The sequence below is a fragment of the Sturnira hondurensis genome, unplaced genomic scaffold (assembly GCF_014824575.4).
Source record: "Sturnira hondurensis isolate 20B ecotype Veracruz unplaced genomic scaffold, ASM1482457v3 Scaffold0000648, whole genome shotgun sequence".
NCBI classification, from domain to species: domain Eukaryota; kingdom Metazoa; phylum Chordata; class Mammalia; order Chiroptera; family Phyllostomidae; genus Sturnira; species Sturnira hondurensis.
In genome coordinates, this window is record NW_028073279.1 from 5,785,768 (window position 1) to 5,857,856 (window position 72,089).

The window sequence follows — 72,089 nt, forward strand, 5'->3', positions numbered from 1 at the left end:
CCTGGCATGCAGGAAGTGCTCAACAAGCAATTGTCTAATATCTGAATGGGCTTAGGTGTCACCTCTAAGAAGCCTACTCTGATCCTGGAGGTAGAGTTAATCACTCCTTCAGTAATTCATTAGTACCTCTATTCTTTGTATTTCTTATCATCGTCTACTGTTTTACAAGGAGTTTCAAGTCTGTTTCCCTACATGTGAACTTTTGGAGGACTGTGGTAAGAATTCTAAGATGACTTCCAAATTCCTGTCCCCTATGCATTCAAAGTTTTTTTCCAGGTACTTAATCAAATACTAATCTAGGTGTTGCTGTGGAGGAAGTTTTGCAAATGTAATTAAGATCCAAAATCAACTGACTTTAAGATGGACAAATTATCCAAGTGGCCCTGATCTGATCACTTGAATACTTTGAAAGCAGAATTTTCTCCACATGTTCACAGAAAAAAATTATAAATTCAAAGAATGAGAAAGATTCAAAGCACCACTGCTGGCTTGTTGATGGAGGGCACTGAATGCTAGGAACATGAGTGGCCTCCAGGTCCTGACTGGCAGCCAGCAAACAAACTGGAACTTCAGTCCTACAACCTCAGGAAACTGCATTCAGCCAACAGCCTGAAAGAGCTTGAAAGTAGGTTTTTCCCTAGAGCCTCCAGATAAGAACTCAGTTTGGCCAAGTCTTCTATTTCAGCCTCATGACATTCTGAGCAGAGAACCCATTCATGTTGTGCCTGACTTCTGAACTACAGAACTGTTAGCTAAAAAATGTATGTTGGTTTAAACCTCTCTATTTGCATTCATTTGTTACACTGCTGAATACAGATAATACAGGGACAAGTTTACCCTTTGTGACAGCATAGATGGACCTGGAGAACATTACACTAAGTAAAATAAGCCAGTCAGAGAAAGACAAATACCATATGACTTCATCCATATGTGGAATCTAATGAACATACTGAACTAACAAGCAAAATAGAGACAGACTCATAAAAGAAACAGGCTGACAGCTCTGATAGGGGTGGGGAGGTTAGGGGGTGGAGGCATCACGCAAAAAAGGAAAAAGAAGAACTCATGGACACGGACAATAGTGTGGTGATTGGGGGGCACATAAAGGGGATAAATAGTAATGGGACATTACAATAAAAAATAGTACATTAAAAAAAGAACATTTAAAAATTTCATTTATTTTGGAAAAAAACAAATAGTACAGGGATAAAAATCACACTTATCTTTATGGAACATGGCTTCTCATGTAGTTAGTCTTCAAACATGTTTTTGAGAAAGAAGTAAAAGAAGAATGGGAATAAGGAGGGAGGGAGGAAGATGTCAAGATTAAAAAAATGCAAAAAGAAGAAAAAAGAAAAGGAACAGAAGAAAAGACATGTAAATGTTTTAGTTTCCAGAATAAAGACTCAGACCTTAACTGCACATTATCACCTATGGAGAGCTTTAACAAACCCTAGTGACTGGATCTCACTCTTTTTTTTTCAATTGTTGTCCAAGTACAGTTCTCTGTATTTTACTCCCATCTCATCTCACCCACTCAGCCCTCTCCCCTCCCTTCCATTTCCACCCTCCCTAGTATTTGTCCATGTGTCTTTTATACTTGTTCCTGTAAACCCTTCCCCTTTTCCCCTGAAATTCTCTCCTCTCTCCCGTCTGGTCACTGTCAGCCTGTTCTCTATTTCAGTGTCTTTGGTTATATTTTGCTTGTTTGATTGTTTTGTTGTTTCAGATCCTGTTAAAGGTGAAATCATATGGTATTTGTCTTTTACCACCTGGCTTATTTCACTTAGCATAATGCTTTCCAGTACCATCCATGCTGCCACAAAGGGTAGGAGCTCCTTCTTTCTTTCTGCTGCATAGAATTCCACTGTGTAAATGTACCATAGTTTTTGGATCCATTCATTTACTGATGGGCACCTAGGTTGCTTCCAGCAGTTGGCTATTGTAAATGGTGCTGCTATGAACACTGGGGTGCATAGGTTCTTTTAAACTGGTGTTTCAGGGTTCTTAGGATATAATCCCAACAGTGGAATTGCTGGGTCAAAAGGCAGATTCATTTTTAGTTTCCTTAGAAAATTCCATATTGTTTTCCACAGTGGTTGCACCAGTCTGCAATCCCACCAACAGTGAACTAGGGTCCCCTTTTCTCCACAACCTCTCCAACACTTGTTGTTTGTTGCTTTGTTTATGATGGCCATTCTGACTGGTGTGAAGTAGTATCTCATCGTGGTTTTAATTTGCATAATAGCTAGCAATACTGAGCATCTTTTCATGTGTCTCTGGATCCTCTGTATGTCCTCCTTGGAGAAATGTCTGTTCAAGTCCTTTGCCCATTTTTTAATTGGGTTCCTTGTCTTCTAAGAGTGGAGTCGAGTAAGTTCTTTGTATATTTTGGAGATTAAACCCTTGTCTGAGGTATCATTGGCAACTATGTTTTCCCATATAGTTGGTTCTCTTTTTATTTTAATACTGTTTTCTTTAGCCATGCAGAAGCTTTTAATTTTGATGAGGACCCATTTTTTTTTATTTTCTTTTATGTCCCTTGCTCTAGGGGACATATCAGTAAAAATGTTGCTGCATGAAATATCTGAGATTTTCCTGCCAATGTTCTCCTCTAGGACTTCAATGGTGTTATGGCTTATATTTAAGTCTTTTATCCACTTTGAATTTATTTTGGTGTATGGTATAAGTTGGTGCTCAAGTTTCATTTTTCTGCTTATACTTGTCCAGATCTCCCAACACCATTTGTTGAAGAGGCTATCTTTACCCCATTTTATGTTGCTGCCCACTTTGTCAAATATTAATTGACTATAGAGTCTTGGGTTTATTTCTGGGCTCTCTGTTCTGCTCCACTGGTCCACGTATCTGTTTTTATGTCAGTACCAGGTTGTTTCGATTACAGTGGCCTTGTAATACAGTTTGATATCAGGTATTGTGATCTCTCCTACTTTGTTCTTCTTTCTCAAAATTGCAGCTGCTATTTGGGGTCATTTATGGTCCCATATAAATGTTTGAAGTGTTTGTTCTACGTCTGTGAAATATGCCATTGGTACCTTAATAGATATTGCATTGAATCTGTAAGTTGCTTTGGGTAGTATGGACATTTTGATGATGTTAATTCTTCCAATCCATGAACATGGTATATGTTCCCATTTGTTTGTGTATTCTTGATTTCTTTCTTCAGTGTTGTGTAATTTTCTGCATACAGGTCTTTTACCTCTTTGGTTTGGTTTGTTCCTAGGTATTTTATTTTTGTTTTTGCTATATCGAGTGGGACTTTTTCCTTGATTTCTGCTTCGGCTATTTCATTATTGGTATACAAAAACACCTTTGATTTCTGGATATTGACTTTGTATCCTGCCGTTTTGCTGAATTCACTTATTAGGTTGATCAGGTTTGGGGTGGAGTCTATAGGATTTTCTATGTACACTATCATGTCATCTGTAAACAATGAGGGTTTTGTTTCCTCCTTTCTGATTTGGATGCCTTTTATTTCCTTTTCTTGTCTGATCATTGTGGCTAGTACTTCTAATACTATATTGAATAGAAGTGGTGAAAGTGGAAAACCTTGTCTTGTTCCTGATCTTATTGGAAAAGCTATTTTGCCCATTGAATATGATGTTGGCTGTAGGTCTCTCATATATGGCCTTTATTATATTGAGGAATGCTCCCTCTATTCTCATATTTCTGAGTGCCTTTATCATAAATGGGTGCTGTACCTTATCAAATGGTTTTTCCACATCTATTGATATGATCATGAGTTTTTTGTCTTCACTTTTGCTTATGTGGTATATTACATTTACTGATTTGTGAATGTTGAACCATCCTTGCATCTCTGGGATGAATCCCACTTGCTCATGATGTATGCTCTTTTTAATGTATTGTTGGATGCAGTTTGCCAATATTTTGTTCAGGATTTTAGCGTCTATGCCCATCAGCAATATTGGCCATTGTTTTGAATTTTTTCTAATAGTCTATGAAGGATAGGGGTTAGCTCTTCTGTAAATGCTTTGTAGAATTCTTCTGTTAAACCATCTGGTCCAGGGCTTTTGTGTGTCAGGAATTTTTTGATTACTGCTTCAATTTCTTCTGCTGTTATTGGTCTGTTCAGGCTTTTTGTTTCTGTTTTTTTAAAAGATTTTATTTATTTATCTTTAGAGGGGAAGGAAGGAGAGAGGGAGAGAAATATCAATGTATGGTTGCCTCTCGTGTGTCCCCTTCTGGGAACTGGCCTGCAACCCAGGCATGTGCCCTTTGATAGAACTGCAATCCTTTAATTCACAGGCCCACACTCAATCCAGTGAGCTACACCAGCCAGGGCAGCTTCTTCTTAATTCAGTTATGGAAGATTATATTTTTCCAGAAATTTGACCATGTCACCTAGATCTTCAAATTTCTTGGCATACAGTTCTTCATAGTAATTTCTTATAATCCTTTCTATTTCTGTGGTGTCAGTTGTAATCTCTCCTCTTTCATTTCTGATTGTGTTTATTTGGGTCCTCTCTCTTTTTTTCTTGATGAGCCTGCTTAAAGACTTGTTGATTTTGTTTATCTTTTCAAAGAAGCAGCTTCTGGATTCATTGATCCTTAGAATTGTGCTTTTCCTCTCTATGTCATTTAATTCTGCTCTGATCTTGGTTATTTCCTTCCTTCTACTAGCTCTGGGCTGTCTTTATCATTGTTCCTCAAGTTCTTGTAGGCATAAGGTTAGTTAGTTTATTTGAAATGTTCCTATCTTTTTTAGATAAGCCTGTGAACTTCCCCCTCAAGACTGCCTTAGCTGTGTCCCATAAATTTTGAGTTGTTGTGAGTTCATTTTTATTTGTTTCCAGAAACATTTTGATTTCTTCTCTAATTTCATTCTTGACCCATTCATTGTTTAATAGCATGCTATTCAATCTCCATGATTTTGAGTGTTAGGGGTTTTTTCCCTTCAGGTTGGTTTCTGGTTTCAATCCCTTGTGGTTGGAGAAAATGCTTGGTATGATTTCAATTTTCTTGAATTTGTTGAGGCTTGTTTTGTGTCCTATCATGTGGTCTATCTTTAAAAATGTTCCATGTGAATTTGAAAAGAATGTGTATTTAGCTTCTTTGGAATGAAGGGCTCTATATATATATCAGTTAAGTCCATTTAATCTAGGGCTTCGTTCAATGCCACAATATCTTTGCTGATATTTTGTTTGGAAGATCTGTCCATTTTTGGCAGTGGGGTGTTAAAATCCCCTACTATAATTGTGTTTCTGTCAATATCTTTCTTGAAGTCCTCTGATTTTCTTTATGTATTTGGGTGCTCCTACATTGGGTGCATATATATTTACAATATTTATGTCTTCTTGGTGGATTCTTCCCTTGAGTATTATAAAGTGACCTTCTGGGTCTCTCTTTATGGCCCTTTTTTGAAGTATATTTTGTCTGATATGAGTATTGCTACCCCAGATTTTTTTTCCTGTGTGTTTGCTTGGAAAATTTGTTTCTATCCCTTTACTTCAATCTGTGCAGGTCTTTTGTCCTGAGGTGGGTCTCTTGTAGGTAGCATATGTGTGGGCCATGCTTTCTTATCCATTCAACTATTCTATGTCTTTTAATTGGTGCATTTATTCCATTTACATTTAAAGTTACTATTGGTAGGTATTTATTCATTGTCATTTTCGTACCTGTGTTCCTCTCTCTCCCTCTTTTTCTTCCTTTTCTTAAAGCAATCCCTTTAGCATGTCTCGAAGAGCTGGTTTGGTGTAGGTGTATTCTTTTTTATTTCTTTTGTCTGCAAAGCTCCTTATTTGGCCTTCTATCTTGATTGAGAGCCTTGCTGGGTAAAGTAGTCTTGTAGTCCTCTGGTTTTCATTACTTGGAATATTTCTTGCCACTCTCTTCTGGCTTGGAGCATTTCCATTGAAAAGTCAGCTTCTAATCTTATTGGGGTTCCCTTGTATGTTACTTCCTTTTTCTCCCTTGCTGCCTTTAAGATTCTTTCTTTGTCTTGGAATTTTGCCATTTTAATGATGATATGTCTTGAAGTAGGCCTCTTTGGGGTTCCTCTTGATTGGGACTCTGTGTGTTTCCTGGGTTTGTGTGACTTTTTCTCTCATCAAATTAGGAAAGTTTTCCATCATTACTTTTTCAAATAGATTTTCTATTTCTTTCTCTTCTTTTCCTTCTGGTATCCCTATTATTCAGATATTATTATGTTTCATATTGTCTTGTATTTCTCTTAATCTCTCTCCATTTTTTCTGAGCCTCTTTTCCTTATCTTGCTCTTTCTGGCTGTTTTTTTTTTTTTTTTTTTTACTTTGTTCTCCAGCCCACTGATCCAATCTTCTGCTTCATCTATCCTGCTTTTGATTTCTTCTACTCTGTTCTTAAGTTCAGATATTGTATTGTTCATTTCCTCTTGGCCCTTGTTGATAGTTTCTATTTCCTTTTTCATGTTGGTGTAGTTTTCAGTGAGTTCATTGTAGTTCCCCTGTAGTTTCTAGTAGCTCATTGTGAGTTCATTGAGCTTCCTGATAACGAGTGCTTTGAATTCAGTATCTGATAGTTGAATTGCCTCTATTTAATTTAGCATTCTTTCTGAGGCTTCCTCCTTTCCTTTCATTTGGGGATTGTTTCTCTGTCTTCCCATTGTTTGTGAGACTCTTCTTGTTAGCCTCAGCTTCTTAAATTGATCTGTTCTGACCCCCTGGGTTTATGGTGTGAGCTTCTGTGGTGTAGTCTCCTTTGGGTATCCTGGTGTTCACCACTTCCACCTACTCTCTTTTGTGATCAGTTGGAGGGGTAAGGCAAAATGGTTTAAGACAGCAAGAGAGTATTCTATGCTATTTACAGTAGCAGGCAGCAACGAAGAGATAGGAGATCCTTTGGATATGTATAGAGTTACCCGAAATATTCCACCCAACTGGCCACTTTTTAGAAAGAATGGGAAGAAGATAAGACTTTTGTTGGGGAGGAAAGAATTGTGAGTTGGATCTAGAAAGAGGTGAGGTTGTACAAGGTCAGATTCTGAGGTAAGGTGAGAATAAAGGATAGTAAATAGGTGTAGTGTGTGAGAGAATAGAGTTAACCACTACAGTAATAGAGTTCAGAAAACCATGAAGTGGGCTAAGATCTGGGAGGGGTGTTGTGAAGTATTTACAATAGTATGGAACAGCTATTATTTACAATAATATTAGAGCAACAATCATGTGACAGAATCTATGAGATCTAGATACCAAGAATAGGGGGTACCGGACCTTCAGTAGTGTGCTAATGGAACACAGGTGAAGTGAAGGACAGTAAATTAGCAATACACTGTGAAAGAGAGAACAGGGAAAACCTGTCAAACAATACAATATAACCAGCCAAGCAAAGACTAAACAGAAAGAAGAGGAATACAAAAATATTATTCAAATAAAAGATGTAAGAATAATGTAAAAATAATAATACACATATGCAGTATCTTGCAGGTACTCTGTAATAGCAAAGTGCAATTTGTCTCTCTGTCTCAGCTGTAGGGATGACCCTTCTTTGGGTCCAACTCTGGTCTTTTCACAGTTCCGTTTTTTGTTTTTGTTTTTGTTTTTTGTCTTATCCATGGGTATTTCAAAAAAAAAAAGCAGACTAAGGAAAGTAGAAGAGATAAAATTGGAAAAAAAAGAAAGAAGGAAAAAAACAAGACAGAAGGAAAGAGAAGCATAAGGAATTGAGAGATAAAAAATGATAAAAGTTAAAAAATAAAAACTTACTTAAAAATCAAACAAACAAACAAAAAAACAAAAACACAAAACAACATGAACAACAACCAAACCCCTTGCTGGTTTCAAACTGGCCAAACTGGTTTTTCTGTTCTTGCTGGCTGCAGCAGGCTGAGGGGTGTGTTTACCAGTGTGAGTCTCCGGGTCTCTGGGTATGGTCCTTGGGTGTTCCACAAAGCTCTCCCCCCCACAGATTGTGGGCATGTGCACCCGCCCAGGCCACCTCTGGTCCCATGAACTCCAGGGCACACTATTTCCAGGGCTATGTGAGGGTGTTCACAGCCCCCGTATGTTTGCCACTCAGTCCTTATTCCCCTCTCTGCAAATTCAAGCAACCAGGTCTCTCCCAGTGCTGCTCAAACCTTGCTTGGCTGGGCAGGAAGTGCGGACCCAGCTCTCTCGCAAGAGCCCTATGGCCGGCCCAGTGGGCCCCAGGTCTGGGACTGCAGCATTCCTGGTCCCCACACTGATCCCTGGGCCCTTATTGTCCTGAAGCACTCTTCTTACCGTCCGCTACAATTCTTGATCTTCTATTTTCATATAGCCTGTGGTACTGTTGGCTGTCTGCTCTGTTCCTCCGTAGATCAGCCAGGTTTCTCTCGCGCGTGTAGGGAGAAGTGAAATCTGCTCCCTCTTACCTAGCCTCCATCTTCTCTCACCTGGCTCTCACTCTTAATAATTCTGGCTTAATTGATCTAGGTGTGGCTTGGCCATCAGCATTTTTAAAATCTCCCCAGGTGGTTCTAACGTGAGGCCAAAGTTGAGAACTACTGCTATGGTTGCTCCTACATTGAATTCTGGGGAACAGTAAATCCACTAGGACTTCAGAGGATCTAGACACCTGTGAAGACTGGCTGAGTCCTCAACCTCTAGAAAGCTCAACTTCCTAGCTGTGCCCTATTCCACAGTTAGCTCTTCCCAGGTTGTTAATGGGCCTAATTCCAGGATATACTCATTCACTCTCTCCATTCACAGGTTCCTTAGTTTAGGTTTAAATAACAATCCCTCAACATTTAAATCCCTTGACATTTAAATAACATCTCAGCTTCTTCCACATCATAGCCTACTTGGACCCTGCTGATCACATAAATTTTCTCTGCATGATTCTCAACTGCAATCCACAAAGAGAACTTTGATAGTGCCCTGATTAGAAACGGTGAATTTCATTATCTAGATACTGTCCTTAATCTATTACCAACACCTAAACATCTTTATCATTAAAAATGTAATTTAATTGTTAATCAGAGTTCTTTGAGGGAGGGCTTTATAATGGAAAAAAAGATTATTCTAGAATCCTGAGCTACAATTCTGGCCCTGCCCCTTATCAATAGTGTGGAATATCTGGAAAGATAGTTAACCACTATCAATGACAGTTCATCATTATTAAAGTAGAGGAGTCTATATTTATCTCATTGTGTTCTGTTAGACTCACATTATGATTTTGTGATTATGTGAAGGTTTGTTGTAACAGCTTAGGGGTGTATGTGAGTGTGTGTGTGTGTGTGTGTGTGTGTATGCACACATTTAGTTCAACCCATCCACTGGAGAAACCAATATATTCGTTGTTGAAGCAAAATATTTCAACAAGTACTTTTCTTAGGGAGAGTAAGAATAGATGAGTAAGGATGCTCTCCCTGGCATAAAGATGTCATATATCTATGTGCTATTAATTCTTAAGACCAGCTGGTCTTTCAAAAATATGTGAGGGAGAGAGGGAAAAGGGCATTACATAAGTTTTAAGGAAGCATCTTATGGAGCATACTCTACATGTCAGAACTTAGACAGTTATTTAAATAAATGATCTAAATTGTCAGATCAAGCCTGTAATACAGGTATTTTTACTCTCTTTTTTTGTAGATGAGAACATTGAAGTTTAAGTATGAATTTGAATTTGTTCAGGGGGTGCTGTTAATAAGTCATGGGGCTAAAATTTGACCTTGGGTTTTTTTGTCCTGCCAATAAAATCAACACAGTTGGCTTGGATTGCCAAGTCTTGCCTTAGGATAACATCGAAATGTAAATAGTAAAACCGATTAAGTACTACCTTAGGCTCAGAGGGGATGATGGCAACATTATGCAATTGGAATCTTCCATTACAAATGGGAAACTTAGCAAGGGAGGTACTTGCAGCTGAAAGCCCATGGCCACAAGGAGGCTGAATTCCACGGGAGAGGAATGGGCCACTTGGCTAAAAGATTGAATAGGAGGGGGTTTAGAATGTATGGCAGGTTATTTTGGAGGGTTGTACCTTCAAATAGTTCTCAAGCTAGAGGGTGCATCTGAATCCCCTAGAGGACTTGTCAAAACACTGATTGTGGGCCCCACTCCCAGAATTTCTGGTTCTGGGTCTAGGTGAGGCCAGAAGATTTGCACTTCTAACAAATTTCCAGTGATGCTGCTGTTGCATCACTGTTTGTGATCTGGAGATCACATATTGAGAACCACTCTACTAGAGACACACAGCTGTATCTGACAGAATTGGCAGATCTCTTTGGAGATCCACGTCACAGCTAATCAGATTATAGCAATTTAAGAGTGTGAGCAAGGCAGCTAGACTTTATTGTTTCAAAAGGCCCTTACCAGTGGCTGGTCTTGAGCAATTTATTTAGCTTACTCTTGCCCCAGCTTAGATAAGTAAAGCTCACAATGAGCTTTATGTATTTGGGTGCTCCTACGTTGGGTGCATATATATTTACAATATTTATGTCTTCTTGGTGGATTCTTCCCTTGAGTATTATAAAGTGACCTTGAGTATTATAAAGTAGACAGAGGTATCAATGTTTGTATAACATTGCTTGGAACATAGGAAACCATAGTCTAGTTGTCATTGTGAGACAGTATGGCAGGGAAGTGATATGGTAGATATAAAAATGACCCACCCAAATCCTTCTTCAAAGAGCACTTGTTGCTAAGCTGCAGAGAATGCTGCCAGCAGACACACTCCAGCTGCCAGCCTTTTCAAGGACTGCCCCAGCTTCAGAGAGCCAGATTGCCCAAAGTCATGTCTTTTCAGGGGCAGCCACACCCAATGACTGTTGAGGAAGCAGATATAAAAGCACCTGCTCAGTCTGGACCAGTGCAGGACAACTCTGACCACCACTTGAGTCTAGAGCTTGCTGTCGGGTCAGCTGAAGCTGCTCAGCCCGTGTCACAGGTCAACTCTTCCCTTAGCTCAAACCTGCTTCCTTCCTTCTCTTTCATAGGATTTGGTCCCAAGGACTCTTCTATTTGAACACACTGTGAACTAAACTACATCTCAGGGTCTGCTTCCTGGAAAACTCAACCTGCAACATGGTAAGCTTTTGGAGGCCAAAAGAACAAGACTTGGAGGAAGAAGCACAACATAAAGTCAAAACCCTCAGACCCAATTCCTAGATATGGAGTCTGAATCCATAATATTTTCTAGTGAACAACAGCGTACATTCATTGTTACTTAGTATGTGCCAGGGGCTATTGCATTTAATCATCAGGAAGTCCCTTTGTGGTTGTAGTTATAGCAGACATAGAGATAAGGAATGGAGATTTGCAGACATTGGATAACTTTTATCCATAGACATGTTAAGTAACTTTGTCATGAATGAAATTTGAATGTGCCTGACTTCGAAGGCTATGCTCTTTCTCGTATACCATATTTATCTGCTCTGATTTTTCATGAAAGGAAAATGCAAGCAGCATTTTTCACAGGATGAGATACGTGGGGCTTGGGAAAGCTTTCTGATTCAAGCAGGTGAAGTCCTGCCTGGAGAGCTGCCTCCCTGACGAAAGAAAGGGTTGTTAAACCACAGAGGACTTTGCTAATCACTGGTGCTAGGCACTCCAGAGATTAGGTAAGGCTATGCTCACTGAGGGGTCTCTGAGAGGTAGCGGGGAAGAGGACTCTGTTGCTCATGAGGAGATATTTGACAAGGACCCATCATCTGTGATTTTTTTTAAACCAGACGTATGCTGCTAATTCAGATTCTAAAATAAGATCTGCAAAAGAGACTCTCCAGGCAAATAGATACATTTTATTACCCCACTGGTCCCTGAGCTGTACCAGGTAGAGAAACAGGGACACCGTTGGATTGTAGTAGGTAGATCTAGCAGCCCAGATCAAAAGCAGGCCGAGACCTCCTTGGCACCTGAACTCAGACTCTCACCCTCACATTGGCCCTCTGAATATCACCATTCTTGCATTTGTAGCACTAGTCTTGTGGTGAAAGGAGAAAATGAAAGATAAATCCAAAGACGGAGATTTTGTTCCTAAAACCTGGAACAGTTGGTCAAGCACTCCTCCCTTTCCTTCAAACCTTACCGTAACGGTAACATGTAGGTTCAGTTCATTTCTTTCTATTAGATATATGGTAATATTTCCACTAGGTATAAGGTGATATTTCATCGTATTTCCCTATGAAACTCACAGAAGACCAGAGAAAGAAATAATCCGTGGATAGGAGGCCCCCAAAATAGACTCTCCACAGAGAACTAAGACTTTGCTCAGGACACTAAATATCCTACTCTCCAGGAGCCTTGACCTAATAACGTACTAGAACTTGATCCTTCTATACTGACACTCTTCCTCGGGGAGTCAAGGAGAGGTGGTATTTCAGCGAGTTCTAGAGTCCAGCAAGCTCACAGGTGACAGGGTTCAAAGACACAGCACTGGCAGAAAAAGGCTCACCTTTTGAAGAAAAGACCCATCTGAGTTCACTTCAGATTTGACTCGGAAACTTTGTAGCATCCGTATTCCCTCACCACCCTCTCCCTCTGGTTCCTTCTCCCTCCTCTCCTGTTACCCTCCCTTCGTCATTCTTTTCCTTTCTTACATCCTTCTGTCTTTCCTTTCTCCTTTCTTACTGCCAGTTGCTTACTTCCAAAAGCATTAACTGAAGATTTCTGAAAAGGAATACGATGTAGAGGTTGAAATTAGACTTAGAATAAAAAGAAAGCCTCCTTCACAATATAATATGGGACCTAAAACTTAGCAGGGCTGACCCTTAGTTTCCTTATCTAAAATATGCAGAAAATTTTGGTGCCTGCCTTCCCAGACTGTTCAGAAGATTGAACAGGAGAATACTCATAACTTAGAATAGCACCTGGTTCAGGAAAATCAGTTAATGTTAGTATTTATTATTATTATTTGAAACAGTAATAGTAGTGATTATATCTCTATTATTGACCTGACAGTTGACTAGACATTGTCAAAACAAAGGTGAATCAGACATGAAAGTGACCTCAGAAAGCAGTTCTCTAACAGGTCTTCAATGGCACAATTTTCTCAGTAACAGAATCAGCTATTTTATAACTCAGCAGTAATTCTCAATCCTTTTGCATCTGAATAACCTATTGTGCTTGTAAAACTACCTTTACCTGAGCTCTGTATTTCCCCACCTCTCAAACCCGGGGGACCTGATTCAGCAATTCTAGAGTGGATTCAGACACTGCTATTTTTAACACTCTCCACAAGTGATTATGATACAGATTCTCAAATGTGCCGCTGAAAGTTAATCAAACTAGTGTGAGTAATAAATCTGGGCCTGGGTGGAAAATCTCCTTTAATAAGTTAAAATCTCAATTGTGTTTTGTTGTTTTGATCTATAAGCTTTTTTGTCACATGGCACTACTCCACTGTTGTGGACTTTAGAGTTCAAAAGACTAGTCTTGTTTGCCAGCTTTTATACCTAACAAGCTCTCTACTCATCTGTGAAATGGGAATAAGAATGGTATTTATGTCACAGTATTGTCATAAGGATCCAGTAAAACAGGGGTCCCTGACCTCCGGACCATGGACTGGCACCAGCCCAGGCCTGTTAGCAACTGGGCCATACAGCAGGAGGTGAGCTTGAATGTCACGTGCCAGGGTGATCTGGAAACCACCCTCCATACTCTGGTCTGTGGAAAAATTGTCTTCCACAAAACCCGTCCCTGGTGCCAAAAAGGTTGGAGACCACTGCAGTAAAACTCATTCACTCGAAAGCAAGTATTCACTGAACTCCTCTGCGTCAGGTGCTACATTAAGCCCAGAGATACAGCAATGAACAAAACAAGTCTCCATTCTCATGCAGCTCACACTCAAGTGGGTGGGGGTGGGGGACCCATAACACACATAAAGCACTTAGCATCATATCTGGCACACTTAGTATAATACTATTTACACACAAATGTTTTGCGGAATCAAGTATGTGCCAGGCTGTTCTACATGTTGAAAATACAGAGAACAAAACAGGGTATTAGCTATTAGAAATTCTGTATTCTAGTAGAAAAAAAAAGGCAAACAAGGAAATTGTTATGGGAAAGGGCATGTCCAGTAGTTTCTATGGGGAAGCTAAAATGTAACAACGGGATAGTAAGTGCAACTCTTAGTACGTTTTCCATTGCAAGGTACAGGAACCTCAAATAAAAGTGGATTAAATAGTAAAAGGCCTTTCTTGGTAACTTAAAGTCTGCTGATAAGAATGGAATTCAAGCATGGCTATTCAAGCACCTGGCTGTGTCTCTATATGGTTCTCTCTTCGCCTGCTCTCTTTTGTATGCTTGTTTGACCTTCAGATGGTCCTTCTTCTGGTCACAGAGCGGCTTCTACCAGTACTAAGACAGGCTTCCCTGCAGTCACTGCCCATAATCACTGGGCAGAAATCCTATGCTATACACTGACTGGACTGCCCGTGAACACATTCCTGTAGCTAAAACCACAGCATGGGTTAACTGGCTTAGGACAACGAGTTCCTTGAACTAAACAGTGCTGCAGGGGATCACACTGATCAACAATTTAGTTTCATTCTCCTTTCTAGTGTTCACTTTAGTGAGTGATTGGGGCAGGGCCAATTTGGGATAATCGTGATATTTCTGAGGAGGTGACCACTGTGATGAGACTTGAATGTCAATGAAATATCCAGCCCTTTAAATCTTGGGGAAGAACATCTTTTGCACAAAAAGAAACAAGTCCGAACACCCACGTATTAGTTTGCTAGGGCTTCCCTAACAAAGTACCAGAGACTGGGAGCTTAAACAAAAGAAATTTAGTTTCTCAAAATTCTGACAGCTTAGATTCCAAAGCCAACGTGTTGGCAGGGTTGGTTTCTTCTGAGCCCTCTCTCCTGGGCTTGCATAAGGTGTCTTCTCTGAATCTTCACATGATCTTTCCTCTGAGTGAGTCTGTGTCCTAACCTCCTCCTCTGATAGGGATACCAGTCATATTGGATTAAGATTCACCCTAATGACCTCATTTTAATTTAATTATCTCTTTAAAGAGGTAATTAAGATATGAATGCAAATTCAGTTGCTTTCTTAGGCACTAGGGGTTAGAACGTCAACATCTGAATTTGGGTGCAGACGCAGTTCAGCCTGTCATAACCCCATGGAGAAATGGACTTAGGGTATTTGAGGAACAGACAGGCCAATGTGGTCTAAACAGGGTAAAAGGAAAATGTTGGTATAAAGCGACATCTGAAAGGTAGGCAAGTCTCCATTCATCTAGGGCCTTGCAGGAAATGGAATATATTTGGATTTTACATTTTTTGGTTGCTGTTGTTATCATGATATGTAGAAAACTATACATGAAAAGTCAAGGATTCTAGAGGAAGAGAAAAATACCCATGTTTTCCCCAAACGAAGAAGGTTGTATTTACAGCAATAAAATAATTTTCTCCAACTGTCTGACCAGGTAGAGGACTAGGACACTGTACTTTTAAAAGCTCAGCTGCATATATTATTTCTCTGTTGTTTCCTTTTTCTTTCTTTTTTAATTGAATTTATTGGAGTGACCTTGGCTACTAAAACCATGCAGGTTTCAAGCCCAGAACTCTGTAACATCATCTGCACACTGCATCTTGCTCTCACCACCCAAAGTCAAGTCTCTCTGCCACAATTTATCCCCCTTTGCCTTCTTCTACTTCCCTCCCCGCCTTCCATCTAGCTGTCACCGTGCTGCCTTATTTCGGCTGCATCTCTTTAAACTGGTTGACTGGATGAATAATTTAAATACCAAAATGGGGCATTAATACATTCTCTCCACGGATACTCCCTACACACACTGCCAACCCACCTCTGTTTGGCACATTTCCATGGTAACTGCCATGCTATTCAATGCTGGATTGTGCTGTTGATATGGTGATTTGACATTTTCTATGTGCATTAAAAGCTGCAACCACTTAGTCATGTAGGATCGATTTTATGGCATTTTCAATAGTTTCACTAAGCCACATTTCTTCATAATTTTTAAAGAGATATATTGCTGAAATCAAGAGTTGAGCTCAGAATGGTACGTGAATTGTGCCTGTCTCCTGTGCTTGTCTTCTTTCCAAAATGGCAGCCTGGCTTTAGGCATCTTCTCCCCCTGCAGGGAGAGCAGTGATGGGACACAGCCAGAGGCCAGGCAGAGCTGTCAGGATCACTGATGCAGAGCCAAGATTCTGATGCCAATAAAACAGAATGGCAAAGTAGGTAAAAGATCTTCCTGAATAGTGGTGATAAGTGATTATTTCAGAGCATGCCACCACAAGTTTTCTCGCACTTCCACAATGCTTGGAGGGACTGTATCCAGTATTCCCCATCTTTCAGCCTCTGGCCCCTCTTCAACCTCCTCTCCAGTCACCGGCTCTGATACCAGCCAACACAGTTTTTGGTGGTTAGTCCTTATTACTGGCCAACCCTGAGCTCCCAGATTCTTCAGAAGTATTTCACCAAGGGGGAGGTGCTGTCCATCACCTGGCACACCTGCCTTTCTAGGCCTATACCCATCTCTCTCTGGGCTTCTATTTTGACCAAGAGGAGTCATCTTCAGAGGGCGCTCAAAGTCTCTTGAAGACTTTCCCTCTTCCAGGGTGTGCACAAACTGTCCCAAAGCAATTGGGGTGAAACCCTGGATGCCATGGAAGTCTCCATGGTCCTGGAGAAGAACCTGAACTAGGCTCTTCGAGGTCTGCATGCCCTATTTCTATCCACCTAGACCTCGTCTCTGTGATGTTCTGGAGAGCTGCATCCCAGATGACCAGGAGAGTTTCATTGTGAAGATAAATGACTCCCTGACTGACTTCCACAGGCCGGCTGGCCCCCAAGCTGGGCCAGGTGTCTATTCAAAAGGCCAATTGCAAGGCATGACAAGGAGCCTCCAGACCCAGAGGCCTTTGAGGGGTTCCTCTGATCATCCTGGTGTCAGGACTTCTGCCCGAGCCTCTCCCTGCAGCCATTCAGCAGTTTTTCAACAACCCAGGAGCCATGGGCCAAGGGAAATAATCCAGCTTTTTGCAGCAGGAAAAAAAATTAAATACTGGTTATTTCAAAATCACCTGTGAAAATTTCAAAAAATACAGATTCTCAGCCCCATCTCATGTTCACTCTAATGATTCTCATTCCATTGTTCTGGGGCAAGGCTTGAAAATCTGTATTACTTTTATGCATCCTAGGTTATTCCAATCTTGTCCACTTTGGTAACCATTGCTCTCCATCACTGAATACAGTCCCTGAATCAATCATATAGGACAACCCAGAGAAGCTGCTAAAATGCAGACACCTGGGCTCCTTTTTTGTCCTAGTAAGTCACTAAGAAGTGTTGCCTAATTTTTGTATCACTATCCTCTAGGCAACATTTATAAACTTGAAAAATTTTGCTGTAAAGTTGGACTAATTAAGTAATCTGATTTTAGAAGTAAACACAGATCTCAGAGGGGAGGAGGTAGGGAAGACTAGAAGAAATTAGCCCCAAAACATGTGTGAATATGTGCATAGCCCATGGACACAGACAACAATGTGGTGAAAGCCAGTGGGGAGATAGGGGGCGGTGGGGGCTTGGTGTGGGGTAGGGGGGAAGAGGAGAAAATGGGAGACATCTGCCATAGTGTCAACAATAAAAATATATTAAATATAAAAAAAGTGAAGAATAGAAACAAAAAAATTAGGTGACTTGCCCAAAGATATGTAGTTATCCACTGACAATGTCTAATCCTTCTTGGATATTTTAACTTATCTGTGTTCATAAACATTTAGTGAGCATGTTTATGACTAGCTGCTTTTTGCTGTAATAGGAAATAATAAATGAATGAGATATAGGAGCTCAGAAAAGTTAAGCTTACACAGAGAGGTAAGACATATCCTAATGAAACAAAGAAAAAGTTAAGACAGCATGAGATGAATGACATTTGCAATTCTAAAAAGTAGTCCTACAGGAATTCTGAAGACAGAGAAAGACTGATTGGCATGTTAGGCTGTCTTGGAAGACTTCTTGGAGGAAGTGATACTTGAGCTCATTTTTCAGGTAAGAAAAGTGGGAACAGCAGGATATTCTACATATGGAGAATATAAGAGAATAGTGGTCTAGACCTAGATGGAGATCAGGATGAAAATTTGAAGAATTACTTTCAAGAATTTGCCAATTGTTACCTCAAACTATAGGTTTTCTCCTTTGTTTTCTTATCTGTAGAGTTCAAACACTGACATGAGATCATGTATGACTCTGTATAACAAAACTGAGGCTCCTGATTGGATATCAGCTAATGCTGGTCCTACCTTCTCCTTCTCCTTTTAAGACAGTAAACACTTATAATGTGAAACTACAATTCTTTTCCTTGTACCATATACCAGAGAGAAGATGGTCTGCCAGTCATCATCACCTTTCCCAAATGTCTTTTAAAAAGTTAGAGCAAGCTATTTTATTACTTTTAAAATATTTTAATAGCATAACTATGTGTCTGAGCTTTCTGAATTATCATCTTCAAAACTTCTGTGAAATTAATTTTTGGAATAATTCCTTCAAGACTCAAAATTAAATGATAGGGTACAACCAAGACACTCCAGTGCTAAAGATGTTTAGTAGATAAATAGGACATATACAAAATTACACTAAATCTTATATATAGCTACATGAAATCTTTTGATCTTTGGCATTTTCTGATTCTTATGGGATCCTCTTAACCACCTCAAGTATTTGTTTTCTTTACATTAACTACCAATTTCTTCACTCATAAGAAGATCCTGGGACCTACAATTCGGCTACTGGTGAAGCCTTAGGGGGCACATCTGTGCTGATCAGACCCCTTTAGACATCCCCCCTCCAGATAGCCAGGGGCAATAAAAAGTGCAGAGGTGAGAAGCCATATGGAATTTGGTTTGAAACGTAGCTCTGCTAAAACTCCTGGCCACATGACTTTTATCATAGTACTCAAACTCTCTAATATTCAGGTACACTATGTGCAAGAAAAGGAAAATAATGTATTTGTTTCAGAGTTGTGTTATAGGAACCATACCTATAATATACATAGTACTCAATAAATACACGTAGAAGGGAGAGACAAAGGTGGGGTGGAAGAAAGAAATAAAAAGAGAAGTGAGAAATAGAGATGAGCCCTAGCTGGCGTAGCTCAGTGGATTGAGTGCGGGCCTGCAAACAAAAGGATCGCAGTTCGATTCCCAGTCAGGGCACATGCCTGGGTTGCAGGCCAGTTCCCAGCAGGGGACACATGAGAGGCAACCATACATTGATATTTCTCTCCCTCTCTCCTTCCCTTCCCCTCTAAAGATAAATAAATAAAAATCTTTAAAAAAATAAAAAAAGGAATAGAGATGAGAAGACTGTAGCGAAGGCACTTTGGAAATGTAAAAGATAACAGAGATCATTTTTGAGATTTTAGAAAATTTTCTTGATACCCTTAACGTCGCATACATCAGATCACAGAAGTTAAAGAAGGATCCTAGCTAATCTAAGCTTCTCTGAGAGACAGGATATTTCACAAAGCATTTCTAAGAGTCCCAGTATTGCAATTCTTTTTCTAGGCCACCGCCTTCCAACACCATGGCAACGTCTACACCAGAATGGATTGGAGGAAAGGTTGCTGATGCTTATCCAGAGGGTGGGAGTGCTTTGTCTCCTTGGCTACTCCATGATCCATAGCAACAACAAGAATATCCATGTTTGAGATTACAGATACAAATTTTATTTTATTTTACATCAGTAAAATAAAATTTTACTCATCTTATTTTATTTTACACCAGTAGAAAAATATACTCCCAGATTATGATCTTGTTCACGAGGGCTATAAATGGCCTCATACAAAGATGCCTTAGCTAAGGTACTCTAGGTGATTAATGAAAGTGAGGAACAAAAAACAAACAAAAAAGAAAGAAAGAAAAGTGAGTGGTGGAGAAAAAACCAAGAAATCCACCTAAGGCCATGCACAGCTATTTCAGAAGATATTGTAACGCAGTGTGGGTGGGGATCAGGGATGGAATTCAAACACTTTCTGCCCCTTCATATTTCTATTCAGTTAGAATATTATGATTAATATTCATTGGGCTTTATAAGTGCTATTTAGTAGTACCATTTGGCCTCTGCAACTTTTTTTTTTTGCAAAGAGGATGGAGACAAGGTAAGGGTGCAAAAAAAATCTTACCTGACTGACAGAATTCTAACCAGATGTAGGGCAATTTTGTGTGGCAGGTATGTGTCTATGGATGGTCCTTTCACGTAGGCTGCTTTCATGAACTTTTCATTCCCTCTGCCTGGTAAGGAGCCCACTGTGCGAAAGGCCTTCTTACATGTAGCCACAAATAATTACCTCCCTTGGCGACCCAGAAAAGACATAAGTATGCCACCTGGCTTCACCAACCCTGGACGTGTAGCTCCCTCCCAATGTGTAAACTTCTCTCTCTGGAGCCATGAGAAAGTTATCTCTGGAGGTCTCCAGTTTCCTTATCTGGAAAATGGAGATATTAATTATTCCTAATTCAGAGAGCCATTGTGAGTATAACAGTTGGCATACGTAAAGCACTTGGAACATTGCTTGGTTGGTGGTAAGTCATCATTAATACCTACCACAAGGTGAACTTACCCTTTGGTCCCAAAACAACAATTATATTCGTATATAATCAGGATACTGGGTTATTTGTTCTTCTGTGTCAGGGTGACCAGTATAAGTGCTGGCCAATCCACACTTAGTTAAGCCAAGCTGAGGCTGATCCTTTCTCATAGTCTTTCCCATAGATGAGTGAATACCAATCCCCAGGACCTTCCTACTCATTTTCCATCTCGTGCCCTCAGATTTCAGGTGAAGAACTGCTGAAACCAAACATCACTGCAACGTAAACTCATTAAAAGTCCTCTAGGTAAGTGTTAAGATGAAATATGCATAGTTCCTAGACTATCAGAGGATAAAGACATGGGCAGAAGATACGGGACTGGGCACAAGTAGGTTTATAGTTATAAGTACACAAAAGCAGTTCATTCTTATATTCTTATTTATTAATATTGTGTCATTTTCCATATACACAACTGTAAAGTTACTTTTGGCCACTCCTGTATCAGTTCTTTTCCTTTTTCAAGAATCCAGACTAAAAGCTTGGAACCCAGAAGGCTAAAATCATTCCACAGATATTTGAATTATAGTTAGTAAAACACTGTTTTGCCATTTTATTCAAGGAATCTATAAAACATTAAATTTTAATTAAAATAAATTTTAATTAATTATGGGTGATATCGTTATAGAACTTATTATATGCCATTAACATTTACCTTATTATAAAAATGGTTATATTCTTTGTTTGGCCTTTCCCCTGAAAACAGGCTGGCCTACCAATCTAAAAGAGATTAAACAAACATTTTATAAGAGACCATGGGAGGACACACTCATGAAACTGAACAGCTGGTCACTATGGTATTTCTGAGCTACTATCACTAACTGAGATGGATTTTTTATACCTCTGACTCTCTCTAGGTTTGCATGAGAGCATCACCTAGGAAACTTGCCAAGGTACGTCTTTAAAAGGTCTGTTTATAGGGTTCTAATGCTCAGCACAGGAAACTCAGCATCCTTGTCCAGTGAGAAGTCTCAGGTATCTGTCCACACAAAGCAGTGCTAACTGCCATGTCTCCATGCCCTCCCACCCCCACCTCCTTGTATTCCACGAGGCATCTTGCTATATCTTCTTACACTAGCAACAACAGTGCCTTACTTATTCTTTGCCATTGTGGCCTGCTTGGATTGTTTTAAACATTTCTCATAATATAATTATGAACTAGACATTGTTAATAACTGACCATATAGCAGATGAGAAAACTAGAGGGGTGAATACATGTGAGGATATAAGAAGGTAGATTTCCGTTCAGAATGGCCCCCTCGGATAATGAATTGTACACTGAGCAATAAGCACTGCCCTGCTCTGTTGCTCAGAGACAAGAAGAGTGCATAGGAGCTGGGAGGCTGGAGGAAATTTGTGGATGGTGTGGGCTGCATTGCAGACAAGCTCGCTCAAGTCCTGACTATTGAGCATGGAAATTTATGTATTACTTTTCAGCATGCCAACTTCTTATTTGCCCAAGAGAATTTCCTTTTGAAAGCATACAAATAGAGTTAATAGAGTAAGAGATAGAGTGTTCTTTAAGCACTGCACTCCCTTTTATCCTGATGATACAAAAGTTTCCTTTCTTTGAAAAAGCCACATTTAAGTGGTAGAGTTTCAGGCAACTCTCTGGATTGCAGTTACTGTAAAAGTCACTTGGATAATCTGACCATATTGATCACAGATACTTCCTTTTTGTTATGAAAGGGAAAAATAAAAGAGTAGATCAGTTGAAAAGCATTGTTCCTCTGACTGTAAGTGTGTAAGTCATAGCTCTACCACCTCTCTTGGTGACTCTGAGTCAGTTAACCTGTCTGATTCCCAGTCTACAAAGCAAAAAACTTGGGAGAGCTAATTTAAGATTTCATGAGTCCATGTTCTACTAACCGATATCTCACTCTTAACCCCATTATTGTTCTATCTTCTTACACTAGCAAAAACAGCCTTGCTTACTCTGTGTCATTGTGGTTTGCTCAAATTAATACACTTGTGAACTAGATGTTATTTAAGTGATCCCATAACAGATGAGAAAACTGGAGATTTAGAAATACTTCGCAATTTGTTCAAGGTTATGTGGCCGAGCTTGGATCTTAACTTGTCTGATTACTTTCCAACCTGTGCTCTGAGTCCCTATCTCTATAACCTCTCTTCCTTCTAAACAGTTAGTGCATGACCTCTCCCTTTATGTAATGTCTTCGATCGACTAGCATAATTTTGCAGACATGTTTCAGTGAGCTGAGCAAAAAGAAACAGTACCAGGCATAGGCATATCATCAATGGTTATGATTAAGCTTACAGATACATCAAGAACATAAGAAAACCTTGTCTGTATCTCTCTCTTTATCTTTATATCTACATCTATATCTACACACCATCTATCTATATAATATCTATATATCCATCTTTGTCTATCTATCGATCTATCTATCTATCTATCTATCATCTATCTTGCCATCTTTATATCTGTTCCCTAATCTTTCTGTTGTCAAAGTGTCTGCAATATCCTGGAGAGTTGGTCATGACAATTGATTCAGTAAATATTCTTATGTGAACCTAGGTAGAATGTTTAGAAAAGATACTGATGTTTGAACTCCCCAAATCAGAAATCAAATTCAGTCATCAAAGAAAAAATGTCATAGCTATCATAAAAAGAGTCACAATTTTATAAAAGTCAAAGATTCTGCCATGTAAAAAAAAAAAAAACTCAGAAAATATTTTAGATTTTAGATCATCTATTTTTAAAAATAATGAACTTGTTTTTTTCCACAAAGTTATGAGAAGATAGAAGACACAACTGATTTAAACCTGTATTAACAATGGTAATTACTAGAGGAGAGACAAATTAGTGCCCAGCACTAGGAAGAATGAAATCAGGCTCTTCACAGTAATATAGTAGATGAGTTATGATGTCCCAAATTATAATATATGCATAGTATCCCCAATCGTACCAGTTTTATTCCATGCACAGTGCATGGGAGTATAGACTCAAACTTGCAAGAGAGCCTATGAATTATTCAGAGAAACAAATCAACACTACTGGATTCCTTTTCATATCTTTGGTGTTGGTTTTTTCAACATTTTTTATTGTACTTGTAAATTCTATAATGCTTATCTTAAAATTAGATATATTACATAGTAGTTCTCAATGAGAAACTACCTATTCTATCATGGCTGGGTGGCTCAGTTAGCTGGGAGTGTCATTCCATGCACCAAAAGTTGGGAGTGTCATTCCATGCACCAAAAGTCTGTGGGTTCCACCCTCACCTCCCACCATAGACAGGGCACATACCCAGGTTGCAGGTTTGATCCCTGGTCAGATCAATGTTTGTCTCTCACCTTGAGATGATTCTCTCTGTCTTACTCTTGCTCTCGATTTCACCCTTCCTCTCTGAACTCAAAAAACACATCCTCAGGTGAGAATTTAAAAAAATACCAACTCTAGAAAATACCTATTTTAGAAAATATCTATTTCTAAACCAAGTGTAAAAATGATCTCTGTGTTTTTCTCTTTTTGTAACATGGGAACAATGTATTGGTCTGTAAGCTCTGTAAGGGCAGGGACTTTGTCAATTTGGCTGATGTTTTTAGGTGCCTAGAGTGGTGGCTGGCACACAGTAGGCACTCAAAAAGTAATCAGTGGAATGTTGACTAAATAATTATCAGAAAGATAAAATTATTTTCCCGAGTCGTTTTGTGCCTAGTAAGAAAGTGCAGACTTGCTATATTTAGAACTATCTTGATATATAAAAATAAAGAACAACCTGCTTTACGTCTCAAGGGACTGCTGTTGCCAAATGCAAAAAGCGTGTTACCCAGGTACTAATCCTTAAAAGTCCCAGAATAGTAGGTCATTTGTTCCAATGTTCTAGTCTCTCTGCCAATGCATAAAGTAACCTGTAGCCTCACACAAGAAAGTACTCTAGCCAGGCTATTTCAGATAGAAATAACAGAACCCATATCTATCAGCTTAAGGAAATAAAGGCTTTTATTGTCCAGCATTGTCCAGTTCCAGAGGCAACTTAGAGCAAGCAAGGGCAGGATGGATAAGCAGCCATAGCCAGGAACCAGAGCTTCTCCATCTTTGGAAATGTGGGCTTTGTTCTCTCACCCCATGGAAATGCTCTGATTGGTTCCTCTCAGTCGAGTGTTCCCACAGTGGCTGTCAAAGTGCCGAGCACACAATGGGTGTGCTGTAAATATTTTTGAGTGACTGAATGGCATGTCTCTGATTCTCCAAGAATATGGAGAGAAATGGCTGCATGGAATGGTTTTTGATTCCGGCATCACTGACTGTCAACTTAAATCTCTCCTTTACAGTTTCAAATTCTTAGGAAAGAATCTGGTTGACTCAACTTAAGAATGGATTGACTCCCTCTCGGGTAAGGGTCTCTTTTCTAATCACCTCTTATTAGGGAACCCTATCCCGCTAACTGGGAGGTAGCCTCACAGGAAAGGGCGCGTTATCCAAGCAAGTGTTCAAGAAATGTCTGCTGAAATAGTGGTTGAGTGTTTACAAACATCGCTATAATAATTTCTCCCTCCAGGTCCCTTTGCAATGTGATGTTACTGCTTCTCCTTTTAGGAGTGAGAGTCTATTTCCTGCCTCTTGATTTTGGGCTAGCTTTATGACTAGCAGAATGTGGGGTAACTGATTGTGTGAGAATTCTTAATCCTATTTCTGAAGAGGTTTGAGCACACTTGCACCCCCATGTTAAGACCCCACAACTGCCCATTGGATACAGGGGGTCCTGTTGTGAGCCAGCAATGCAAACAAGGTCATGGTGGGCTTTCCAGCCCCTGCCGAATTGCCAAATGACTGCTGCCATGTGAATGACTTCAGATGAGTCCAATGGGAGTACTGGGAGCAAGGAAAATGCTTTATGTTTTAAGCTTATATGTTTTGGGGTGATTTATTATGCAGAAATGAATAAATGATATACATTTTCATAAATTTTAGCAACTTTCTTGGTTCTTGACTGAGAAGAAACTAAAAGCTGAATCCTGTATTGGTACCAAAGCTTTCATTTATAAATTGACTACTCATCTAGGTCATCCTGATGAAAAAAAAAAACATAAAACAAAAAAACTGGGAGGGAATTGAATTTATCCCTGGCACGTCAATAGAAAGAGACAGGTTTGTACCCTGGTTCCAATGCTCTCCAGCTATTCTAATACTTAAGCTCCTGGACCACAGTTGAATTATCTGTTAATGGGAACAACAAAACATGTACTTCAGGGAAGGCTGTGAAAGTCATCCACTACACAATATGCATAGCCATTGGCTGGGGGCGCGGGGGGGCTCTGTGTCCTATGAAAATTAAATGAGCTCATCTATGTAAGATGTGTATATTTCTTTTGTTCAGTACTATATCCTTAGTATGTAATACAGCATGCTTGGCACTCAATTATTGCTCAATAAATTTATTGAAAGAAAAAAGAATTTATATTAAATGTGTGGTGCCACATAAGTGTTCAATATATGCATACACTCAAAGCACACTGTAAAGCCCTGTTCACCTCTGACAGGATTTTAGGAACTAAGTGAGGAAGCTTTAGGAACATAACTGGAAAACGAGTTTTTACACCAAGAAAGTCCGTTTGTGGTCCACTCCCCAGCGGGAGAGAAATCAGCTCTGCCACCCAAGCCAGGTGTTCCCCGAGAAAATGGAAGTGGCAGCCCAGTGCTTCTTGAGACAAATGACACCCGACACCATCTAGTATACCATTCCCCTGTGTTAGGTCCTGGGAAGCTCGATCCCATAACAAACTCCTTGAAACTGTGGTTTGGTGATTGATCAAATTTGGAAAGTGCCACCTAGTACAGAACCTCTGTGATGTGAGTAATTTACACCAGCATATAGGAAGGCCCTGAGAAATCCTGCAGTAAATTACTAACAAAAATGATGCCAAACCTTTTTAAACAGGCATTTCCTGTTTTTGTTTTAACCTTGAAGTGATTTTCACCATATAATGCCTTCTAACACACCACAGAACTAGTATTCATCAAGACACACCATGGGAGGTCCCACTTTATAGAGGACGATGAGGTCCGGCGTGGTGGGGAGGCAGGGTCTTATACAAGGATCCCAGGCTAGACTTCCCTATTCAGGTGCAGCACTAGCCAGCCCCTTCACTTGCCTTCCCAGGTAATGTGTGCCCTGATAAATCCCTTTGGAGGCACCTCTTACCTCTCATTTTTCCTCCCATAGGCAACCATCCTCTTAACACAAGTGAGGGCCACAGGATTCCTTCACCACCCTGCTCCACAAAAGGGAAGTAGCATATCCATTTTGCCAAGTGCAAAGGGATGACTTGGCTGGCTCCATCTATCTCTGTTAATGACCTAAGAATGCTGTCCAGGCTTATTTATTACAAGCAGCACAAAGGAGAACTGCAGGGCTCCCTACCATTTGCATAGGCCCTGATTCTCCCAAGGGAGTTGTGTTCTCGGGCCTAGCTGGGTTTTCCTGAGTAGTCAGATATGACCAGTGCATTCTAACCCACTAGGAGAAGAGTGAGAGAGGAGCTTAGGGGAGATGGTGAGGGTCTTAAGGGACATTTGAGGGGCAGGACAGCTTAGTAATGGAGACCATGGGCCCTGCAGTCAGTCACACTTGGGTGTGAATGCCAGCTCCAATCCTAAGTAGGGCAAATTACCGAACATTTTTAACCTTTGTTTTCTTATCTGTGAAAGGGAGATCATAAAAATTTGTATCTCATGTAGTCACTGTGGGTATTAAATAAAGCTGTGTATATAAAATATTTAACACAGAGTCAGGCTCAGTAACACAGAGTCAGGCTATTGTTATTAGTAGAAGTGTTATTACAAGGACTATCAAATTTCCTTAAAATATATATTCATTCATACAGCAAATATCTAAGCCATTTCTACATGCCTGGCATGGTGTTAGACTCTGAAGATACAAAGATACAGATGCTACCTTTCTGTTCGAAAGGCTCACTTTGTAGTAAAGACAGCACACTGACAATGAGCCCACTGGCTGTAGGTGCTGTCTCTGGTACAGGAAAGCTAATGGAGGAAGCCCACAAGGTTGCAGGTAGGAAGAGGTGTGCTTCAAGGAGGTGTGACTCTACAACAGCCTTGGAGGATTAACTAATTAAAGTAGCTCATAAAGGGCTGGCCAACTAGAAGGTGCTTCATACCTAGTAGCCACATATAGTAAGAAATTAGGATTGAGACAGGAGGCAAAGCTGAAGCCATATCAGGAAGATGACTGCATGGAGGGGAAGGCACGGGGTCAAGGAGAGCTGACTGACCCTGCAGGGCATTTCTTCAAAGCTGAGGCAGGGTAGAGGTGAGCCTGGCCCAGTGCACGGGCTCTCTGTTAGACAGGGGCTTTTTTCCAAGTAGAAGCATTGGGCTATTTACTTTAAAAGGTTATGGGAACCATTAAATAAAGTTTAAGCTAGGGAAGGAATGTATATAGACTTGTATCTTGGGAGATCATTTCAACAGGAGCATGGAGCTTACATTGTAGAGTGGGAACAGGAAAATGGTACTGAGTCAAACCTGACTGGAGTAAATTCTTCTCCAAGAAGCCTTCCCTGTATCTAGGCCATGCTAACCCCACCCCTACCCCCTCAGTGTGCCACATGCTTCCCCAAACCTAACATCCCAGTGACAGACACACATTCCTCTGCTGTCTATTGGGGTCCAGGTGCTGAAGGAGCACTAACTGGCACCCAGACACCTCTCCCTCCTCCACAGCCCCTAGAATGAGACAACGGTCCCCTACATGTTTGCTGAGTGCCTGAAGAGACACACAGTCCCAAACCTGTTCCATTTGTAGATTACCTTCTCAGCCAGAACTCCATTCCCATCCATCCTGACCAACGTCTCTTGGATCTATCCTATAGATCAAACCAGAGTAGGGTTGCCAGACAGAATACAGAATGCCCAGTTAAATTTAAATTCAGTTCAATGACATATCATTTTTTTTGGTGTAAGTATGTGTCATAAAATTTTTGATATCTATTCACATAAAAAAGGCACTTTTTTTGTCTGAAATTCACATTTACCTGGGAACTCTGTATTTTTATTTGCTAAATCTGGCAATACTATACCAAAGACATTAATGTTCATTATGTCATTCTGGAAATGGCAGATTCATATTCCTCCCTTCTCTGATACTTTATTCTCCCTTTTAACTCCCAAATTAATTCCTAAGCATTCTCCTTTCTAATTTAGAGCTACAGTGATGAATAACCACACTTCTAAATCACAAATCTGGACATATTATTTGACACATGAACTAGAATAAAAGTTTTTTCCCCAAACTCTGAAACTGGTAAATTTTGTGTGGAATTTCTTTATATCTCACTCTTGTCACTTATAAAATTTGCTTAATGATACATCACAGGGTTATGACAAAAATTAGAAATAATATGTTGAAGTGTCCCACATAGGAACTTAAATACAGGGGATTCATTGAACTAAATGTTTTTAGGCGCTTATTCTGTGCTAGGCAGACACTGGGAATTATCCCTGCACTCATGGATTTTAAAGTTTAGGTAGGGATGCTTACAGAAATTATATGATTAATATGGGAAGAAAGGGTAAAATAAATGGGGCCCTTAAAATACACAGGCAAGTTGATTACTATACCCATTGATTTTCCAGTGCTGATTTTTGTCTTACTTACACATGTGCACACACAAACATACATACAAACACACATGTTAATCATCATGACCATGACAACAGCTCAGAATGTTAGGTATAGAGACTTTAGTCAAGAACCGGCAAAAGCAACAAAGGAGTGACCAGCCAGGCTATGTCAACAGGCATGACTCAGTACCGTGTTTCTAATCTGCTTGTGCCTTTGCAGGATGACTCTACTCTGTTCCAAGCTGCTTCCTGAATACCAGTAGTCTCCTGCCATACTCAGGTCCTCTAACACAAGAGCCAAGTATGGTGCCATTGCAACCTGTGGTCCTGACTCCAGGGACAGGATACCAGGTGCTGCACCAGCTCCCGGCTGAGGAGAGGTAGTGCTTTTTCCATTAGTTCTCAGACAGCTGCACTCGTCCTCTACCTGAGGGGCTGGCCTGCTCTGCCCTGCCCCGGTCTGCTCATCCACTGGTGCCAAGGGCCCCCTGTCCAGCTGCTGAACCAAACCTGGTGGAGGCAGGGGGGATATTAGCAGGCTCTCACCTACCAGCTGGTGAGGTCTCTAATTTGTGTCGTCTGAGTCAAGGGTACCAGGGAGCAGTGATATTGTCTTCCTCTGGCTCTCACTCACTGCGTCCCACCTATACTTCTGGTCTGATCTTGCCTCCTGATTTGGCTTCATTTCTACTGCTGAGACCCTGAATACAAGTCACTATCTACTATCGGCTGACATCCTGTCATCTTTCCTGGGGTCTCAACCCTCTCATCTAATGCAAACAACTGCCTTTTATTGTGAGTTCCTATGTGAGGTATTTGATATACAGTGTATTATGATATTTAAATCTCATCACAGCCTTAAGAGCCATTACTATATCCTGCTTTTTAATGCAAGGAATCCAAAGCTTAGAAGTTGCCCCAAGTCACAGAGCTAGTTAGGGATGAGCAAGAATTAAAACCCAAGTCCTTTTAACTCCAAGGCCCAAATTTCTTTTCATTGTGTCTAACTCACATTTATCTAGAGTAGACTTCTCCAAATTACGCAAGCCACTCACATTCACAAAGCAGCCCCCAGTTGGATTTCAAATATGGCCACTATCTAGGGCCTTGGTCTCCATGCCCTGACCACCAGATAGAACCACGTGGGGCTCAATCCTGGCTTCCTGGCCCAGGCTGCTAAGGAATTAACATGAGGCTTGATGGCCTTCCCCTTCAAGGGTCATCTCTGTAGCTGGGCCAGTCTCCTCCAGCTGCAGGTGTCCCATTTCTATTTTTAGCTCTGCCCTAGCCTGCCTGCCACTCAGCTCCCAGCATATCTCATGACAGAGCTTGCCAGAATGGTGGATGGTTGGCCCTTAGCTCTGGGGCCTTAAGCCAGAGCAAAGATGAATGGAATCCAGCTTCCTAAGTAATAGTATTGAACTGGGGAAATGAAGATTAAGTTTGAAAGGAGGTTCTAGTCCAAAGGGATGGAGCAGAGATGAAAAATGAACAAAAAGTGGGAAACGAAGCTTGAGGCTGCAAGTGTAACAGTACAGACAAGACACAGAGAAAAATCCCCATTGCACAGGTACAATCTTGTGAAAGCTTTGCGATCTAGGCTCTTTGTCAGAAGGGAGCCACCCTTATAATATATGACTGTCACTGCCTTTTGAAATACTAGGAAATATAAAGTGGCAAAGGACATAAAGGGAGGTGTCCTTTGAGCACGTACACAAATTTAACTCTGGTCAGGCCCAGGGCAGGGTTGAAAGAGGGTCCACATCTTCACCGTTCCTGTGGCTCAGATCTTCTGTGTTCCTGGTGCGGTGATTGAATCCTGTAACTAACAACACCACTTCACTGAGCAGCCCACGTCTCCAGGCTGCTGCCATCTCCCCCCGAAACAGGTGGGTTCTTTGAAGGGACAGACACAATGTACTATTAGCACTGTTCCAGTGAAACATAGAAATTATGCCATGAAAACTTAATTGCCCCTTTTTCAGTAATCAGCATTAACATAGTGAATATTTAAAGCTACAACAGATTGTGTGGCAGCCAAGAGTTAGGCAGCAGCGACTTCTAGAGAGCTAAAAAATGAAGGCCCATGGGGACTGAGGGTGACTGTGTTATCCCAGCCCTTTTCTGATCTGTGCGTAAAAAGGCCCATACTAGTGGGGTTTGCTAATCTCGGGGCACATTCAAACCACCAACTCCATTGACTTCCCTTTCTTGAGGTGCCTCAGGGACACTTTGATTGAATGAAACTCAATCAATTCAGTTCTGAATAAATATGATTTGGCTAATGCTGAGGTAAAAAAAAGACATAGCTCATGTCTTCAGAAAGGAATTTGTGAAGGTACTTTATTGGTGATGATAACCACAATTAGGACATCATATAACGAGGACATAGCACAAACTTGGTTTGATTCGTGACTTTAAAACTCTTTAGTGATTTGGCCTTGGGCAAGTTACTTTTTATTCTGATCTACATTTTTCTAATCTTTAAAATGGAAATAAGATGATAGATTAGCAAGGGTAGAGGGAGTATTAAATATAATCATACATGTCCTATCACAGACTAGCTATTTGTTAAATGGTTTTAGCCAAAGTATGAGAAAAAAAAAAAAAGAAACAAAGTGCCATAAGAAAAAATACTAAAAACGTTTAGAAGGGCAGTACCCTGTGAAGAAAAATAAGGGTTAATGGAGGAGGTTATATTTGACATGGACCTGAAGGAACAGGTAGACATTTTACAGGTTAGAGCTTTTAAAAATCTTGGGTGCTCAAAAAGTAGCAGTTGGATAAATAGATTAAAGCACGAAAGTGGAGGATTATTTTTCAGGCAGAGAAAATTAGGAACAGCAGTGTGCAAATGTGGGAATTCTTCAATGAATACCAGAAGCATTCATGTGGACAATAACATATTTCAGAGAAGTGCAGGAAGTCAGAAAAAAAGCAGATTGGGCACATATTGTAGTGAATGTGCACGCCAGCCTCGGTGGCTGATTAATCAATATATAAGGAGTAGAGGAGCCATTGGAAATTTCTAAGCAAAGAAGAGTCACATTTGGAGGTGGCAGAGTCATGAAAAAGAGATTTAAATGAGGAAGGACAGGAAGCAAGGATGTGGGTAAGGGTCTGTTATACTAGCTCAGGCAAGAGACAATGAGGCCCATGTTAGGGTACTAACAGTAAAAGTAGAAAAGGTAGACAAATGAGAGAGACACTATAGAACAGAAACCACAGCAATTGGTAAGGAGATTGTCGGTCAAGATGTGCTCTACTTGTAATTACTATGGGTGTCTGAAATGATGAGCAGAAGGAAAATATAAAGCCAATAACTTGATTTTCAGAGTAGTGAGGGAATCACACCATTAGAAAGCAAAAGAACACATTGTCATGAGGGAAATGGGGACCACGTCAGAAAAAGAGCCTCACTGACCTTTATAATATAGCACCTATGAGGTTGGGTCAGGGCACACCCTGGGTGGCTTGTCACAACCCGCCAACCATACCTTCCTGGTCTATACACAGGGTCATCTGCAAATGTAGATTTGAAGTACTTGAATTAGATTGTGTATAACCCTCAACTCCTAGAAACCAGGTTTGTGACCACTGAAGCATTTGCTGTCACGCACAAAGCTTCTCGCTTCTCTCTGAGACCTTATAACCAGTGCTGACTATTCAGGCAATCCAGATGGGTTGCTGACATCTAGAGAGGACAGAGGCCCCCAACAACCAGGGCACACCCACAGGCACAGGCTCCAAAGTGAAATGTTCAAAAGGAACTAAGGAATGAGAAATGAGTGGGAGTACTTTTATTTTTAATGCACAAAGAATTGAAGAAAATACTAATAGTTAATACTCACATTGAGATGAGCCTCTTGCCTGGGGCTCACACATCAGTGAAGGAAGTCCCTGTTGGAAGAACAGGACTTCACAGGTGGACAGGCTGGCCATGGTCCCTGCACTGGGGGTCACTTTGGGGGTATTGCCGTAAGCTATCACTTACACAAAGTAGGTGTACACAGTAGATTGTGACATTAAATAAGCTAACCCACCCAAAACACACTTGTGACTTATAACAATCCCCTCTGAGGAACTGCTTAGTTAAGACAGTACAAATAATTTACATAGCATGTAACTACAAAAAAAAAAATAGTACAGCTAAGACTTCTCCTACCCCCAGCATGAGGCCTTTACTAACCACATCAAAAAGTAAAGAGAGAGACATTCAGACCAGATTGGATAACAAGTTGGTCAAAATTATTGAAATTATTAATACTATTTGTAGCCACTATGATTATTAATATTTCCTAGATGTATACTGTACATATATTTTATAAATATACTCATATTATGAGCATCTACTCATTTGTATGTATGCATTTATTTTACTAAAAACAGGAAAATCAAAAAGGTTTGGAAATTATAGCTGTCAATGGTTATTGACAAAATACTGAGACTGAATTTTTGAGAGACTTAGTAGGAAAAAATGGAGATGCGGGAAAATTTATCTGATGTGCACTGGACAGCCAGAGGAAGCACGTTCCTGTTAGGGCAGGGGTGTCAAACTCATTTTCACTGGGGGCCACATCAGTCTCACAATTGCCTTCAAAGAGCTGAAATAATTTTAGGACTGTATAAATGTAAGTACTCGTTAACTGTTAAGAAGTTAACATTACATTCGGCCCTTCAAAGGCAAACATGAGGCTGATGTGGCCCCCAGTGAAAATGAGTTTGACACCCCTGTATTACAGGAAGGAAGAATGCAGAGAGAGGAGCTGGGAGCGTTGAAACCAACGAAATCTCATGTCTTAGTGAGGAAGGAACTGGTCACTTGCTGGAACAGAAATGTCCCACTTGGGGGCTCCCTTAACAAAGCTGCCCTTTGGCTGAAGGGTTTCCAGCCTTTTCCATGACATAATGGTACCAAGGGCCAGAAAGGAAGCTCTTTAATGGATGCCATTTCATATAGCATGGCATGCTTTTCTTTTCTCCTCCCACCACCAAGAAGCTGTTGTGATAGGCACATTTTTAGAACACTTAAAAATAGATTACAGTTAGTGGTGAAACACATAAGCCAGAGAAATGCTGGGCAAGTGTGAGCTTCCAGCTACACAGCCCAAGGCTGCCGGGTATAAAAATACTCTGTCTCCCATTTGGCTAAGTGAGGCTTTAGCAACTGGTAATTTTTGCATGTCCTAGTCACTGCTAATTGTTGAATTAGAACATCTGTCAAAAGTAGGAATATTTTCCTCAGAGCACAGAGCAGGGAAAATTAGCTCTTCTCTAAGGCAGCACAAGGCGTATCACGACTGTGCCCACTGCCAGCAGCTAATACTCCCTCTCTCTGCCCATTGTTTTCAAACAGGAAGCCCGCTGAGTGGCTTCTGACCACCCTCATTAGAAATCACATGGGGATTTTGCAGACTCTGGATTCACCCAGGCAATGGCAACTTAAAAATGTCCAAAAAGAGTCAAGAACTAGACTGCACATGATTTAACAAGGTGCCTGTCTCCAACCAAGAACACAGAAACTGTTCCAGCTTAGCCTTGCCCCAGGAAATATGAGTTCTATTTACTGCTTAACTCCACAGAGTCAGGAGATAATAGTGTACGTGGCTTTGAGCAATTCTCATACCCTCTCCAAGTCCAAGTTTTCCCACCTACAAAATAAAGAGACTTTGTTTTAAAGGGTTTCCAAACTGTGAGATCTTCAGAACACTAGTGCTTCCTCAGGGCTGTCTTAGAAGTTATCTCTGAGGTGGCTGATTGAACAGGACCCAGTCCCTCCACTCCACTTCAGTGAGCTCAGTTCTCCTTTCATCTATTTTATATACTTGGGTTCAGTATTCAATACGCAGAGGAAGTGATTTGACAGCCAAAACAATAAGTGTATCCAAAAGGCTCCTGCAAAGATCAGCTGTATGACATACATAGCTGTATGTCATAGCTGTATGATAGAGCAGAGAGGATCATGCAAAGCTGGACCACCCAGAATATACCACATGTGGCTAGACTAGAGAGAAGGCCTCTCCAGACACACTAGCCTCCTTACAATCCTCAAACACAGCTCTGCAGATCCTCTCACCCTTTATCTCCTTCCATTCTCCCTGCTGCTTATATTCCTTCCCTACTCCTTTGACCTAAATGTGTTGTCCTTCTCATTCAAGGTCCAAATCAGGTTGCACATGCAACGTGAACCATCCATACCAGTCAGTCTCTCCCATCTCTTTCATGTCTGAGGACTAGAACCACTGATTTCTGCACAGGTCATTTGCCCCCAGGATGCCTTAGATTATCTAAAGTCTTGTTTTCCTACCAAGAATGGAAACCTCTTGAAGGGTATGACCTGTATTTAATTTTTTTTTCTTTTTTAAAAATTTTATTTAACTATTTTTCAACTACAGTTTTCTGTCTATTATTCCCGTCCCAACCCACCCCCTCGTGCTTTCCCCTCCCTCCCATTTCTACCTTTTTTAGTTGTTGTCCATGTATCCTTTATATATGTTCCTCTAAATCCCTCCCCTATATTCCCTGAAATTCCCTCCCCTCTCCCCTCTGGTCACTGTCCCCCTGTTCTCTATTTCAGTGTCTTTGGTTATATTTTGCTTGCTTGTTTGTTTTGTTGTTTAGCTTCCTGTTAAAGGTAAGATCATATGGTATTTGTCCTTCAACACCTGGCTTATTTCACTCAGCATAATGCTTTCCAGTTCCATCCATGCTGTTGCAAAAGGTAGGAGCTCCTTCTTTCTTTCTGCAGCATAAAATTCCATTGTATATATGTACCATAGTTTTTTGATCCATTCATTTACTGTATTTGACCTGTATTTAATTTTGCATACCGATGGAGCCCAGCACATGATAGGATTAATGGAATCTGGGTGTTTTAGTGATTGAATAATTGGATTCAATAATCACACATATAGAAGTAAAATTAAAATTTAATCTCTGGTACCTCATGAGATCCAGAACTAGATCAAACTTTTTCAGCATTTATTACCCAAATTATTCTTCCATCCACCCATCCTTTCATGCAGAAAAATATTTATGGACCTTTGAGTACCATGGGCTTTCTTTTACTCTTCTATGTGTTGCAAATTTAATCATCAACCCAATTTTGCCAATGTGAAACTCTCTCCCATCTTCATATATTTAGGGAATCCACTCCATCCTTTCCATCCCAACTAGCATTTCTCTTGTCAAAACTGTGTCATCAGGCTAGAATTACTGTTTTAGCCTTTTATCTTAATTTCCCTTTTCTAGTTTGGGTCCTCTCAAATCTCTCCTTCATGCAACCTCCAGATTCACCTTTCTAAAATACAAATACAACCACGGCATCCTTCTGCCTAGAGCAGTTTATTTGTTCTCAATATGTATAGGTCAAACCTGTTGGTAGGGTATGGAATGCCCTGGAAAACCTGGCCTTGTGTGATTCTCTCTGACTCTAGTCCTCCTTTTCTTGGATGTTCTTTAATGCCTTTTGAGTTTTGCTCATTCAATTGCCTCTGCCTGGCATGCCCAGAACTTCTCTGACCTTCTTCATTTGGGAAGTTCCTCCTCATTCTTTAACAGGCTGAGGAGTTATATGGCTTCTCAGCTACAGTTATGTGTTAAGCACAGAATGAACTAAATATTTGTTAAAACAAATAAATACAAATATAAATCAAAATATAAAGTATATATAATGAATACAACTACATATGTAATATATATATATTTGTGTGTGTGTGTGTGTGTGTATATATATATATATATATATATATACACACACACACACACGAATATAAACCATGGTTACATATCTTATATTTCTAAAGTGCTTCACAGGTAACAGTGTATTTACATTCATCCCCTCCTTTGAACCTTATTTTATGAGAAAGTTAAAGTAGAAATTATTTGTTTCACTTACTGAATGATAAGAAACCAAATGAGTTTCTGAAAATAATGAAATGAGTAAGTGGTAGGTAGGAGTTCAAAGTTCATAAGCAATGATCCGAGTCCAATACATAGAGCAGTGCATGGTGCACAGGACTGCATAGGTAGTGGTAGCTGTCATTATCATTAATACAATGGTCTAGATATTCCATCACGGCCCCACCCCCAACCCCACACTGACACTATTGGGCTGGGCCAGCAGTCTATTTGGTTTGTTTCAGGAGAAAAAAACCACTCTTCTCCTCCACAGAAGAGATTCATGCCCAGAACTGACTCAAAATCAAACCTGCTGTTAGGAGACTGTGTGGGAGATGATTGTTTCAGGACCACATACCACAGTCCTGTTGTCCCTAGGAGGCGTCTGATCTCTCTCATCATTATTCTATTCTGTTAATCATCAGGCTTGTATTTTAGAGCCTAGTTTGCTTTCCCCCCTTCTTTTTCTTTCTTTTCTTTTTTCTCTCTCTTTTTCTTTCTTTCTTTTTATCTTTTTAAATAATTACCTTTGGGTCATACCTGGAAGTCAGGAAATTAGAGGGTGTGTATTCATAGCAAATGACTTTGCAATAGATGTGTGTGTGTTCCTGAAAAGTAATGTGAATTAAATTCTGATAAATCAAATCCTATTTTAAATGCCTGAAAGAAGCTCCACGTTTAAAGGACTCCGCTGGGAAATTATTTTATGATGTGAAAATTCACTTCCTCTTCCCAAACTGTCTACATACTTGGATTTTCAGATAAATTTATTAATTGGTGCATTCTAAATATACAGATTCAAAAATAAATATTTATGAATTATTTACCATGTAACAAACACTGTTAGTGTTGAGGACACAACACCTTAAAGGGCTTATATTTGACTGAGTAAGAGACAGTAAACTGTAATTACACAATCATTTATTTATTTTTTAAATTTTATTGTACTTTTATTACTATTCAACCCCTTTTACCCCCTCCCCCTGTAATCACAATGCTGCTGTCCACATCCGTGAGTCCTTTTTCCTTTTTGCTCCATCCCTCCACCCCCCACCCTCCCCCCTTTAGCTGTTATCTGCTCTTCATCTGTAAGTCTGTCTCCTTTTTGCTTGTAAGTTTAGTTTGTTCATGAGATTCCACATATGAGTGAAATTATATGGTATTTGTCTAAGTGAAATAAGCCAGCCAGTGAAACACAAATACAAAGCACTTATGTATAAGTGTTGCATGTAACATAAAGGAAAGCATCGGCACTCAGGTGGTTTGTAACAGAGGCAGACTAGCTTTCAGCAGGGCGGCAGGGGAGTCGAGGAGCTGTGGTGCAGAGGGGAGGTGGGAGGGTGGGGAGAGGTGAAATTTGAGGCTAGAAATGTAAGTAGGAGTCAGATCTTGACTTGAAATATACCTATAATAAAATGATGTCCAGGCTTTTTAAGTCAAACCTTCCCATGTGGGAAGAAGCAGTTCTTGACTGTTAGCTATGTCTCCAGCTCTCCCCTCCTCCATTTACCACGCCTGACTAATGCAATTCTGGGAAAAGATCCAATGCAAATGTTACCCTCCCAGATAGTTCTAGTTGCTAAGTATTTAGCCAAGACCAGCATTCTTTCAAAATGGCCCAAAGATTGCTATTAATCTCCTCCAATATTTAGATTGAAATTTATTGTTTGGAATTCATACTAAAAAAAAATCCAAATTATTTAGTTTATTTCTTGAAAGTCTTCTCCCTTTTTAGAACACATTCATGGATCCTACACTATATTGGGGTCCAGAGGTCATATTTTCACAAAATATCAGGTCTTGTAATCTGGTAAGAGATTTTTTAAATTTATTCATTTTTATTAGACAAGGGAGCTTTAAATTAGCCTTTATTGAATAATCAGTGTGGCAGATATTTTCTGTGGCCTACCCAATATCTCCTTTGCCTACCTCATATCCTTCTACATAACTGACAGAACCCTACTGTGTCAGGAATATGACTGAGATCCCTTTATCTTGTATAAGTCAGACCATTCCTTGCTCCAGCCAGGTGATGAGTAATGATGATTTTATTTCCCATGGCCATTGATTGGGCTAACAGAGAGGATGTGACTCAGTTCTGTCCAATGACCTATAAAACACACTCTCTGCTAGGGGAGGATGCTATTTCTGAATACAAAACCCAAGTCTCCTGAAGAGATTTTTAGTTCTTTTTTTCACTTCTTTTGTCTTGAAACTGAAGTCAAAAGTTGTGGATGTCATCTTATAATCATGAAGTAACAACTTTAGGATAAAAGAAAATGTTCCAATGCTGATAGAAAGAATAGGAAATTTACATCACCTTTATTGAGCAGCTCATCCAGTATCAGTGATTATCCCTTTTGGTATTTCAACATCAGAAAAAAAATAGAACCCTATTTTTTTACGCCATGTGTGTGTGTTGGGTTCTGTTACTTGCTGCTGAAAGCATTCTTAAATATACAATAACCATTTGACATTAATATTATCCTCATTTTACAAATGGGAACTGAGTCTCTGAGCAACTGCCCAAGTTCATACAACTAAAGAATGATGGCCCAGTCTTGTATATATTCAAAATTCCAGCCCTTTCTATTACGAAACTGCTTTATAAGAGTATAAATTCAAACTATTTTAATTATATAGTTAAAAAATCACATTTATCAAGAATCATTAAATTATACGGAAACAGAATTACACTGAAAAACTAATTTTATTAACATATTAACGTAAAGCTCTTTTAAAACGGAAGCCACAATATGATCTCTCAATGTACTGGACATGGGTCCGGTGAGCCTATATGACCCCCTGGGGCTAATAAATGACTCCAGCTTGTCCGAGGTATTCAACAATTACCACTCTCCAGTCCTGATGTAGAGTACTTTACATATATATAGCATGTGATTCTTATAACAACCCTCTGAAGGGTAGAATAAGTATGTCCATTTCACTGATGAGAAAATTGAGACTTAATAATCCTAAGGTCATTGGAGGCATTTAAACTTAAGCTTGAATTTAGAGCACATGCTCTTGTGCTCTGTGTGCCACAGCTTTCCTGCACACAATAGCACTCCTTCCCTGGAGCCTTGGTCAAGCAATGCCAGATACATGGCTACTTCCTTAGAACGCATCCTGGCATTCACCAGTGTTAACAGTAGCAGAAAACATGATAAGCTGCATAGGCATTACATAATACAGTGAAAAAGATATGGACTTTTGAACCAAGAAGATCTGGGTTTGAGCTCTGACTTTGTCATTTTTTGCTGTGTGACAATAAGATAATTATGTATGCTGAGCTTCTGGGTTCCTCCCATCTATATATGAGGGATTATAATGCTAAAAAGTAGAATTGTTTTGAGGACCTAAAAATATAATATAATAAATTAGTTTCTCTTCCCATATTCTCTGTAGATGCTATAGCAACTGCATTATTTCAGTAGCACCAAAATGCTAAAGCTCATTCTTAAATACTTAAGAATCAGGAAGCATTTACAAGCCTAAAATTGGTTTACATTTTTCCTGAGGGTAGTTCTGTAAATTATTCATTTCAGTGTTTGCTGCCTATTCCCCAGAGGATCATTAGAGAATATTTATTTTGAACATATGAGTAGGAAGTTAAAACTCATAAAGGCAAATAAAAATGGTAGTGGTGATTGAGTGGTGGGTGATAAGATTAAGCTGCCCCCATGCCGTGGATAGCTTCTCACATTTTATACTGGCCTTGGTTGAATACATCAAATAAGACCATATATAGGTGCCCTGGTGGCTTAAAGTTCTGGTTTTTAAATAGCCAACCATTTGTTGAGTCTGCCTAAGAATCACTTGAGAACTTGTAAATTTTGATTTAGTATTCAAATCTATACATTTTATTTTTAACAAGTATTTGATACAATTTATTATCCATACATTTTTGAAAATAATCTTAAATTATAACATGGTGGCTTTTATTTTACTCTACTTTCATCCTCGTTTTTATGGGTACATTAATATATAAATATCTTCATATTTAATTGTCTCATATTTACCAAACTCTGTCTCCAGAATCACACCAGAAAGGATTATATAAGGAAAGCAAATAGCATTATATGAATGAAAACATTTATAAAACATCAAGAGATCAATAAGACAAATGCCCTGTGGGCCAGAGAATTTACTAATTACCCTACGTTCCCAATAAAATGACCCTTGGAAACAGTCTCAAGCCAAAAGGGCTACACATTTCTTGCCTTCCCAAGGCCCTTGAGAGTGATTGTATATAACCTTTCACTAGCTGACAGCTGTGTGTATTTCTCACTTGGGCATTCTCCATGAAAACATTATTCCAGAATCACTGCTACAGAAAGGAAATTTCACCTTGGCAACCAGAAGGATCATGAGCTGTGACTGGAAGTAGGAAGAACTCCCATTTCATCAAAATCCATTAAGACCCCCAAATCTATGACCTCCTCCTTTTACGCTAGTTCACTATGGCCAAATTCCATTAGGTTGTAGAATGTTTTATGGGGAAAAAATTAAATAAGGAATCCCTATAGCTCCAACATGAAATAAAAGCATAGCCACATTATTTGAAGCGATGGTGGCAGGCACAAAACCTGCCTTTTTCCCCTCGAGAAACATTCATAAATAGCTGTTTTGTGGATTATCTCCCTCATTTACAGTACAAAAACAACTATGGTGGGCCTATCATCCCAAGCTGCCTTTGTCTCCCTCCTAACCAAACAAGAGCACACGTCCAAAAACAGTGTCACCAGCAGCTACAATTTTCTCACTCTTAGGTCATCTCAAGCAAGATCCATTCATAACTTAGTATTTTTCCACTTTTCTTCTCAAAATTTATATTTTCCCATCTCACTGGGCTCTTAAAACAATTTGACAACCTTCTTTCAGAGCCTTAATTAATAGCCTCTCCCTGTCCCTTTAATGATGAATCCAGTTTTTGCCACACTTCAAAACCCTACCTCAAGCAGTCCATAAATCAGTGGTTCTCAGAGTGTGGTCTCCAGACCAGCAGCACTATATACTGCAAAGCAAGTTCTCAGGCTGCACCCCAGACATGCTGAGGAAGACATTCTGGGGAGGGACCAGAACTCTGTGGTGATCCTGGTGCACACTGGAATTTGGGAACCACTGCTCTGAATCACTCTCAACATGAGTCCATCACATTTTACTGGGAAAGCAGATGCTTCTTCATAACTGTGACCTTATTACTACAGATTCTCATTTGTCATTTCCCTATTGGTCTTTCTCCCTGCACTGCTAGATCTTTGATGATAAAACTAATACCTTGCTCATTTTTGTTCTCATATTCCCAGGTCCTAGTACAGTGCTTAGCACATATTAATTGCACCCTAGACATGACTGAATAGTTTAAATAGGGTTGTGCTCATTCATAGTCACTGTCAATTCAGGTCTCATTTTTTCCCTCTATGACATGGAGGCCAATCAATAAAGAACCTTTTTACTCTATGGGACGGCAGCAACAATTGAGGGTCAGGAGATAATGGATATTCAAAAACTTACACTGAGCTAAATGAGCATTATAAATGGAGACATCATTATTCTCTCTGACCATACTCCTTGACAAACCAACCAACCAAAAAACATAAAAGCCATCATTCTTTTAAAACTGAAAGGTCAACTGGATAAAACTTGAAGTCATGTAAGTCTTCCTTCTTCGTTTTTGAAATCCTATTTTCTTTCCACCTGATAATTCAGGGAAGTATGTGGACTCAAATTTCTGGTAGCTCCATTTCCCACAAAAATGTTACGGTTTTTGCAGCTCAAATAAAGACCGGGATGTTGCAGTTATTTCTGAGTGAGCTTAAAGTACAATATTTTGTCTTCAGTGTGAACCACCATAAAAATGTTTGAAGAAAAGAAAACTGCAAACTCATCTCCCTTTGAAACACTATGAAAATACACCATCAGGCTTTTGAGTCACAGTCCGGGGAGGGGCGTAAGGAGAGGAGGTGACCCTGAGCAGGGAGAGAAACTCTGTAATTTACGACTGGGTTGTGCAGAGAAGACTCATATAACATGACCCTCTGCAGAGCAGCCGAATCAAAGCCGTTGCCAGGGCAGCTCCTCACACAGCTCCTGTCTCTAAACAGTTCAGCTGTTGGTAGCACCTCTGGTGAAATGAGAGTATGTGCTGCATTCTCTAATTCAATTCAATTCTCTAAGTATTGATTGAGCTCCTAAGATGTGTTCAGCCAAGGCTCACCAGACTTGAAGCTCGAAAAGTGATTGCCTACATGCTATGCTTCAAGCAGAACAAGGAAAATCCCTGGGTCCTAAATATCTACCTATTTCCCATTTTCCTCATGTTACTTGAAACTCTGCTCCATCTTCTGGGCTCTATGGTAGCACTCTCCAACATATGTTTCATAAATGCTCATCCCAGAGATGCTCCACAAAAATCCAGTTCCATGGTCCAGTTAGAGAATTAATGCAGTCTATGCCCCCTCCAGGAGATTCATCTTTATTAATGGCAAAACTCTAAGAATGCCTACAGTAATGGTTATCTGTTTACCCTTAATGTAGTTTCTCTGTCTTATTCGAGACACAGAACTAACTCCTCCTCTCCAGTTAATTTTTTTCCTTCCTCTAATTTTTTAGTAATGCTTATTGGCACATAGTTCAACATAGTTGGGCAGAGAAAAGTCTAGTTCTACAACCAGCAGAACTGAGTCTACCTCTCAGTTCGGTCATTTATTAACTTGGAACACTGGGCAAGTTACTTAACTTCTGAGTCTTAATAGTCACATCTATTAATGCAGATAATAACAGCAAGTCCATAGAGCTCAAACCCATTTCTTACAGGCAGCAGTTTCACCCATTACAGATCCATTTGAAGTAAGAGGCATTCATTTAAAAAATTCACGTAATCCTGGAAGAGCAAAGGGATTCCTTTATAGGAGTGACCCCTTTCTCCAGTCCACTCCCCAACATAAACATGCCTTTTTGTTTCAACAGATCAAGGACCATCTCAAATGCCCCTTTTATGTTGCCTTGGTGTCCCCAATTCAAACTGATTTCTCCCTCTTCTGAGTTCCCTATCATACCACAAATTGGACACTAAATCTGTTCTCCCGAATTGTATAGGTCTCACTATAAGTAGTGCATTTCCTGTTCTAGTTTATAAAGTTCCTTAGACAGACAATGAGTCTTACTGATGACAGTGCTTGGAAGAATAATTACTCAATAAATAATTATGCAATAAGTTTAGGCTTGTGTTATCTTAATTTGATCTCTTTCCTTTATATACCTGAATAAAATGTTTTATATTGAAGAGATGGAAATTTCTTTGGAGGGAAGAAAGAACACATTAGAATATGGACAATTGGGATCAAGCCAGATGGATCACTACCTAGGATGAGTAGTTTGGAGAAGTATTAGGCATGTTGCCATTTGAGATGCATGAGTGCAAGTACGTAGCAATGAAAGGGGAATATAGCAGGTAGCACATTAGGGCAATAGAGCTCAAGCTACCTATTGAAAGTCTTGCTCAGAGGGGCACTACATGCCCACTGACTGTGAAGTTGGTATAAAATGAGCACAAGACAGTGAGGCCTTAAAGGATGTACATCTAGATGGAAGACAAGGTTTCACAGACATGATAATTAGAGAAGCAGTGAATGTGTGGGATAGACATGAGCATACACTCTAGGATCAGACCACCTGTGCTCCCATTGTAGTTCTGCCACAACCTACTTGTGTGAGCCTGGGGAGGTTATTTACCTTCCCTGAGTTTCAATTTCATCATTTGTAATTTTGGCATAATATACCTACTTCATATGTTCATGAGAATTAAATGAAATAACTCACGTATTATGCTTACAAAAGTACCTTCCATATAGTAAGCATTCATCAAATATCAGGCATTATTTCATTTACATTTTATTGCAATTGCATATTTAATACTGTAATCCATAGGCTTCTTTGTCTTACTTGCCAGCGAGTATAATTGTGTGAAAATCACAGCAATATTCCAAACCACAATGGTCTAGAACCTCACTTTCTTAACTATTAAGAAGACTTGCCTACACCAAAGAATGGGCAGGCATCTTCTCAGTGTCCAAAAGATTCTTTGAAAATCAGAAAGCTCGTCTGCCCAGAGCACACTGACAACTCTTGTCGGTCTAACAGTCAACCTACAGGTTTCCTAGGGGAGTTCAATATCATCCATATGCAGACAGACACTTGTGTGAACCCCTCAATAGAAGGTGTATTTCATAAGGCCAGAGATCATGTCTGTCTTGAATTCATGGCTTAACAGCTAGCATGTCATAATGCCTGGCATCCTGTGGGTAAATGCACAATAAAATATGTATAGAAGAAATTATATAAAATGGAAGAAACAGGGGAATTGAAGGAGAAGGGAAATCTATTTGGGTCTGCTTCAGGAAGAAAGTCACTTTGGTAGAGATGGGGTTTTTGTTAGGACTAAGAAAATGATTATTTTTAATATAATGGGCTATTCTGGTGGTTCATCTACAACTTTGTTATCCAAAGAATAGAACAAAATTATGCCCTTAAGTTGAACAAATTTTTCAGCAAAATTTGTGCTTGCATGCAATTTGGCTTCAGAGTTATCTCCCTTGTGGTTTATAGCATATTAAGCCGCTAAAAACTATTTAAATCAACAATGCTTCTACTGCCTCAGATAAGGGTAGATGCAACACAGAGCAACAATTGACTATGAACAAATTTTAGTTCAAAAAATCTGAACTTCATTTGAGGATTCATTCATTCAATCAAAAACTACTTATTGAGTATTGTTGTGATACTGATAGTGTATGAGGCACTGAAATACACGAATGAAAAGAATAAAGTGTTCCCTCAAGGAGCTTGCAGTATGAAACTGGAATACAGAAAATAAAAGTTGTCCAATGGGGGCATGGTCTAGCAAAGTAGAAACACAGGGAAGCAAACACCTAAGGTATGAGGAAGACAGTCAAGGAAGGCTTTGCCGAAGTATTCCTCCGGCAAACTCTGAAGAGAGGGCTGTAACAACACCACCAGCAACAGCAGATACATTCCTACATCATTTACCAGGCACTATATTAAGACCTTACTATCAGTTTTTATAGTCAAAAACATTAAACCTAATGTTTAACAACTGAAGAAGATATAATTGGTCACATTTTATAGATGATAAAAGTGAAGCATTAAGCAGATAAAATAACTTGCCCAAGACATCACAGTAATTAAGTTACAAAACCATGACTTAAGCCCAGATCCACTGACTCCAAAATTCCATTCCTGTAATCAAACATTTTATTCTTGGTGACCTGGAATAACACTTGTTATGATCAAATGAAGTCAGAGATGACAAAGCATGTGAGGACACACCACAGAACTTTGTAGTGCACAGATTCAGAGACATCATATGCTGTCCTTTAATTTGCTCCCTTCAAACCCTTTTGACATTTCAGCAGGAAGACACCAAATACAGACTCTATTCAGCCAGTCATTGCATTGCTCAGTGAGTCAGGCACAATATCTGGGGTTAAAAGGACCCATAGCATCAGATAGTTCAGTGGTTTATAATCTTTGTTTTGAAATTTTAGACACATAATACTTATTTTAAATAAGCTCTTACAAGGATCCTCAATATATAAAATAAAACTGAAGCTGATTTCCACTCAAACTATAAAGTAATATCTCACCACAAATTTAAATGGCTTTATCACCCCATGGTAGCTCCTACACTCTTCTGTACATTAGGGGTATGGATATAAGATGTGATGGTGTGATTTCATTTTGTTGTGAAGCCTAATTTACTCACTCTAGTTTTAGCTAGAGCAACTATTTTGTGAATGTGTGTATAGCTTACCCTTCTCTATTTCCCTGGCCAGGAATGTATTCCCTTGCTATCTTGGGTTATTAAGGGTTACAATTCGGAAGCCATGGTTTGGTCTAACCCAGCGATTTTCAACCAGTGTGCCATAGCACACTGGTGTGCCTGAAGAATTGTTAAAGCATGAAATACCTGACTATTTCGTCAAGAACACTGACCTTTTTTCCCTTACAGTGTCAAATAAAGAAATGACAACAGTCAACACAACAATAGCTATCTGGTGGGAATAAATCAAAATTATACTTATTTTTTTGATGTGTTACAGAATTTTGGTAACTAGTTTATGTGTGCCATGAGTTGAAAAAGATTGAAAATCTCTGATCTAACCCATTTACTTTCCAGATGGAGAGAAATGTCCAGGGAGGGGACATAGTTTTATCAGAGATTACTGACTGAATACTAGTAGGATTAAAGTCCAAACTCAAGACTTTTAACACTACACCTTGACTTTTCCAAGAACATCACATTACTTTAATGAATAACTTGCAGCCAGAGAGTACAGAATTACACCTCTGCCTTACCAGAATGCACGTTGAAGGCTAGAAGCCAGATGAAAACAGATGTGAGAAAGCGGAAAGACAGAGAAGTTGTCAAAGAAATCTGGAATGAAAGCTGTGGAAATATCATACTCTGAACTAAAAGACAAAGCAAATAGACATGCCTAGATGGACAGAGTTTGGAAAAAGAGCTAATAAAAATGCTTCTTATGGAAAATAATAACAGCAACCCTTTTGGCTAGTTTCTGAGAAAAACGTGCATATAAGTGGATTCGTATTTTCAAAATACATTATACATGCAAATCTGATTAAAAAGAAAACAAAAGGTAAAAAATTCTGCATGGCACAGATTTATGTTTTGCTTAATTATATGGTTTTCTTTTTTTCACATGTCATTTTAAAAGAAATAAAAAGTGTTTCCAAAGAAATTATAAACACAGCTGAAAGAATCACAATTATTTTTAAATTGTGAGGACAGTGAAATAAAAGAAAATTGTGCTGCTGATAAGTTTTATTAAAGGACAAAATCATATCCAGAGAGCAAGTAATCATTCCATCAAACTAAAGAAATCACTACCGAGCATGCTCCCATAGCAAGTTTGCTTGGGTTTGTGAAGAGATTTGACTTTTAAGTTTAGTAATAAAAGTAGTCAGAGTATGATAGTGTACTAACTGCATTAATTGATTACCTGATTCATTCATTCAAAAGAAGATTGAGGGAATGAGATGGTACAGTAAAGGGGTCAAAATAATAAATAAGAGAGGGTGTGGTTATTCAGTAAGCTCACAATCTAGTTAGAAAAATATGCATATATATAAATACAATATACATCAGTACAAGAAAAGGGACAAGGAATGTTACAGAAAATGAATACTATGAGAATTCAGAGGAAGAAACATCTGCCACGGCAACTTATGCTTTCTCTAGCATTTTCCAATTCCACCAAGCAGCATCCACTGTCTCATTCCAAAGTCATTCCCACAGTTTAAGTATTTGTTATAATGACACTTCATTTCCAGGTACCAAAATGTATACTCTTTCCAACAACAAAATAGCAGAAGCAGACATCAAGACGAACTCCCATTTGATATAGCAAAAAGAAAAATAAAATACCTAGGAATAAACCTAACCAAGGAGGTAAAAGAACTGTATGCAGAAAATTACACAACACTGAAGAAAGAAATAAGGAAGACACAAACAAATGGAAATGTATACCGTGTTCATGGATTGGAAGAATTAACATCATCAAAATGTCCATACTGCCCAAAGTAATTTACAGATTCAATGCAATACCTATTAAATTATCAATGGCATATTTCACAGACACAGAACAAACACTTCAAAAATTTATATGGAACCATAAACGACCCCGAATAGCAGCTGCAATTTTGAGAAAGAAGAACAAAGTAGGAGGGATCACAATACCTGATACCAAATTGTATTACAAGGCCACTGTAATCAAAACAGCCTGGTACTGGCATAAAAACAGGCACATAGACCAATGGAACAGGATAGAGAGCCCAGAAATAAACCCAACTCTCTACAGTCAATTAATATTCGACAAAAGGGGAAGCAACATAAAATGGAGTAAAAAACAGCCTCTTTAACAAATGGTGTTGGGAGAACTAGATAGCTATGTGCAAAAAAATGAAACTTAAGCACCAACTTACACCATACACCAAAATTAATTCAAAGTGGATAAAAGACTTAAATATAAGCCATGACACTATTAAAGTCCTAGAAGAGAACATAGGCAGGAAAATCTCAGATACTTCATGCAGCAACATTTTTATTGATATGTCCCCTAGAACAAGGGATACAAAGGAAAGAATAAACAAATGGGATCTCATCAAAATAAAAAGCTTCTGCACAACTAAAGAAAACAGTATTAAAGTAAAAAGAGAACCAACTATATGGGAAAACATAGTTGCCAATGATACCTCAGACAAGAGTTTAATCTCCAAAATCTACAAAGAACTTACACGACTCCACTCTAAAAAGACAAGCAACCCAATTAAAAAGTGGGCAAAGCACTTGAACAGACACTTCTCCAAGGAGGACATACAGAGGATCCAGAGTCACATGAAAAGGTGCTTAATATCGCTAGCTATCAGAGAGATGCAAATTAAAACCACAATGAGATCCCACTTAACACCAGTCAGAATGGCTATCATAAACAAAGCAACAAACAACAAGTGTTGGAGAGGTTGTGGAGAAAAGGGGACCCCAGTTCACTGTTGGTGGGATTGCAGACTGATGCAACCACTATGGAAAACAGTATGGAATTTTCTAAGAAAACTAAAAATGAATCTGCCTTTTGACCCAGCAATTCCACTGTTAGGATTATATCCTAAGAACCCTGAAACACCAATCCAAAAGAACCTATGCACCCCAATATTCATAGCAGAACAATTACAGCAGCCAAGTGTTGGAAGCAACCTAGGTGCCCATCAGTAAATGAATGGATACAAAAACTATGGTACATTTACACAATGGAATTCTATGCAGCAGAAAGAAAGGAGTTTCTACCCTTTGCAACAGCATGGATGGAACTGGAAAGCACTATGCGAAGCAAAATAAGCCAGGTGGTGAAAGACAAATACCATATGATCTCACCTTTAACAGGAACCTAAACAACAAAACAAACAAGCAAGCAAAATATGACCAATGACACTCAAATAGAGAACAGGCTGACAGTGTCCAGAGGGGAGAGGGAAGGGAATTTCAGGAGAAAAGGGGAAGAAGGGTTTACAGGAGTAAGTACAAAGGACACAGGGACAAAAACTAAGAGGGGTGGAAATGGGAGGGAGGGAGGGAGCACTGGGGGTTGAGCTGGGATGGGAGTAAAAGACAGAAAACTGTACCTGAACAATTAAAATAAATACATTTAAATTTTTTTTAAAAATGAATACTATGAAAACTCAGAGGAAGAAACAACTGCCATGGCAACTTAAGCTTTCTCTATCATTTTCCAATTCCACCAAGCATCATCCACTGTTGCATTTCCAAGTCATTCCCACAGTTTAAGTCTTTATTATAACCACACTTCATTTCCAGGTACCAAAACGTATATTCAATTTCCACTGTTGTACAAGGATAATACCACAAGTGTGGTGGCTTAAACACACGGACATTTATCATTACACATGAGTTTTAGATGAGGAATCTGGTGGCATGACATAGCTGTGTCCTCTGCAAGTCTTGGTGATGGCCGGGACTGGGTCTTCATCTAAAGGTTTGGTTCAGGAAGGATTTCCTATCAAGCTCCCTTGTTTGTTGGCAGAATTCAGTTCCTTGCAAGATGCCTGACGAAGGACCTCTGTTTCTTGCTGACTGTCAGCCAGAAGCTGCCTTCTGTTCCTTCTATGTGGTCCTCTCTAGTACGGCTCACAATATGGATGCTTGTTTTTTTAAAGCCAGTAAAGAAAGGAGCCTTCTAGCAAGATCAGCATCACAATCTTATGTAATATAATCATGGGAATAGCAACCCATTACCCTCGCCATAGTCTCTTGCCTAGAAATAAGTCACTAGGTTTTCTCCCCCCCCCCCCACTCACACACAGAGGCCTTAATACCAGGATACAGGGATCGTGGTAATAACCTTAGAGTCTCCTGCCATAGATAGGTTTTACCAAAATGAATGGCATAAAGCAAAAAAAGATGAAAACATAGGATCTTGGAAACAGGAGATGAATTAGAGAAATCTAGAAGGGAGGTAAAAGGAAATCTCTGGTGAGATCTGCACAACAAACCCAGAGGAAAAAGGGTCCAGGTTGAAAGGCAAGAAGAGAGGACTCCTGGGGAGAGATGTCCACAGAGGAAAAAATAACAATGGATGACACAACCATTTTTACAGTATTGGGAGGAGTTTCACAGCTGTGTTGGAGAGTTAGCAGGTAAATTAGTGATATATAAACAAAAAATTAAACAAAGAAAAAATCTGACAAGTCACACACTGAAAAAAATTCAAAGTTAAAGGAAAAAAAGGCATAATCATAGTACACCCCATAGCTGACCTATGAACAGAATCAACAGTAAGAATAACGTAAATACTGATCTTTGTCCAATCTAAATGGTGGTGCAGACACGTCAGAGGACGGTTAGAAAAGAAAACATGCATGGCCGCACAGAGATGGGAGGAAGACGGGTGAGAATGGTGAGCCTCATTTTCCATCCATGTGAAATGCAAAAATAATGTCAAAAACTGAAAAATAGCTTTCAAAATAATAATATGAACATTATTTTACAAATATGGTATTAAATACCAGATGAAACAGCTAAAGGCACTTAAAGGTGTTATCACTGAGGAGTGAGAATCAGATGAAAGTAGAATTAGGCAAAAAAAAAACCCTCTCTGATTTTATTTTATTTTATTTTTCTTGAATTTATTGGGGTGATATTGATTAATAAAATTATATACATACTCTGCATAAAAATCAGTAAGTATACATCACCTGTACACTGCACTGTGTGCTCATCACCTCAAGTCAAGTCTCCTCTGTCAGCATTTTCCCCCATTTCTACCCCTTTCTGCCTCCTTCCAAGCCCCTCTGGTAGTCACCACTCTGTTGTCTGTGTTTATGAAGTGTTTTTCTTTGCTTAATCCCTTCACCTTTTTCACCCAGACCCAATCCCCTCTCTGACAGCTGTCAGTCTGTTCTCTATCTTTGAGTCTGTTTCTGTTTTGTTAGTTTATTTTGTTCATTAAATTTCACATATAAATGAAATCTAATGATTTTAGATTACAAACCTTAGAGAATTAACTGATATTGTAACAATATACATACATTTCTTATTTTTAATATTTTATTTGTTTATTTTTAGAGAGAGGAGAAGGGAAGGATAAAGAGTGGGAGAGAAACATCGATGTGTGGTTGCCTCTCATGCGTCCCCTGCTGGGAACTGGCCTGCAACCCAGGTATGTGCCCTGACTGGGAATCGAACCAGAAACCATTTGCTTCACAGGCCCGTGCTCAACCCACTGAGTTACACCAGCCAGGGCTACATACATTTCTTAGATAAAAGTTAAATTAAAAGTTTCAAAAAACAGAAAAAATACCTTGTGATTTTAATACAGCTCTGCAGAAGAATTTTGAACAACCTTTTCAGAATGTTCTAAATCACCCTTTCTTTTTTCTCAAATCCTATAGCATTGTCAGTGTTACCAGCAATGGATTCACAATGTCAGAAGGCTTGTATGAAGTCTCCTAAAACCTCACTTAACACAATTAGCCAGTGGGGTGCAGAGGAGTCTAGGGTTAGATATATAGACTTAGTCACTACAGACTATTTGATGGGCTTAGAAAACAGGCTGTGAGGATGGTCAGAGGAACAGCTGCTTCCCAAATGCTGGTGTGTTTAAGCTCTTGTGTGTGGCTGGAGAGAGTTGGCAGGACTTAATTTTACGGGAGGATATTATGGGGAGAACTTTCAGACCACTTATGGAAAGATGAAGTAACCAAGGGCAGAATGCAGATCCTGGAGGGAGGGGGCAAACGGGAGTCACGCAGAAGTTCCCATGCAAAGGCAGGAGTTTTCGGAAAGTGTTGCAGCTCATGTGGAGCTCTGGGCAAAGAATCCAATCTAAAATTACACTCCTATGGCATAAACCAGAAGAGTGGGAGTGCAAGAAAGACTTTTTAATGCAAGAGATTATTCATAGGCCTTACCTATAACCCATCAGATTAAAAACAGTGGGTCAATTAAAAACAAACCTTCCATCCAAAGGCAATCGTATTGTGAGACTGATACCTCTAATTATATGTTCTCTGTTCCTGCCCCAGCTAGCTCAGAAATCAGGGGAGCATGTGAGTGCTGGCTCACTAATAGAGCTCACTATTCAATCTAGGTCTAGAGCACTGGAGAAGTCACAGGCAGAAAGAAAAAGAAATTGACAATTATTTTCATCATGCTCAATTACAAAAAAGTATTTGGTAAAAGTTATCAGAAAATATAACATGCACATAATGAGGATAAAATATTTAAATAGCACAACCTTTGGCACCTACATTTGGAGTAAAAAAGAGAATCTTTGAAAATATGGCATAGGGAAAGATAACAACATATTTCTGTTTAACTGGGGAACCTTTATTGAGGTGGTGCTCAGCTTGCAAAGAGGTATTTTTCAATCAGAATGTCAGGAAGGTTTAAACGCTGCCCCTTCAGTAATAAAGCCATACACTGGAAGAGATAAATCCCAGTGGCAACTGCAGTTAGTTTCAAAGCCCATAGTGGGAAGATCATGTGAGTGGAATTCACAAAAGAATATAGTTGAAAAGGCGAATTTCTCCCTTGCTTGTGTTACTGTTTAAACACTCAGGGCATGCGCAAAGGGGGGTTGAGAAGACCATCGATTAACCTTGCAATGATGCGTTTTGAGATCAATTTCTCACAATGTATCTAACCTTCTCAACCCATAACCATCACTACTTGTCAGTTTGAGAAATCATGCAAGGCCTTAGTCTCTGTCACCCCAGTTGAGCATGAACCAAGAGAGATTACAATAGCCTTGAACAGAGTCAGATCAAACCTACCCAACCAAGCAACAGGGACAGCAGTTCTAATTAAGGGCCATTTGGAAAAAGAATCATGGCTGTCTAGGAAGCAAGAGAGTGTGCAGTGACAGGCTCCTGAGCTAGAGGGATCAATGGAGATTAGACCTTCAGAGGACTCCATGGGTTCCTGCTTCTGACCCAAATCTCACTGGCAGGCCGTGTACCGCAGTAACCTGCTGCCTTTAATAATGCAATTTCTTCTGCTGCTTTCAACTCACTGGGTACAGTGTCATCGCAGAGAGGGAGAGAGAACAAGAAGCTGAAAATATCCCTTTAGAACATCAGCGCTGATTGGGACAGATATTTTTAGTAAGCAGTTGTCTGTCAAATCGGAGTCACATGGCGTGCCACTTTAATGATCTGAGAGTTTGCGAGTCCCCGAAAAGTGACAGTTGCAGATGAAAATTTAGGAGGTTCCACTAGGCGAGCAGAACATTGATCAACTCTATTGGCAGGAGCCCGAATCAAAGCAAAGAGCCAGTGGAGATGCCAAGTTTAGAATCCTCCTCCAGGTGACAAACTACTCTCTGGCCAGGGATTTGCAGTGTTAATGTTTAACAGTTATTGCCGTATGAGACTGGTTAATGCCTTCAAGAACCCGTCACACTTCCACTGTTTACTACAACTAAAGTATTTTTCCTCCTTATAAATATGTGATGGAATAACATTTCAAAAAATAGATAAAATTTGAATTGCTGCACATTATGTTCTCCATGAAATTTTACATGAAAATCCTTGTGCTCATCTGTTATTGACAGGCTGAGTTAGGAATCAACATGGCCATTCTCCCTAGTCCTCCCCTGGGCACCCTGCCCATTTGACTAGCCATCCATAGCCTTAGGACTAAGAGATCCTTTGCCTTGCCTCCACGTTAGCCATGAGGATATCCGGAGGAATGTCCACGGAGAACCTACCTGAGGTTGGTTCTCTTTGTTCAATGGATCCTAAGGCTGCATAAAGGAATAAACAGTTTAGGGTATAAAGCTTGGTGTTACATCTCAGTTGCTTTCAGAGATATTAAAATAAAGCTAGAACCATAACAGCACATTTTCATAAATGCACTGAAGCTCACCACGCCTCTTGCCCTGCTGTTCTCAACAATGACTGTTGGCTCATGCCTTTAATATTATTATCTTTGAATTCTAAATAAACCTTTGAATTCTAAGGTTTTCTTCCCTTCAGATATTTCCTTGCTCTGTGGGGTTATGAGCAGCTGTGCCAAGAACTCGGGTTCCCACGTTATCCTCATTATGCTTGCTCCTCTTCCCATTTCCCATTCCTTCATCCATTACTCTCCTAAATCTCTTAGGACAAGAACAAAAACTTTCTGCAACTCTTAGTGCATGATTTCCTGCTCATACACAATGCTTGCCTGCTCACAGCTATATCGATATAGTAGTACACTTGCTCAGAACGGAACTAAAATTATAGAGCATTTTCAAAAATAAAATTATTCATGAATTCTCTACGTAAGTATTTTCGTGGGTAAGTGGGGGTGGCATTCCACTTCAGCACTGGCCAGGACTCTTGGGAATATCTATAAATGTTTGGTAAGCACTTTTAACATAAATTTATATTAAGTATAATTAACAGCAATGCTCCAGAGCACATTTATCAACACCAAGAATGCAGACTGCATTCAGATGTTGAGGATTCCTAGTGATCCCCAGACTATAAAACTAATCACCTATCCTGAACATACTTGTGCTTTCTCAGATGGAAATGTGAGATCTACTCCCTTTAGTTTCTCAGGGCTCCAGTACACATGCTAAATTATTTCCTTTGCCAGATGTCTGGGGTATCCTTTCCCTAGAGAAAACATATACTGAATTTTGATTCTAGGCTAAAAACCTCTCTGATCTCAACATTGTCCCCTGCCTCAGCACGGGTATTTCTTAACTCAAAGAGAAACATTCCAATGTAATGTATAAAGGCAGCAGGGTTTTTTTTTCCCCTTTTTTTTATTTTCTTTTTTTCTTTTTGTTCAAGTATAGTTGTCTCCATTCTCCCTCTACCACTCTACCCCTCCCCACCCACCCCTACCTCCCAGCCTCAATCCTACACCCTTTGGCTTTGTCCATGGGTCCTTTATACATGTTCTTTGATGACCCTTCCCCTTCTTTGCCCCGTTACTCCCCTCCCCTCTGTCACTTTGTTCCTTATTTCAATGTCTGGAAATATTTTGCTTGGTTGTTTGTTTTGTTGATTAGGTTCCACTTATAGGTGAGATCATATGGTATTTGTCTTACTTACCCTGCCTGGCTTATTTCACTTAGCATATTTAATAATATGGACTCATCACAACAGCCACATTAATAATAAGACAGCAGTCAGACATTCTTGATTATTGTCCCAGTTCCTCACTCTGTCTCTGAGGACTTAACCAACTTTGGGGCCTTATCTCAACCTTTATCTCTTCCTGAGTTTCAACCTTTTCTTACGCCTTATCTATTACTTTGCTCCTAATCCTCTCCCATGTATCCCTGTTCCAGATTCCATGGAGGCATGAATTTATGCTTTAGTCCATGAATCTACTGCTGTGCAATCCTCATATATATTCCCTTTCTGTCTCCTTAACTCCAGCTGCAGAATATCACCATTCCAGTAGGAAGAGAAGGTCTCAGTTTGTTTTCCTACTAGTTTCAGTACTTGTTTTAGGCAGCTCCAAGGCACCTCCAAACTTCCCACTCTCAACACCCTACCCACCACCACCCACCCTGGGCCTTTTCTCCACAGCCTATCACAAATTACAGGTGTTTTTCTTTCCCTTAAAACCATCTATCCTCACTTCATTCACCTCAGTCAATCGAGGTTTTAAAGATATGCTTGAAAATCAAAGTTAAATATGAGATGTCCTAAGAATCTAATGATTGTGAGTAATGACTTAAGAAGAGTAAGTGCAAAAAGGGAAAGTCTTCAATTAAACAAGAAGCAGCGTATCTACTAAAGCAATGAGGGGAAATTCCACTGTTCTGATATGTAGTTATTTCATCCTATAACTTCCTATAACCACCACACATCTCTTCAACTGGGTATCCAACCATACCAAACCAGTAACAGTAATCTGGGGATATTTTCCCACACATTTTTGCATATCCTACTCCTCTCAGCTGAGTTCTCTACCCCTGACCCCATTACATCTTTCCTTTATTATGCTTTTGACCTCTTGATAAACCACTAGAACTCCTTCAAATATTTAGTGCAAATGCCACCTGTTAATTATTCTTCCCCAGTGTTTGGGGAAGCCGCCAATTCCCCAAACACTGGTATATCCCTCCAATTTAGCACGTGTTTCATTTCACTGAAATAATCTGTTCACTTGCCCACTACAGGGTGAGTTTCTTGAGGTCAGACTTTATCTTACTATCCCAGCTTCTGCTATAGGACATAATGCAGAACACGAGCTCAGTAAATGAACAGTTTTCCAGATAATGTTTTCGGTAGTTGTCAGCCTGTAGGACTCTTTCATAGGCTCTCCCTCACTCCCCTAGTCAGTTACATTTGAGCTGTGTTTAAAGGTAGGGTAAGGAATGGTATACAACATTGGACATCTGAGAAGGGGATCTAATCAGGGGAATGCTAGAAGTACTAAACCAAATGGGTTAAGTTAGGAGGAGGCAGAAGAAGAAGCATGGAGGAAAAGTATGCATCTTTTCATATGTTGTTACAGAAAAGTGTCTTTGTCCCTGTGGCCTCTCTGATTACTCCTCTCTCCTATCATTTTTCTTCTCCTTTGACCGCAGCACTCTCTCTTCAACCTTTTTAAGTCTTTCCCGGAATCCAATTGTGCTTTCTTACTTCAGTAATGCTATATCGAGCAGAAAAATAAGATCTTTAATTAGTTTCTATGAAGAGATTGAAGAATATTAGTAGGTATTCCAGGCCCATATATTCTTCTCACAGGGTAAGTTTAATGTAATCAGGAGTCTTGATGCTTTTGCTTGGTGGATTTACAGAATATCTTCCAACACAGTATGTTAATTCTGGAGAAAGTGAGATCCTTCTAGAAGGATGGCATTCAACAAATTGCTCCAATGGCCAAGTAAGAATAAACGAAGCATCAGCATAAGATAAATAACTTCATGTTAGGGGGGGAAAACAAAATAACTCTGCAGCTGGAAGGGAAAAATGCCCGATACAAATTCAAATTTCTGCTTTCTTTTATGGAATAAGCTAGCATTTACAAGTCCTTATAGCAAGGCTACAGCTGGCATCTCCGGCAAAGCCTGAGAGGCTTTTGTTCTTCATATTTCAAAAAGCAGCCCATGAAAACCCAGCACCAATCTCGAGCAATTGCAATCAGTAAGGACCAAAAAAAGTGAAATTTTATTGTTTATGAAATTGGTTTTTCAAAATAAGATGCCTCACATCCCAGGGAGGAGTTCAGTGGTTTGGCAGGGGCACAAGAGGCTTCCGAGAGAGTTGAAGGGATGGATGTGGATGGAGTCCACGGCAGGTCAGAATGGCTGCACTGTCTCCCGTGAAGGCCTGGCCCTCAGCTGCTCCCATGATACTTTCAAACTACCAGTGACAGATTTTAAACGGACTGTGCTATGGATGCTGAATTGTTGTACATTCTGCTCATCATAAAAGGTCACACAGGGTGATTTAAAGGAATGTTTCCATGACGGCAAACTTTCTTCTTGAAAAATAGGTACGTTGTGCTGATTGTTTTTACTTTAGAAATAAAAAGGAATCTATGCTGAGATGTGAAGAGAAAAGCAGCCCCGTAAAGGCTTGTTTCTTTAGAGCAAGAAGGGAAAAATAGATCAAAGCTTCTAAGCTATCTCTAAGACTTCAAACTAAACGGAAGAGAGTCCAGATCATCTGACACATCATCTCTTTGGGTGTCACTGTGGTTCTGTCTGCATACAACTCAAATTAGTCCATTTATAAAATAAGAGAATTTTAGAGCAGAGGCACTTGGGAAATGTTTTCATCTCAAGCTCCCGATTTTACATCTGAGAAAACCAAGACACCAGGAGGTTGTAACTTTTCCAAAGAAGCCACAAGAACTAGAGCACATAGTTTCTAATGCTAATGACCATGTTTCCTCCACAATGACATACCCAGTTGCAGGCAATTTATGTGATTTCGTAAAAACAAGTAAGGCAATTGCATATATTACTTTTAGGGTAATACTGAATCAAAACTGTTTATATTTGAAATAATTGTTACACGTAATATACTTTTACCTATACAAAATCCTACACATAAATGTTTATCTTTTAGTGAGGTGTTAGGGAAACATTTTGACCTCTCTGTTTATTCTTTAGAATTTTTTTCAACTTCTTCACAAATAGATTAGGGAAACAAGTTACTGCCTATTGGGGGCAACCACCTAAGAAGTATACTACATATTTAATGGACAACACAGTAACAGAGATTTTGAATTTTTGTTGCCTCAGATCATAGCCATCAATTATTGCTGGACATCACTGAGCATTTCCTGTGGTTTCCTTCATTTCTCATGCTTGGCTTAGTTGTCTGTCAAGGTTTCTCAGGAGAGTTAGGTTTAGTCAGTGGATAGTGTCTATTGACTCATCCATCCCCACTACTTTTATATACTGCAGCAATTACAAGCCTGAAGACAACTCTCTTGCAAATAGGGATATGTATGCAGTTTGGTTTCTGTCAAAAAGATGCACTCGTTCAAGATTAAGGAGGTAGAAAGGACGTAGGGGCTATTTTCCTCAAGTTCCAAGAGATGTCAATGCCTGAGGCGGCTAGACTCCTTATTCCAGCATCTAGTCACCAGCTACATGAAGGTGAAGTCATTGTGACTTCGGTCATAGCAGCAATAGCATCCTGACATCTGGTTTGCAAACATAAAAGTTGGATCTTGAAATCAGTAGTCTCTTAAAAGAATTCTTAACTTCTTTAAACCTTTAAAATCATTTTGTAAGCACATAATTTCTTACATTAAATCCCTTTCTTCTAGCCCCAACCAGTGTGACTCAGTTGATTGAGCATCGTCCAACAAAGTAAGAGGTCACCAGTTCAATTCCCAGTCAGGGCACATGTCTGGATTGCAGGTTCAGCCCCCGCCCCCCGTCAGGGCTCATAATCAATGTTTCTCTCTCACATCATTGTTTCTCTCCCTCTTTCTGCTTCCCTTCCCCTCTCTCTAAAAATAAATAAATAATTTTTTAAAAATCCCTTCCTTCTAGAAGAGTGTATAATTATTTTTCTTTCCTCCACTAACAGTTACAATCTGAAAGGGAAACATTTCAGATAGAAAATCTTTTCTCTCAAACCCCCTGATTTTCTTTCCCAGCCACCAAGACTCCATCCAGGGTTCAAGCTTCAGACTCCTGGGACAATATGTCTTTTTCTCTTGCAGAGTCTGGCTTAATTTGTAGAAAGTCTGGGGCCTAGAGGCAAGCACAGCAATGAATCTGGAACATGGAGATGACAAGCATTTTCTAGTTACGTATTACCTACTAATCTCAGGATAAAGAGATTATGACCCACGTGAAAGGCTATGATTTAGCCTCATCTCTTCCCCAGCTCTCTGTCCTGTAGCCACGCGGCTCTGTTTCAGGACCTCACACCATCATGTTTCTTCCCACTTCAAGGAATCTTCAAATGCTCTGGCCATTTCTTGAGATACATGTTCTACCTACTGCTTCCTCTCTCCCCATTCCACCCGCTACTCCACCCGTTTCCTATAGCTGCACTTCCTACATCAGTGTTCTTTGTTTTAATTAAGAAAATTTTATTAGTGTTCTTTACCTACTTAATTCTTCTTGTATCTAATCTCACTTCAAATTTCACTTCCTCAAGGAAGCCTTTCCCAAATCCCCAAACCATGTAAGAATCTTAAATAACATTTCCTAGCACTTAGCAAAATTTGTAATTGTATTTTGTGTAATTGTTGATCATTCTCTTTGATCTTACCAGATCACAGCTCCAATGAAGACAAGAAATGGATTTGTTGGGAAGTATTAGCATCTGCTGAAAACATTTTGTTTTAAATTCAGTTATATGTATATACAAAAAAACTGTGGCTTACATTTCACTAAAAAGTGCTTTCACTGTTACCGATGTACAGAACACAAGGGGAGAAGAGGCCCAGTAGAACCTGGGAAAAACGAGTCACTCCAATTCACTACAATGGAGGACAAAGAATTCCGTTTGTGAACTGACATAGTCCTCCATATTGGCTAACCGTATTTAAAGACCTCACACAATAAATACAATGAATGTTTCACAATCTTGAAATTAACACAATTACAAAGATTTTAAAAATGTATATCTTCAAAAAAGGCAGTCTTTTTTGAAGATATAGCACAACTAGAAAAGTTCTTAACCACTAGGTCTTTTTTGTAAAAGTCCAACCTAGCCAAATAGAGAGCTTTCTGCTCACAGAGGGAAAGGAGATAGACAGACAGACAGACAGATACTCAGAACTCCATGGCTAACTCATTATTCCAGTCCCTAGCCATCAGAGTGAACGCAGCTGAGGCCCCAGGGGTCATGGATCAGATTCAGGATGTTCCCATTAGGTTCTGTCAGAATCCCCAGTCCACAGAATCAGGAGATAAAATAGGAATAAAATGTTTTAAGCTATTAAGTTTTAGGACAGTTTGTTTGTAGTAATAGATATGTGAAACAATCTTCCTGTTAGTTGTTTTTATTGAAAAATATACTTGTTAAGAAGTATTTGTTGAATAAGTGTCTAATTAAACAAATGCATATTAAAACAATGAGTCTCCATTACTGCTGTCATATTAACAGTGATTAACAGGATTGATGACACTGTGCTAAAGAGACAATGGCACCAGAAGACTCTCAGACACCATTGGTGGGAGTACCAATTGGCACATTCTTCTTGAAGAATAATATAGAAAGTTCTATTAAAAGTGTAAACACATTTTCAACCCTTACTTGTGCCGAACTCCTTTTAGGAATGTATTCCACCCATATACTCACATGTGTGTGGAAATCCATGCTTAAGTGTGTTCACTCACTGCAGAATTGTTTGTGACGGTAAAAGCTTGGAAATAATATAAACACCCATCAACAAGAGGTCAGTGAAATAGATTATGATACATCTATTCAAAGGAATAATTGGTCTCCGTAGACAAGTATAAGGTAAAATGTATAAGTGCTAATATCAAACTACCTCTGAAGTGCATTTTTATTTATTTATTTACCTTTGTTATTGATTCCACATTTGTTTATTTGTTTGTTTATTTGTTGTTGTTATATTACAATTGTCTCAAGTTCCCCATTGCTCTCCCCTGCCCCACGTACCCCTCCGCCACTCCCACAGTCATCCCCACCCTGTGGTCCACGTCCATGGGACATTTATATTTGTTCTTTAAGTAGGCTCTTCTCCTTCTTTCCTCCCTCACCCCCTTTCTGCTCTCTGAAATTTTAAATGAGAAAAACATGGTGCTGAAACTGCCCATTGTAAAACACTGTATAACAAAATAAATATGTAGTTCAAGTATAAGCACATTACTCCTAGGAGGCTGATTAAAAACCTGCTGATAATGGTTGCCACTAGAAGGTGAATTAGTGTTCTGGAATACCGGAGAATTATTTTTCAATTAATACACTTTTATACTGATAGTTCATTTCTCTCATGCTTTATTAAACTTTGGATTAAAATATTTTCAGCATCAAATCAATCAAAGATTTTAGTTGATATGAAAAAGTGCCTAAAAGCTTTAATCACAGAAATGACTGGAATTAATTGTTTTTTTAATTTCTTATTTTTATTTTATTTTATTTTTATTGTATCTTTTTATTACCATTACAACCCTGGAATCACCACATCACTGTCCATGTCCTTAATTCATTTTCCTTTTCCTCAATCCCTCCACCCTCTGATCTCCCCGCAAGAGCTGTCAGCCCAGTCTCTATGAGTTTGTCTTTATTTTGCTTGTTAGTTCAGTTCATTCATCAGATTCCACATACAAGAGAAATCATATGGTATTTTTCTTTCTCTGACTGGCTTATTTCATTAGCATAATGTTCTAGCCAGTACTTTTTAAACTCAGAAAATGTTGTCTCTAACAAAGAAGAGAGAGCCTAAGAAAAGTGTCAGCTAGGGGGAAAAAAAGTATCTTTTTGGTATTCTGGAAAAAGACAATAAACCTTAAGAGTTTAGCCACCTTTATGCCAGATGTTCTAGCTCTTAGCCTTTGGGACTCAGATTTTGTTCTGGAATATGATTCAGAGTAGTGTCGACACCATCATACATCTTTATACTGGTTTTCAGCAGAAGTCCAAAAGGAACCACAATAAGCAAGAAAAGTTATTCACTGAACATGAAAATGCTTGGGACTTCTGGTCAAGATGGAGGTGTAGGTAAAGTTGGCTTGTCTCTTTTCATAACTAAATTATAATCAAAATTACAACTAAAATATAGAACAACCATCACTCAGAAACATTAGAAATCAGGTTGAATGGAGGTCTGACAATTACAGAATTAAAGAAACCACATCCATCCAGACTGGTTGGAAGGGTACAGACATGAAACAGGCTGGTTTCATACCATGTGTGTTGATAAAAATTTGGGAGGAATGTCTCAGGAGTGAGGAGTCCCAGCCCCACACCAGGACACCCCAGCCCAGGATTCCAGTGCCAGGAAGATAAGTCCCCACAACTCCTGGCTACAAAAACCAGTGGGGATTGAGTCCGTGGAAAAACCTTTTGGAGCCCCAGGCAATTCCTCTTGAAGAACCCACAACAGTCTGACCTATTCAGGTTCACACCCTCTGAGCCCCAGCACTGGGGTAGCAAGTTGAAAGGCACTGGTGACATGCAGGAAGGAACTGAAGTATCTGGCATCAAGGCAAATAGAATCCATTGTCCTTTTTATAACCCCCCCCACACACACACAGAGCCACAGAACCAGCAAGCTGGTACCATACCTGAGATGCCATCAATACTGTTTGACCTGCCTTGGTGATCCCCAGAGACTTCACACCACCCAACTTACAGTCCACCAGAACTGCTTTTCCATATGAATGGGTGGTCTTAGCCTATACTCTACAACAGCCTAAATTTTACACAGGTGGCAAACATAAGGCCCCCAGGCCGAATCCAGTCCTCCCCTTGTCTTATCCGGCCCGGCACCTTGTTTCTACCCAGCGGCAGCCCCGAGCTCTCATTTAACTACTAAGAAGTAGTTACAATAATACAGCCCTAAAATTATATTCAGCCCTTTGAACGAACCGTGAGGCTGATGTGGCCCCCAGTGAAAATGAGTTTGACATCCCTGTCCCAAATCTTCTCAAAGAAGCAACAGCTGGCCTCAGTGAGCCCCAGGCCCAGCACTAGTATCAGTCGGCCTAGCTTCACAGCTGGACTTCACTTGGTAATCTCCAAGCTCAGCACAAGTAGCAACCATCTCAGCTTGCTTTACAGCTCATGCAGAGTGCTCCCAGGCAAAGCATAGGTGGGGGCTGACTTTGGCTTGTACCACCCCAAACCCCAGAGTCTGAGTACCCAGTGGACAGCTACACATCATATGAGAAGACCACTACCCTGTCCCTGCACAGCTGATCCTCCACGGAGGGCAGAGGTTGGTGGTAAGTGGTCATAACAATCCTTGCAGCTAGCTGGCCTAGGCAAATTCCTCCCATTGATCTGCCCACTGCAATTAAGGCTCAACTACAAGAGGAGAGTGTACTCAGCCCACATGAAGGGCAGATTCTGAGTACCCAGCTTGGGTTATAGAGGAGTTTGTGCCACTGGATCCTACAGGAGGACATCTACTACATTAGGTCACATTACCAAGACAGTATCAAAACAGTTCTACCTAATACACAGAGACAAACAGAGGGAGGCTGCCAAAATGAAGAGACAAAGAAACATGGTCCAAATGAAAGAACAGATCAGAACTCCAGAAAAAGAGCTACACAAAATGGAGATAAGCAATCTTTCAGATGCAGAGTTCCAAACACTAGTTACAAGGATGCTCAAAAAAGTTAGTGGGTAACCTCAACAGAAAAAAAAGATCCAGTCAGAAAAAAATACACTAATAGAAATAAAGAACAATTTACAGAGAAACAACAGTAGAGAGGATGAAACCAAGAATCAAATCAATAATTTGGAACCTAAGGAAGCAAAAAACAATCAACCAGGACAATAAGAAAAAAAATAATTTAAAAAATTATTGAGGATAGTATAAGCAACCACTGGGACAGCTTCAAGAGGTCTAACATTCTCATCATAGGGGTGCCAGAAGAAGAGAAAGAGCAAGAAATTAAAAATCTATTTGAAAAAATGGAAGAAAATCTCTCTAATTTGGAGAATGAAATGGACATGCAAATCTAGGATGTACAGAGAGTTCCAAACGAGATGGATGCAACCAGGCTTAGTCTGAGAAACATCATAATTAAAATGCCAAAGGTTAAGTATAAAGAGAATCTTAAAAGCAGCAAGAAAAAAGCAGTTAATTACCTACAGGGGAGTTCCCATAAGACTGTCAGCTGATTTCTCAAAAGGAGTTTTGCAGGCTAGAAGGGATTAGCCAGAAATATTAAAGTCATGAAAGCAGGGACCTACAGCCAAGATGCTCTGCCCAGCAAAGCTATCATTTAGAATCAAAGGACATGTAAAGAGCTTCCCAGACAAGAAAAAACTAAAGGAGTTCATCACCACCAAAATATTATTATATGAAATTGTAAAGGGACTAATTTAAGTCCTTTAAAAAGGAGAGAAGTCAAAACTATGAACAATAAAGTGGCAATAAACATAAATCTATCAAGAATTGATTCTAAAAAACAAACTAAGCAAACAAGAACAGAGAACGAATCATGGTTACAGAGAGTATTTTGATGGTTCCAGATGGTAATGGGGTGTGGGGCCATGAGTGAAGAGGTAAGGGGATTAAGAAGTACAAATAAGTAGTTACATAACAGCCATGGGGATGTAAAGTACAGCCTAGGAAATGGAGTAGCCAAATAACATTTATACACATGACCCATGGACACGAACAATGAGGTGGGATTGCCTGAGGGAGAGTGGGGTGTGGGGTAGGACTGGGGTAAAGGGTGAAAACCATGACATCTGCAATAGTAGGATCAATAAAATATAATTTAAAAAAGAAAAAGAAAATGCCCTACTCCCTTCAGCTACTCATTTGGAATAATTTAAGCTTGGAATAGCATTCACATAAGATTTATATTTTGAGAAAATTATAAAATCTTTTGAATTTTTTTTTAGTAAGAAAAGGAAGATGAGAAAGAGCAAGGGGAAATAATTACAAAAATTTTAGCTACTTTGACCTCTTTTACACATTAATGCTAAACTGGAAAACGTGGGCTAGGGCCGGCTCATGAGAAGCATGTCTTTGCCTTTGCCTATTGTGACCCAATACTAAGATATCCACAGAAACTCACCTTTGTTGTTTGGCAGCACTTCATCTTTTCCAAGTAAAAGAATATGAGCTTCTGCCTAAACTGTCTAGGCTATGAATGATTTTTACACATCAAATTCCCATGGGAAACTATGAAACCCCTATGGCCTTATGCAGGTAATATTGTGATACTGGACTTGCCTTCAGCTTTCCCAGGATGATTAAAATTACAATCTGACCTCCTTTTAAGAGTTTCTATTAATTCACTGCAGATATACTGTTAAATTTTAAAACCTGTCACAGGTTTCTGTGCATTTTTCATAATCCTCCCCTAAGGATATGCTTGTTGTTGTTGTTTTTAAAGATTTTATTTATTTATCTTTAGAGGGGAAGGGAAGGAGAGAAATATCAATGTATGGTTGTCTCTCGTGAGTCCCCCGCTGGGAACTGGCCTGCAACCCAGGCATGTGCCCTGACTGGGAATCGAACTGTGATCTTGTGGTTCGCAGGCCCACGCTCAATCCACTGAGCTACACCAGCCCGGGCTGCTCATTGTTTTTAAAGAGAGAGGAAGGACATGAGAAAGAGAGAAATATCAATGTGAGAGAGAAACATGGATTGGTTGCCTCCCACACATGCCTTGACCAGGGATCGAACATGCAATCCAGGTATGTGCTCTAACTGGGGATCAAACCTACAACCCTTTGGTGTATGGGACAATGCTCCAACCAACTGAGCCACCCTGCCAGGGCGCTTCACAATTTTTAAAAAATTGTGTTAGCAGCAAAGTCCTTCTTCACCATTACTTGTCATTCACTGTCTTTGTAAAAATAATTGGCTTTATAAATAATTCAGTTCTGTCTATTATTTTCATAAATGAATGCAAGATCTCTATGAAGCCTATTTGTATTGTTTTTCTTAAAGCTGAAATAGTTGCTTAGATAATGCATCGAGAGAAGAAAAACTTCCCCATTGAATTAATTCAACACAAAGATCAAGAATTGAAAGAAATAATAAAAGATGCTTCCTGCTTGATTATTTTTGTATTCAAGCTAGTTCCCTCTCAATAATTAAAAAACTAAAATATTTAAATCGGCTCTTTGATAGCACACAGTCTAAAGGTTTTTTTCTTTTCTTTTTTTCTTTCTTCCTTCCCTTCATTCCCTACTTTTGGTCATAAGATAACTCCCAGCCATAATATGCAATTACATTTTTAATAAGCCTGAATTAAATTCACTCTTAAAATTATTTACTGCTACAGGAAGTCTTGCTAATATGCCAAAATTGACACTAAATGTATTGTGTTCTGAGTTCTGCTATTCTAAACTTCTTTCCAGTGGGATGATAAAATCTAGCCCTTAATCATTTCTTTACATAAAATTTTAAATCATTTGTGCCAAGAAAAGTAGTGTATTAGTTTTCTATTGCTGTCATAACATAAATACTGTTTAGTGGCTTACACAGTATAAATTGACCAACTTATATTATCTATAAGCCCGAAGTTTGATATAGATTTTACTGACTAAAATCAAGGTATCCGTAGTGCTGTGCTCTTTTCAGGAGGCCGTAGAGCGGTATCTGTTTCCTGGCCTTTTCTAATTTCTAGAGGCTTCCTGCATTTACTGTCTTGTGGCCTTTACCTCCCTCCTCAAAGCCAGGAAAATTGAGAATGTAAAGTCAGAAATATCTACCCTCAAAATTATAACTTTAATAAGTTGTGATAATAGCTATATTAGCAGTATAAACAAAGTACTTTGGGGAGCAAACAAATGACAGCAATTATTTAACATTTAGGGAATTAGGAAAATCCCCCCTCCAATTCTTTATGTATATGCTGTACGCTGTTGCCCCCAAACTGTTTCCCTTTCTATTAATAACAGCCTTGAAAACTCAATACAAACATTAGTCCTAACAGCCAATCCCTGACATTTAAGACTAGCTTACATTTTCCTGATCAATATTCCCAAAGGGCTCTTCTTTCCCAATAATTATTTAATATTATTGAGTGTGCGCCTCATACAAGGCCATGTATCCAACATGGATTGATATCATTTGATCACCAGAACCAGAGCAGAGATATGAAAACCGAGGCTAGACATGAGTAAATCTCCCACAGTCAGACAGTTGGTATGGAATGGAACTAGTGTGATAAATCAGTTTGTCTAGATGAGCACGCCTGTTACAGCACAGATCACACTGCCATTTCACCGCTGGATTAATTGCCTAGCTGTTTTTCTAGAATAAAGAACAAAAGCTGTGAGGGCAAGCATCTATTATTCCTTGCTCGCCATTGTATTTGCAGTGCCTAAACTTGTGCCCGAGTAAAAGGAGGATTCGAAGGCCTTTGCCAGGGGCTGAGATAGAAACGGATTTCATTGTCACCACGGTGGGTTGACTGGTGTTACAGTGACTAACAGTGAGGAAACCAACTGGAAGGCAGTTTACGATGATCTCCCAGGTGAAAGGGGATGAGAGCACGAACTAGAACAGGGACCTGCAAACATTTTCTGTAAAGGGTCAGATAGTGAATATTTGAGGCTTTGAAACTACTCAACTCTGCCATTGGAGCACCAAACAGCCACAGATAATACGTAAAGAAATGAGCAAAGCCATATCCCAATAAAACTTCTATTAACCAAAGGAGTCGGCAGGCTGCTATGACAGTTGTTTGCTGACCCCTGAACTAGAACATCGGGATGTGATTGGAAGAGCCTGTGCATCTCGCAGTGGTAGCAGCAGAATGAACCAGAGAAACATTTCAAATGCAAACCTGGCAGGACTTGTTGATTAGCTGATAATAAAGGATGGAAGAACAAAGAGTCGAAGATAACCGTTATTTTCCTGAAATCAGGAAATCAAAGACATCAAGAAAGAGAAACCAGTTTAAAGGTGAGGAATGATAATATAAATTCAAAATTCAAAGAAGTTGCAGGTAGAAAATGGCATCCAATACTATCTAAAGTGCAGAATAAGAGTGAAAAAAGTAAGGTATAGAGGGAGAGTTCCCCAGCATAGTCTTATAAATTTATTATAGGACTGCATTATCATCCATCCCTATTGTTATACTTGGCTACTTAGTTCTGCAGTCATTTTTTAAACTATTCATGGTTTCCTTCAGTTCTTAACTGTTTGAACAATTGTAAGTCACATATTCCAGTTCATTTAATTCACTAGAAAAACATTCAAGGAACTACCTTTTAAAATTTTTGGAAATTTGGTACTCAGAGGAAAAAACTTCCTTTGAATTTTCAACTGACTTACAAATGAAGGAGGAATGTGATTTCTACAGATGAGGTCTGGTCCCCAACTTGAGGTCTGCGATCTGGTTCAGCAGAGAGAGGCAATTTGTGCATTGAAAAGCATGGCAAAGGATGAATTCCTCTGCTTCATTCAAAGATACCTTCAGAAAGAAAAGAAAAGGTGGGCCTGGGTGAACACTCACTACTTTTAATTTAATAGTTACATCCCTTTCCATTAAATAAAGGCAGTTTTAGAAATTTTTTTCTGGGACAAAACCTCATTTAACAGTAAGAATTTAGGTACAGGTAGACTTTAAGGATGGTATTAATGAACAATACTTGCTGTAAGTTATTTTCATACTGAGAGTTTGTATCAGTATCTAGGTCTCAGAGGAAACACATTTTCTTCTCTAAATTTTTAAAAAGGCATTTGAAGGAAACAAGAAGTCTGAAGAGTTTGATCAAACAGCTTCCTTTCTTGCAAGATGTAGTGATGGTCTCTGAGCGCACAGAAATAGTGCTTATTAAAGAGAATGGAGAAGCTCTGCCAATAAGTAAGTACATCACTGGAATTCATAAATTGGCTTGAGAAAGAAGGAATAGAACATTAGAATTTAGCTACTTGTCATCAGTCTTTCTACCCTTGTGAAAACATCCCCTCACATAACTCATGTGAACTCTGAATTGCAAGAAATTACAGAATCTTAGCAGTTCCAATAGGTGAGCAGTGGGAGGAAGCCAGGGCTGGAAGACCAAATTGGGTTGGAGGGCTGTGCTCTCCCTAGGCAGCAGTCCAACTTATGGTCCTCGAGGGGTGAACGCAGGCTTATGGGAGACCTCAGCCAAGACCCAGAAAGCACCACATTGGCCCTCAGAGAGGAAAGTTGGCAATTTCCAAAACAGGTATCAGCTACTATGTAGGTAAGAAAATAGGCTGGAGGGTGGCCTAGACAGCAGAGTGAGCAGTTACCACCACAAAGATGGGCTGGGGAAGGCTGAACATCAACTGATTGACAGATGCCCAGACATACCAGACACTAGACTCAATGACAAAGAGACAAATTTACAACCCTGAACATTTACCTCTGACCCTGGCAATTAGGGCCAATGCTGTAACTAATGTTGAGTCTGTAGTGGTCCCTGGATGGGTTGGCAAAGGCACAAGCTTGTATCTTCCTCCTCTTCATCTCCACTTGAGCAAACTGTCCAGTCTCTTTATGAACTAAAAGAGTAACATTTGCTACCAAATGTTAGTTCTTACTATGCACCAGACACTGTTCTAGTCACCTTTTTATACACTATTCCTAATTCTCATAACTCTGAGGAATAGTTTATATCCATTCTTTTTAATTTAGAAAGTGAAATTAACAGAAGGTTCAGTGGTTCACTCAAGACTAAGTGGAATAGGAGTAACTAGAATGTTCTTCCTACTGTCCAGAGGCCTAGTTTATTCTAGACTAAAATTTTTTAAAATTTAAATTCAGTGCATCATAGTTACCCCAACAAGACAAACACAATAATAACATCGTGAACTGGCTCTGTAGGAGCTAGGAGAAGAGAGCACTGCTATTCTTGGGGAGGTCAGAAAAGGCTTCTCCAAAGGTTACTCGGTTCCAGGTCCTAACCTCCAGTATTTGGTAAGGGAAGGACCTGAGGCCAGGGGAAGCCTGGAGAGATGTTACCATGATGGTTCTCCATAAATAAAAGAAACAATGAAATCACTGGGAAGGAAGCTGGACCCTGGAGTCAGGAAAGCCTGAACTGTGTACTAAGCAGAAAGATCAAGACAATATAGGAAGTGGGCAAGGGAGCTCCCATGAATAAAGCAAGGGACAGGGTGTGGAGTGAGGGAACTTGGATGATCCAGCAAACCAAAGAATACTGAACAAAAGTCGACATGTTTTCTTTCTGCAAAGATGTTATTTGCAGGACAGCCATTTTACATGATTTGTGTAATGCTCATTAAAAATTGTGCACCCATCCAGGTACTAATTTTTGAAGGTGGGCATAAAATCACCTGGCAGTAAAAGGAAGCAATGGTATTCTGGGTATAAGTTGTGCAAATGTGCTCAGCCAAAGAATAATGAAATTTGATGAGGGCACAGTAAGTGTTTTGACAGAGCCGTGATTTGTGGACATGGGGCTCTCTCTGGACAGGATTGAAAAGATGGGCCATTAACCATATCACGTTGAAAGGCTTTCATGATAACACTATGTAAGACTTGAATGTTATACACACACACACACACACACACACTTTCAGACAGGAAATGGCATCCTTTGGTTTATGTTCTAGAACGCCCACTATCATGGCCTACTGTGATCAGAGAATATAATACCAGAAGGAGAGTTAGGAGGTCATTGTTAAAACCCAGGCAAGCCAGGAGTCCAGGAGGGTGAGAGTGGGGGAACACTTACAGAATTTATTGAAATGCTTTTTACAAAAATTTCTAAAGATTTCCTATTTAATCCTAACAACTGGCCTGCATGGTACATATATATTAATGACTCCCATTTACTGAGCCACTACCATGCCACATACCAAATCTTAGAGAGGC